Here is a 65,789-nt window from a genome sequence, read left to right as displayed (position 1 = left end):
AAATAAGTCACACATGTGTAAATACCGAATAGTTTCCCTGGTGTGAATAATCTGCAATAATACATAAGATGCTATTAAGATTACTGACATTTAGAAATGGGAAGAAAGGAGCTAAAGGTGTAGGGAAGGTGGCATGGGTAGGGGAAGGGTAATAAGGGAAAAGAAAAAAATGTGAGATAATGAAAAGATGAAAATAAAGTGTTTCTAGATGGGAAGGGGAGGAGAGGGTGAAAGGAGGGCAAGGGTAAGGGGAAAAAATGAGAATCAAGACTTGTCATGTAGAGGTACAAGATCCAAACAATGAATGTAACTGTACTGTATCCCTAAAATGTACCAATAAACTCAATTTAAAGCTGGAAAAAAAAGAAATGAGATCCCAGTGGTTGATTCTTTCAGCTAGTTCCATGCTATTGAGGATTTGTTCATAAAGTCTTTTCCTATGCCAATGTCTTCCGGAGTTCTGCCTCACTTACCTTCCTGCAAGTTTAATGTTTCTGTTTTAATATTTAGATCTTTAGTCCATTTGGATTTTAAGTTAGTGCATGGTGAAACATAAGGGTCTAGTTTTAATCTGTGGCAGGTTGAAATCCAGTTTTTCTAACAACATTTATTAAAGAGGCTGTCTTTCCTCCACTGAAGATGGTCAGCTCCTTTGTCAAAGATGAGGTAGCTGAGTACATCTGGATTTGTTTTTGTGTCTTCCAGTCTGTTCCACTGATCCTCCGGCCTGTTTCTTTGCCAGTACCATGCTGTTTTGATCACAGTGGCTTTGTAGTATAGTTTCAAAATGGGAATGGTTATACCCGGTGCCATGTGTCTGTTGCCTAAGATGGCTTTTGCTACTCTAGTTCTCTTCTGGTTCCAAATGAATTTTTGGATTCTTTTTTCTAGTTCTGTGAAATATAGTGTTGGAATTTCAATTGGCATTGCATTGAATCTGTATAGCAGTTGTGGTAGTATGGCCATTTTCACTATGTTGATTCTTCCTACCCAGGAGCAGGGAACATCTTTCCATTTTTTTTATATCCTCTTCAATTTCTTTTTTCAGAGTGGTGTAGTTTTCCATGTAAAGATCTTTTGATTCTTTTGTTAGATTGATTCCTAGATACTTCATTTTTTGGATGCTATTGTAAAAGGAATTTTTTCCCTTATTTCTCTCTCAGTGAGTCTGTTATTGTGTATAAGAAGGCTATTGATTTTTGGGTGTTCACCTTGTATCCAGATACTCTACTGAATCTGTCAATTAAGTCTAGAAGTCTTTTCATAGAGTTTTTTGGTCTTCAATATAGAGTATCATATCAGTAAATAATGACAGTTTAGCTTCTTCCTTTCATATCTTTACTGCTTTAATTTCTTTCTCTTGTGTAATTGCTGTGACTAATTCCAGAACTATATTGAAGAGGAGTGGTGATAGTTCCATCCTTGTCTTGTTCCTGATTTTAACGTGAAGGTTTTCAGTTTTAGGGCATTTAATATGATGTTGGCTATTGGTTTTTCATAGATAGCCTTTATTAAGTTGAGATATAGATAATCTATTCCAGTCTTTTGCAGGGTTTTTATCTGAAAGTGTGTTGAATTTTGTCAAATGTTTTTTCTGCATCTATCAAGAAGATCATATAGTTTTTTCCTTGACTGTTAATATAGTGTATACATTTATTGACTTACATATGTAGAACCATCCTTGCATCTCTGCAATAAATCCAACTTGGTCAGGGTGTATGATCTTCTTGATGATCCTCTGTATTCTGTTTGCTAGTATCTTATTAAGGATTTTTGCATCTATATTCATTAAGGAGATTGGCCTGTAGTTTTCTTTTTTAGTTTTGTCTTTCCCTGGTTTGGGAATCAAAGTGATACTTGTTTCCAGGAATGAATTTGCAAGTATTGCTTCCCTTTGAATTTCACTGAAAAGTTTGAAGAATAATGGCAGTAATTCTTCTCTAAATGCCTCGTAAAATTCAGCTGTGAGTCCTTCAGGACCTGGGCTTTTCATTGTTGGTAAGTTTTTAATTACATTTTCAATTTCACTGATTGTAATTGGGGTGTGTATAATGTTTTTTCTTCTTTATTAAACTTTGGTAATTCATAAGTATATAAAAATCTGTCTATTTCTTCTGTGTTTTCCATTTTATTAGAGTACAGGTTCTCAAAGTACGTATTAATGATCCTCTGGATTTCTGTGGGATCTGTTGTGACTTCACCTTTTTCATTCCTGAATGTATGGATATGAGCCTTTTCTTTCCTTTTTTAACAAGGTTTGCTAAGGGTTTATCAAGTTTTTTTATTCTTGCAAAAACCCAACTCTTCGATTCATTTATTTTTTGTATCATTTTCTTAGTTTCCATTGCATTGATTTCTGCTCTAATCTTTATAATTTTCTCTTTTTTTAAGGTTTGGGTATTTCTTGCTCCTGTCTTTCTAGTAGTCTAAGATTCATCATTAGGTTGTTTATTTGAGCTCACTCTGTTTTCCTAGTGTGGTCATTCAGTGCTATGGATTTTCTATGTAGAACTGCTTTCATTGTGTCCCATAGATTACTGTATGTTGCACTGGCATTTTCATTTATTTGTAAAATCTGTCTGATTTCTTCTTTCATTTCCTCTGTGATCCATTGATTGTTCAGGAGAGTGTTGTTTAATTTCCATGTATTTGTGAAGTTCCTATGGTTTCTTATGCTATTTATCTCCAGCTTTATTGCCCTGTGATCTGATAATATACAGGGAATAATTTCAATTCTTTTGCATTTATTCAAACCTGTTCTGTGAGCTAGTATATGATCTATCTTTGAGAATGACCCATGTGCAGCTGAAACGAATGCATATTCTGATGTTGTGGGCTGGAACACTCTATAGATATCTAATAAGTCCATGTGTTCAAAGGATTGGTTCAGTTCTAGTATTGCCTAGATGATCTGTGTATTTGTGATAGTGGAGTATTTAGATCCCTCACTACAATTGTATTAGTGCTTATTTGGTTTTTCATGTTACTTAATATTTGTTTTATATAATTGGGGCACTTATATTGGTGTGTATATGTTTATGACTGTCATCTCTTCCTCTTGAATTGTTCCCTTTACAAGAATGTAGTGGCCTTCTCTGTTTCTCTTAATGAGTTTTGGTTTGAAATTTACTTTTTCTGCACATAAGACCATGACCACTGCTTCTTTCTGGGCTCCTGTTATGTGGAGAATTGTTTTCCACCCTTTCGCTTTCCACCTATGGGCTTCTTTTTGCACTAGATGTGTTTCTTGTATACAACATATTGTTGGTCTTTGCTTCTTAATCGATTCTGCCAGTCTATTTCTCTTAATTGGTGAATTGAGCCCATTGACATTGATGGTTATAACTGATATGTAGTGACTTATTATTGTCACATTGTTGTCCTTTTGATGACTCTTTTTAATTTTTTTCCTTCTCCTTTTAGTTTCTTGCCTTGAGTATTTGATTTTCTCTGTTGGGCCTCATGGTGTTGTGTTCTTCATTGTCTTTTTCTGGGATATTGTTTAGAATTCCTTGAAGTGCTGGTTTGGTATTCATGAAGTTTCTCAGGTGTTCTTTGTCATGGAAGTATCTTATTTCCCCATCCATTTGGAAAGAGAGTTCTGCAGGTTACATCAGTCTAGTTTGTAGGCTGTTTTCTTATAGGGCTTGAGATACCTCACTCCAGTATCTTCTTGACCTGAGGGTTCATATTGAAAAATCTGCTTTGATTCTGATCGACTTTCTTTTGCATGTGATTTGTTTCTTTTCTCTTACTGCTTGTACTATTTTGTTCTTCTGTTGGATTTCTGGGATCTTGATTATTATATGTCTAGATTTAGATTTTTTTTTATTGTCGCTAGTTGGAGTTTTATATGCCTCACTTATCTGTATGTCAAATTCTTCCCTTCTGTTTTGAAAGTTTTCTGTCATGAATTCTGTGAACAGCTTTTTAAAATCATTTGCATTTTCTCCTGCTAATTCATGGATTCCTATCAGTCTTATGTTATTTTTCTTTGCATCTTCTAGGAGTTGTTGGATCGATTTCTCTTGATCCCTTACTGTTTTTAAGTGAGCTCTCTTTTCACGGTCACTGTCTGTGATCCTATCTTCTATATCTTAGATTCTATCTTTGCATTCTTTTATTTTGTTGTGTATACTTTCAACAGAATTTTTGACCTTCTGGATATCTGTTTGAATATGTTTAATGGATTCCATTTCTTTCCTATGTTGGGTGTTCATTGTTTCCATTTCTTTGTTATGCTGGGCCTTCATGGTCCTGAGCTCATCTATTTTTTTGTCAATTTCTGTTCTAGTGTCTCAAATCACAACTTTCATTTTGCTCACCATCTCTATGGCTATGTGGGAAATTATTTCTGTTTTGAAGTTTTCTGGAGCCTGATTGATCTGTTTTGTTACTTCCTGTGCTGTGAGTTCTGAGTGTCCTGAAGGTTAACTATCAGACTTTTCATCCTCCTTTGCCCTACTGTTTGCCATTGGTGAACTGGCAGTCTGTCTTTGTGTCTTGCTTAAGTGTTTTCTCATTTTTATTTTTGCTGTTGGGTTGTCTTTGAGTCGATCTCTGGGTTATTAAATCTTTCTTATATCATTGTGTTTTATCTTTTGATTCTCTAATGACTCATAGACATTCTCATTTTCACATTATCAGAGAAAGCAACTTGTCAAATCAATCTCTATCAGGCCTGGGATTTAGCTCAGTGGTTTGGTGGCCTGCCTTGCAAGCACAAAGACCAGAGTTCAATCGCTGGTACAAAAACAACAACAACAACAACAACAACAACAACAAAGCAACAACAACAAAGAAATCCCCAAAACAATCCCTATCCTTTATTCCAATCTATACAATCAGCAACAGAATAGGATCAATCACAACTTGCACATTGACCACTTGTGCAACCATTAATTACCACTTGTGCATTACCATTAATGACTAATGGTAGTCATTAATCCATCACCTTTAAACCATATGAATTAAATTAAAATCAAGAATCAGCCCAAAATATGTTTGCAGTGAACAAACTCCTTAACATAGTATATTTACCATTTAGGATGGGGGTCTAGACAGACTTAGGATGAGAAGAGCAAATAAGTAAAAGAACTGGAGAAGGTTTCAAGTGAAGCCAAGGACACAGAATGACCTAACAATCTTTAGGAGACTGTTAAACTCAAAAGGGATAGACAGAGTGCAAGAATAAGGACAAGAATATATCCCTTTAACAGCAATAGGGGCTCACTTTGCCTTCAAACTACTGACCCTTGAGTGAGGCTGAATGATAGGAAAAAAAAGAACATTAATAAAAAAGAAAAAACAATAAAAGAAGAAATCTGAGTTAGGGCAGAAGCAGGAACAGAAAGGGAGATGAGGGACAATATGGTGGAGCAAGAGACTGAGTTGGTGAAAGAGGACAGAAAAAAGAATTTACAGAGTGAAAAGAGGAGAAGAAAGAAAAGGACAGAAAAATGACTTTGAAGGGCCTCTTTCAGACTATATCTCTGTTGTCCTAATAAACATTATGTGCAGCCATGTGCAGAACCAAATCCCCCTATCCCAGCTAGCTGATGGCAAACCCACATGACACAGAGTGACCTCAGGCCACAAGGCCTAAATTGAGCTCTGTGACTTCCTGCAGGGTGGAACTCCAGACAGTTGTACTACAGGTTTCCCCTGCCCTTTCTTTAAAGATGTTCAAATTTGGTAGCTCAGAAAATTACCCTTTATAACCAGCTGTGCCTCTGTGGAGTGGATCTAAGGACTGTCACAATCAGGAGGCCAGAGAGCGGGGGGAGAGGGTGCTAAGCAGCACCTACGGGGATACCCTCCTGGCGCTGCACCAGCAATGGTGGCACCTGCAAGGGAGGGTGCGGCTATCTGGATTACTGGGCTGGGCCCAGGATGGCAGAGGGAGATCTGATGTCTGAACTGAGCCACTTTCCCAAATCTCACCTTCCTGGCATTGGAGGAGCAGCAATGGCACCCACAGGGGAGGGCACGGCTACCCAGACCCATGGGCTGGGCCTAGGCCAGGGGAGGGAGATCGGATGTCCCACTTATCAATTTTATTAATCTTTCAAAGACCAACTCTTCTATTCTTTGTTTTTTTTGTATCATTTTTTAGTCTCCATTGCATTGGTTTCTGCTCTAATCTATAATTTCCTCTCGTATGAGCTTTGCATTTTTCTTGCTCTTATTTTTGTAGGAGTCTAATATTCATCATTAGGTTGTTTATTTGAGCTTGCTCTGTTTCCTAGTGTGGCATTCAATGCTATAAATTTTCCATGTAGAAATGCTTTCATTGTGTCTCATAAATTACTGTATGTTGTATTGACATTAACATTTATTTGTGAAAAATGTCTATTTTCTTCTTTAATTTCCTCTGTGACCCATTGATTGTTCAGGAGAGTGTGGTTCAATTTCCATGTGTGAAGTTCTTATGGTTTCTTATGCTATTAATCCCCAGCTTGATTGCACTATGTTCTGATAATATACAGGGGATAAGTTTGATTCCTTTGCATTCATTGAAATCTGTTCTGAGCTAGTATGTATGTGGTCTACCTTGGAGAATGGGCCATGTGCAGCTGAAAAGAATTCTGATTTTGTGGGGTGGAACACTGTATAGAAGTCTATTAAGTCCATATGTTCAAAAGCTTGGTTCAGTTCTAGTATTTCATTGTTGATTTTTTGCCTAGATGATCTGTGTATTTGTGATAGTAGGGCATTTAGATCCTCCACTACAATTGCATTAGTGCTTATTTGGTTCTTCATGTGTTTTATATAGTTGGGGGCATTAATATTTGGTGCATATGTGTTTATGATTGTCATTTCTTCCTCTTGAATTGTCCCCTTTACAAGGATATAGTGGCCTTCTTTGTCTCTCTTTATCAGTTTTGGTTTGAAATTTACTTTGTCTGCAAATAAGATTGCTATCCCTGCTTTTATCTGAGCTCCTGTCATGTGTGGAGAATTGTTTTCAACTCTTTCACTTTCAGTCTGTGGGCTTCTTTCTGCACTAGGTGTGTTTCTTGTATACAACATATTGTTGGATTTTGCTTCTTAATCCATTCTGCCAGTCTAATTCTCTTGATTGGTGAATTGAGGCCATTGACATTGATGTTTATACCTGTTATGTTCTGACTTATTATTGTCATGTTATTGTCCTTTTGTTGACTCTTTTTACTTATACCCCCTCTCTTTTTAGTTTCTTACCTTTCCTAATTTGATTTGTTCTGTTGGTCCTCATGGTGTTGCGACCATCATTGTCTTTTTCTAGGATATTGTTTAGAATTCCTTGTAGTGCTGGTTTGGTATTCATGAAGTTTCTCAGGTGTTCTTTGTCTTGGAAGTATCTTATTTCCCCATCCATTTTGAAAGAGAGTTTACAGGGTACAGCAGTCTCAGTTATAGGGTTTTTCTTTTAGAGCTTGAGATACCTCACTCCAGACTCTTCTTCACCTGGGCGATTGTGTTGAAAAGTCTGGTGTGATTCTGATGGGCTTTCCTTTGCATGTGACTTTTTCTTTTCTCTTACTGCTTGTACTATTTTGTTCTTCTATTCGGTGTCTGGGATCTTGATTATTGTATGTCTAGGTGTAGATTTTTTTTATCATGGCTAGGTGGCATCCTATATGCCTCACTTATCTGTGTGACAAATTCTTCTCCTCTGTTTGGGATGTTTTCTGTCATTAATTCTGTGAACAGCTTTTTAAAGTCATTTGTATTTTCTCCTGCTACTTCATGGATTCCTATCAGTCTTATGTTATTCTTCTTTACATCATCTCTGAGTTGTTGGATTGATTTCTCATGATCCCTTAGTGATTTTAAGAGACCTCTCCTTTCAATGTCACTGACTGCAATTCTTTTATATCTGAAATTCTACCTTCACATTGTTTTATCCTGCTGTGAAAACTTTCAATAGAGTTTTTAATCTCCTGGATATCTGTTTGATTCTGTTTCACAGATTCCATTTCTTTCATATGTTGGGCATTCATTGTTTCCATTGCTTATGCTTTGCGTTCATGGCATCTATCATGGTCCTGAGTCATGTATTTTTTTTTGAGTTCCTGTTGTAGTCTCTAATAATGACTTTCATTTTCTTCACCATCTCTGTAGATATCTGGGTAATTATTTCTGTTTCGAATTTTTCTAGAGCCTGATTGATCTGTTTTGTTACTTCCTGTGCTATGAGTTTAGGGTGCCCTGGTGGTTCACTGTCAGACTTTTCATCCTCCTTCACCCTACTGTTTGCCATTTTTGAACTGGAAGTCTGTCTTTATGTTTTGCTTAAGTGTTTTCTCATTTTTATTTTTGTTGTTGGGTTTTCCTTGGTTTAATTCCTGAGTTATTACTTAAATCTTTCTGATATAGTTGTGCATTAGCTTTTGAGTCTCTAATGACTGATAGAACTTCTTATTTTCATAATATCAGAGAAGACAGCTCATTAAATCAATCACAACCATTTAAACCCAATTGATACAATCAGCAACACAATAGGATCAAGCATAACTTACACATTGACCATTTTTGGTAGTCATTATCACCTTTAAGCCATGTGAATTAAATTAAAATCATGAAGCAACCCAAAATATGTTTACAGTGAATAAATTCTTCAATATAGCATCTTTACCATTTAGGATGGAGGCTTAGGTAGAGTCAGGATGAGAGGAGTAGATAAGAAAAAGAATTGGAGAAGGTTTGAAGTGAAGCTGGAGGACAGAGAATGAGCATACAATCTTTAGGAAATTGTTAAATTAAAAAGGGAAAGACAGAGTGCAAGAATATAACCACTTAACAGTAATAGGGGATCACTTTCCTTTGCAACTATTGACAGTTGTGTGCAGGAAAATGAGTGAAGAAAAGCACATAAAGAAAAAAGAAAAAATGATAAAAGAAATCCGAGTTAAGGCAGGGAGAGAAAGAGAAAGGAGGAGGAGGAATAATATGGGGGAGCAAGAGATTGAGTTGGAAAAAGAGGACAGAAAAAAGAAAGAATTTGCATAGTGGAATGAGGAAAATAAAGAAGAAAAACAATTTGAAGGTCCTCTTTCAGACTATATTTCTGCTGTCATAATATACAACATGCACAGCCGTGTTCAGAACTAAGTCCTTTGATCCCAGCTAGCTGATGGGAGACCCTTGAGATTCAGGCTGTTTTGGGGCAGCAAGGCCCAAATTGAGCTTCCTGACTTCCTTTAGGGTTGAAGTCCTCTACTACAGGTTCCCTCTGCCCTTTCCTTGAAGATATTCAAAGTCTGGAGCTCAGAAAAAAATGCCCTTTATGACCACCTGTGCCTCGGCAGAGTGGATTCAAGGATTGGCACAATCTGGAGGCCTGAGACCTGCATGGTCGGGGTGTTGCTTGGGCACCCGTGGGGCAAGGTAGTCCTCACCAATTGCCCCCAGGCAGGTGGAGTGAGAAGGGCCTCTCCAAACAGCTGTCCTGGACCTCTGCATTTCACCTTCTGCTGGCTGCTGGCTGCGGTGCAGGCAGGGCGAGGGTGTGGCTGCCCAGTTCTCACCAATTGGCCCCAGGCAGGCTTCAGCGAGAAGGGGCTCTCTCAGCGGCTGCTTCAGACCTCCCAATCTTTTGATTTTTTAACTGAAATTTCATCTATTTTGACATCTTTGTGTTCAATTACTGAACAGTTCTGGACCTTTGGAGGAATCATATTGCCTTATTTTTTCATATTCTTTTTCTAGTCAGAATTTTTGCATCTGTCAGGATGACTATGTTTTTACTTTTATGTGATGAGATTCTTAGTGATCAGCATTGTTTTTAGGACTCAGCCCCTAGTATAAGTTAGAGAAGAGAAAACAAATCATAGTTACAATGATGATATAAAGACAACATGTTATGGAAATAGAGTATAAACCAATCGTCATATTTAGATTTCCTATTACTATATGACACACATGAATTGGAAGAGGAGATTAATTTTGGCTCACACTCTCAGAGGTCTCAGCTCTTGATAAGTTCCATTACAGAAATATCATATTGAAAGGGTATGGTGGAGTAAATTGCCCACTTCATGAGAGCGGGAATCAGAGCACCAGAGAAGAGGTCCAGAGAGGAAAAGATAAGGGACCAGACACAGTCCCCAATGTCATTTCCTGATGACCATCCCCAGATACACCCAAAAGTGTTCTCTACGAATCTCCTATGCATCTCCTAATTCAATCAAGTTGACAATAGTGTTAACAGTGAGAGACTCCTGGAGCAAGTCTCTAGTCTTCACCTAACCAATGTACAATGCAAGGTGGAAGAAAAAATTAAGACAGCATTAAAGAGAAAGTGTAAAGTGGGACAGCCAATGCTCCTTTGGCAAAAGGCACTAGCCCATCTCTTCCACTGAATTTTATTATTCATCAGTCAGAGTAAAGGTACATGTATAGATGTGAAGTATGTGAAATTACCATGGAAACTAATGCCAGTAAGGCCTTAAAGAGAAGTCAAAGCTTTTTCAAATTAGAAGCAAGATAGACAAAATATATGGTTGTTAATTTAGAGCATTATCCTTGAAGCTATGAAGGCACTAACTGTGGGAATGGAATTTGGATGTGATTATTCTGACCTCAGCTATGGATATTATTTCATATTAGCCCCACAGCTTCATAGGCCATTACTGTGGTCTAGGCTGTGGTAGAGAGAACTTTTGTAAATAGCCTCATACCTACAAAATGATAAAAAATATGGACTAACCACTGCCTTTTGCTTCTGTGATTTGCTTTGCTTTGCTTGTTTAATAAAATATTCAAGGTTTCACCACTGAAGCTTAAAGGCAGGTAGACCCAGTTTAAAATTAATAGATGCCAGAGGTCCTTAACCACCCCAGGATGAGACCAGATGTTCAAGCTAACAGTCCCTGAGGCATAACACTTTCTGTATATGATATGACTATAAAGGTGTGAAGTTGAAAGGAATGTCACCAGTCCTGCTTTCCTAACCCTGACCCTCACTCTTGTGGGCTGATATAGCTAAAGATAAGCATCCTGAAAGAAAATGCTACATTTGGATTAACATTGAAACTGCCTTGTGACTATGCTTTGTGATGGGAACTTTTCACCTAAAATGAGGTCGTTATTGTAAAACTCCTAGAAAAGGCAGATTGTAACCCAGCCCAGGTCAGACATTTGGCACAGCTCTGGTGCATACCGATCCTTTCCTAGAGAAGTAAACATTCATTTTGCTTTGTTTTACCCACCTTTGGGTCTCTGTGTGTCATTAACCAGTTCTTTCTGCAACAGCTGTGGCTGATAGCAGGGAGGTAATATTGACCTGTGCACTACTTCAGTGCTCATGAGATATTTCTGTGAGTCATGTAGCTTCAGTCAGACTCACTTCTATCCTTTGAATTTTTATTGTTTATTGGTATATTTTAGATATACAATACAGTTGCATTCATCATTGGGACCTTGTATCTTTACATGATGCATCTTGGTTCTTATTTTTTTCTCTATTCCCTGATTCTTCCTTTACCCCCTCCACCCTTCCTTATTTACAAAGACTTTGTTTCCATTTTTTCCTTTTCTCATAATTTTCTTTTCCCGTCTTTCCTTTCTCCTCTCCCTCCCACTTCTCCTACTACTCTAGACCTTTTCTTCTTATTTTACATCTTAAAATAAGCCAATTGAGGGATTTAACTCTTTACAGCCTGCACTAGTTGTAGCATGTTTTGGGCATAAACAGTATTGCAGGCTCTGTCCATTAACAGTCACACTAATGTAACAAGCATACCACCATTAACAATGGAAAATAGAACAGAAATAATAATATATGGTGTATTAAAGTTCACTAGAGAAACAGAATCCATTTAAATATGTTTATAACAATAAAAATTGTATAAGGGACTTATTAGGTAGGCCTACAGGATCAGAATGGGAGGATCCCCAATGACCATCTGTGGAATTAGTGGTGGAAGAATCTAAAAGGAAGTCTGCACATTGTAGAGTGAAAGGATGGAGCAACAGCTGAAAGACAAGAGCAGGAAGTTCCCTGCAGAGGCAGTGCTGTGTCAGAAAGATGGTGTCTGCATTTTAAGGTGGAAGAGTCTGTGCTGGAAGCCTGAAAGAGCTGGAGATCAACATTCAGAGACAATGGTGAAGACTGGAGGTACTTGGCAGAAAAGAGAAGATTTCCTTCTCATTTTACTTTGTATTTTGTCCAGTCTACAAGCCTATTTATTGGTGCCACCAACGTCTAGGCTGGGTCTTCCCTCAGTTTGCAGCCTATGAGTCAGTTATTCACAGACATACTCAGAGATTTAGTAGTCTTCTAGGTGGTTCCTAGCCAAGTCTTGTTGGTGTATAACAATGAATAATCACATTGGTCAATTAAATGTTAAAAAGTAATAGATTAAAGACAATGGAGGGGTTAATAAGGGAAAAGTGTAAGCAAATATAAAATTAAAGAAAGTAAAATGAGAAAGAGAACAGTGGAAATAAGAAATTGCAGTGAAAGAACAAAAATAAGTTAAATTAAAATATGAAAAATAAAGAAAAATGAACAAAAGATTAAAAACAGAAAAATAAAAAAAGAACAAAAAATTAAAAGAGAGAAAGAAAGAGAAACAGGAGACCCCCAAACTGCTTCATTTTAAGGTGTTTGGGCCAGAAAAATTTCTATACAATATCTGGAGTATAGGAATCCACCAGGTATAGATGAGATATAGCAAGTTACATCCAGGGACTGTTATATTTTCCTACTAGGCTGTTGCTATCTGTTCAGCCAAGCCCTACTTTTCCCACTGGACAAGACCAGTTTTGACTGTCTGAAGGCTGCATTCACACAGATTTTTGTGTTTCCTTTTATGTACCAAATGCAGTGGTGGTGTCTGTACCTATCTTTAGTGTATGTATGCTGGTGAGGTGCCCCACTCACTCCAGAGTCCCCCCCCCTCAGTCCATACACCCAGGGATGTGGCAAATTTACAAGAAAAGTGGTATCCCCAAACAGAGTGTAATGTTATGAAAACAGAGATGACTGAATTCTGTGTCAGAAGGGCAAAGTGAGGGGAATCAAGCAATCTGCTAGGTCAATCATGACACTTCTGGATATAGCTTTTTTCCAAAAATGTGCATGATGGGTCTCACTTCTCATCACAGAAAACTGTGCCATCTATGACCATACTCTCCACAGACTGAGTTCCCTGCTATTTAAATTCAGAGTGTCTATGACTACTTTCCTCTGCACTGGAGTATCCTGTAGCTTTCTCACACAAGGTCACATTGGCAGGGCAGTTCTGGAAATCCTAAAATGTGCTTGCTGTGTGGTTTCTGATTTCCAGAGTAGCTCAGCCTCAAGTAATAAGCCCTTTCTCAAGATGACTCCCCATTATAACACTCTAGGAAATGGTGAAGGCTGCAGTGGTCTCTTTTCCAAAGCTTTTCTGCCATGAAAGAGGAGTCACTTTTAGACTAAATCCTCATACTGACTTTACTACTTGCAAGAACTGTGGGCTTGTCTTGCAGCTAGGACTGCTAGCCTGTTGTTTATCACTATTTCTGCTAGACCTCTCTGAACCTAATTTATGCTTGTAGAATCAGGTTCTCACCATGACAGAACAAACCAATAATAAGAAAGGAAGAAAGAAAGAAAGAAAGAAAGAAAGAAAGAATCTAAAAAAAGAAAAGGGAGAAAATAGGGAGAAAAAGAAAATAAGAACAAAGAAGACAAAAACAAGAATGAGAATAATGAAACAAAGTGTGAGATGAAATTTAGTGAAGGAAGGAAGGAAGAAAGAATATGTCAAAAAGTCTGATAATTGTAAGGAAGAAAGGGAGAAATAAAACAACAAAAAAGAATAAGAAAAGTATGGAAGGCTGGAGACAAAATAGGTGGAGGAGAGTTGTGAATGTAGGCAATGAAAACAAACCAAGAAGATGATCAATTCTGCTTGCTTCCTCCTCATTTATGTGAAACAATTTAAGCTGGTTTACATTCTGTGGTGCATATGCTGTTTTATGCTGGGCCAGCAGAAATAATTATCAGCTCCTGGGAAGGGTTTTTGTGTGCACACCTGGGAGCATGGTAATTGACTCTCGCTCAGAGCCCATGTTTCCAAACCCAGCCTCAGCAGGGTCTGGACAAGAGCCTGCTCCTTCCACCTCCTCTGTCTAGGTGCACTTTAAAACATGCTGAGTGAATATTTTGTTTCTCTGAAGTTCCTTGGACTGAGGTGATGATAGCATTTATGTTTATTCTGTAGCCTACAGATTTCTGTACCTGTACTTTAGTGTCTGTGGGGTGTCCTAGACAGGCTTACCTTAACCAAGATGAGTGGGTGTTATGTGGCAAATCCCCAAGCTGCTGTGCAGCTCTAAATCCCTGAGAGGATGGGGTGGATTGAGCAATTAGGCCACTAAGCTCTATGCTGCAAAAGTGGGCATGAAGACTGAGCATGTTGTAACCATCCAACACACTTCTGTATCTCTTGGTCCCCTATTTGTAGATTATAATCCCTGCTGCTAAAACTACCAACTGGGATGCTGTTTCACACTCCTGTCAACCAAGACTGTCCCATATGGCCTTTTCCCACACAGTAGGAGTCTACCATCTACTTGGATAGTGATCCGAATTGTGATCACTCTGAGCCTTCCAATCCCCAGGGAGAATTAGTCTCTAAGAATAGGACCTTTCTCAAGATGGCTTCTAGTTATAGCCCTCAGTTGGCCAAGTTGTAGTCCATGTTATGGGGTTCTGGAGCTGCTTGCATACCTAATCTGTAGGTGGGGTAAAAGTTTGTATGGACTGTGGTTCTTGCAGCTGGGATCACTGGTCAGCTTAAAATATTTGGGGTTGCTTGAATTGGTCACTTACCTCATATTAACTTACAGCTTCATGAGCCTTGATCCAAGCTGAGAAGAGGAGGTTGAAATTTCAAGAATTGTTTGTCCAGTTCTCTGCGTTGTTTTATGGATTTCTGTGCTGTGTAGGTTTCCTTGTGATTGTCTAACAGTTCCCAGAAGACTTATTCATTTTTCCCTTGCATAATCTATAGCTGTTTTTTGTTTTGTCCAGTGTGTTTGTCCGTATGTTTCTTTTCAGCATACAGTTTAGTCCATTTACATGAAAAGTAATTATGAATACGAGAAGACTTACTACTGCAATTTTGTTATTATCTTTTGTGTATCTTATAGCTTTTTGGAAAACACTCATTTTCTCCCTTGATGTCTTCTTTTTGTTTTGTTTTGTGGTGTTGGAGATGGAACTCAGGACCTTGCACTTGTAAGGCAGAAATGGTGCCACTGAACTAAATCCCCAGCCTACCCTTGATGCCTTCTTTTGTGTTCATTTGATAGTTTTTAGTGACATATTTTGATTTCTTTCCATTGCCCATACTGTCTTTTTCCTGTATTCTGTTTATATTCTCTTTATAGATACCATGGAGAGTAAAAGAAAGGTTCTAATACTAAAATGTATTTTAAACTGAACTAAATTTAACCTATTTTTCATAGAAAGTCTCTACTCCTTTTAGCTCTGTACCACCATGTTATGTTGTTGATGTCAAATCACTTCTTTATATATTGTGTACCTAATCCATTACATTTATTGTTCAATTTTAAACTTTTTCCTTTATACATTATAAAAGAATGAAAAATGGGCTGCAAAATTTCACTCATATTAGATTCTAGGTCTTTTCTGCATTTATTACCAAACTTTTGTGTTTTTACATGATTTCGAGTCATTGTCTAAAAAAACCAGAGCATACATGGCTACTAGCTCAGCCAATTTTATTACACTCGATCTTAGCCAAAAGGCTGAGAGGCAAGCAACCAATTTTATTAATAATTATAATAGTATACAGCACCTCCTGCTGTGTACTGTAATCACCAAGGATTATGTGATGGGGAGATTGCTGTAGAAAACCACAACTTGTGTGTGTGTCATCACCGGTAGCCCACAAGTGCTTGTCCTTTGTGTATATTTTCTGAGGGAAGTTGCCAAAGAAATTTGATTTTTATTGGCAGGAACTAGAATTGTCCCATATAGTTTTTTCCTAGGTTGAGCCAAATTCCTATTTTCATCTTACTTACTGAAGACATAAGAATAATTTCAATTCTGTAAGTTTCATGTGGTCATTTGTTTCATTGATGAATGTTTAACCAGGGTTATGACAGCAAGACAGTATTATCAGAAAACATGAAACACTTGTTATCATCAGTGGCTGTATTCTAATTGCAACATATTCTAGCTGGATGTTTGTTCCTGTTATCTGTGTTCATCTCTTGTGTTCAAAGTTTACACCATTGGATTTCTTTTTATCTGACATCATAGTAGCCTGGTAACTGAAGAGTAAAACATGTTATTCTATGGGCCAACCAGGAAGCTGAGAGTGAAAATCTCTTCTGGTGATTAAGTGAACCAGTCTTTGTTTGGGAGTGGGAGCTTAGGTTCTGGTCTCCTTTGACACCTTCCTCTCAAAACACTGACAAACTCAAAACAGTTATCCCTTCATTTTTTCCACAATTCAACATGTAGCCTGATCTTACTGTTTCCAAACTCCCCCAAACATTGGCCACTCTCCAATTCCAAAATTACTTCTACTTTTTTCAGGTATAATAGGAGGTATTTCTTCATTCTTGGGCATCAATTTCTGTGTAAGTTCATTTTCTGGTAATTTTGCTGAGAAGTACCTGAGGTTGTGTGATTTATAAAGAAAATCATTTTTAAATTTAAATTTTATTTTATTGGTACATATTTGCAATTCATGCAGTTTGCAATCACCTTGGGGAGGTAAAGAAAACAGCTTTTTTTTAGCCCAATGTTCTGAAGGATGAAAGCCCAAACATCATAGCACCAGCTTTTGTCAGGGCCCCAGATGCATGACAGCATGACCGGTAGCTTCATGGTGGAATGTTTTGTGAGGGGCAGGAGATCACTTTGCAAGATGGGATCCCTGAATAGAGAATAGGGCCAGAGATGGTTACTTACTATGCTGTATTCCCGGAATGTCATGCTATGTCATATCACCCCCTTTGATACCGAGCTCCAAACTTGTGACCCTTTTGACTACAAACCACTTCCAAACCATAGCACTATACTTTTTAATGTATAATAATAGAAAGTTATTAATGAAACACATTAGTATCTGCTTTGTAATGAATTATCGAAGTACAGGGATTTTCTATCAAGTATTAGTTTAAAAAATGCCAGTGATAAAATTCCAAGTACTGTATATTCAGTGTACTGTTTCAAACATCACAGATATAGGTTTACCTGGAAAAGGAAAATAGCCCCATGGAGAGATGAGACCATAGTAGTGACAGGACAGGCACCGTTGGAGAAGTTGAAAGGTTATTTAATTTCTTTCAAGATACTTTTTGGTCACCATTGAAAGTGGGTGGAGGTAAAAGATTTATTTTGCAGAATTTCATTGATAAATATCTTCTGATTCCATATGAATTTTAGTATTCTTTTTCTCTAATTGTGTGAGGTCTGTTGGCATTTTAATTGGGATTGTATCAAATCTTTATGTTAGATTTCTGAATATGGTCATTTTGACTACATAGGTCCTTAATATCCAGGTACAAAGATATCTTTTCATTTTCTGATGTCCTTTATCAGAGTAGTGTAGCTTTCACTGCTAAGTTAATTTTTAAGCATTCAATTTTTCTTGAGGTTATTTTAAAAGGTAGTCATTTCCTAGTTTCTTAGTGAATTTGTTATTGGCCTACCAAAATACTATTAATTTGTACATATTGATTTTTTAAATCCTACTATGCCCCTCAATTTGTTTATGAATCATAGGTGTCTTTTAGCTAAATTTTGGGGGTCTTCTATGTAGATGATCATGTTGCGTGAAAAAATGATGGTCTGACTTCTTTCCATGCACAAATGCCTTATATTTCTCTTTTTTTTTCTCATGAGTTTTTGGTACTTTTTAGGTATACACTACAGTTACATTTATCATTGGGATCTTGTACCTTTACATGATAGGTCTTGGTTCTCATTTTTTCCCCTTACCCCTCCCCTCCATTCACCCCGTCCTCCCTTTCCTATTTACAAATAATTTATTTCCATTTTGTCATATTTTTTACTTTTCCCTTATTTCCTTTCCCCTACAATTCCTACTTCCCCTACATCTTTAGCCCTTTTCTTCCTAAGTCACATTGTCATTTATCTCATTTGGATCTTATGTACCATTATAGTTTTTCACAACAGAGAAACTATTCAGCATTTACACGTGCGTGATTTATTTATTTCACTTAAGAGTATATCCTTAATATGTACACTTGAGACTTATTTAAAACAGCTTGTATTATCTGACACAAAATATCTGTCAACAATGTAATATCTTCCCAGTATTTCATTTTCATTACACATTTAAAGGCTAGAATAATTAACACATGAAAAACTGGAGGCACCGATGCAAAATCCTGATTCCATCATGGTTTTATGACCCCATTCATTGAGGTGATCAGTGTTCCCTGATTTCTTTGTGTCTACTATGCTTTGACACGATGTATTAACATCCCTACACCTATGTTGAAAGCCGGTGAGAAAAGCCTCTGTTCCTACTATTAGACTGTTCTGTATACCTGGGATGTGCCTCCTATTTCTTTCTCTTGTGTATGTACTCTGGCCAATGTTTCACGTGGTGAGAGTGGACATCTTTATTTTAATCCTGGTTTTAGACAGAAAGCTTTTAACTTTTCCCCATTTAATAAGATGCTTGCAGTAGCTTTTCCATAAATGACTTTTTATCAGATTGAGATAAAGTCCTTGTACATCTGTTTTTTCTTGGGTGTTTATGAATACATGTTGGGATTTTTTGCAAAGGCTTTTACTGCAGCTTGTTGAGATAATGAAGTGATTTTTATTCTTGCTTCTCTGTGATGCATTATATTTACTGATTTGTATAGTTGAACCATCCTTGCATCCAAGTATGAGAAAGACTTGATTGTGATGTATGAACTTTTTGATGATTTGTTGCATTCTATCTGCCAGTATTTGTTAAGAATTTATGTGCTATGTTTATTAAAGAGATTGTACTTTCCTTTTTTGTTGGATATTTGTGTGGTCTTGAAATGAAGATTTTGTTAGCTTCCAGGAATAAGTTAGGGGTATGTCTTCCTTCAAATTTCATTAAAGATTTTGAAGAGTATTGATGTTATATCTTCTTTGAGATCTTAAAGAATTCAGTAGTGAACCTACCAGGACCTGGCTTGTTCCTAATTGGTAGATCATTTGTACTGCTTCCATTTAGTTGCTTGTTATTTGTTTGTTTGTTTGTTTTTAGTTTTTTATTTTCTTGGTTCAGCTTTAGTAATATATATATATATATGTGCCCAGAAATCTGTCTTCCCATCTTTTTTTGCTTTTGAATGCTGCAGATTATCCATCTCCAATTATGCTGTCATCCTAAAGAGAAGCAGGTGATGAATCATTAGAATATTGTAATCATTAGAATGTTCTATTTTCTCACTACTATGGAGACCTGTGGGACACTAATCTACTCATTTGGAGAGAAGAAGAAATATCCTCTAGGGCAAATTGGCTGTGCTGAGGATTAGTCTCTCTTTGAAGACATAATTCTGTGAAGGGAGAATGGATAAGTCTGGATCATCTTGCACATGTTCCATTGCACTATAGGACTTTGATTTAGCCTACCATTAACTGATGTACTTTTGCTGCATTTCAAGCACTGTTTTTATGCAGAGGACAAGGAGGGAAACTAGATGTGGAAAACCCTACACCCAAGGGTATCACAAACACAAAGGAGCAGGATGTCCAAGAAGAGAAAGGAATGTAGTAATTAAGTATTGCTTAGTCTTCCAAGAGGAAAGAAAGTGACACTGACATTAAAGGTGAGAAAGTGATCTGGTACCCAGAGGACCAGCAAAGTCCTTTCTGAGGAGTAGCTTTTTAAAACAAGACATTAAGAGTTAGGCATTTATCTCTGAGCATCTAGGGGAAGAACATTTCAGAAACAGAATGCAAAAAACCTAGGGCAGGATAGGTCTTGCAATTGATGAATGAGAGAACATTTATGTGGCTGAAATGTGCCCAGTGAGGCCAGGCATGAGAGGAGAGAAAGCCAGAGGACTGGGCAGGGCCCATGGGTCACCCCAGTGGGTCACACATTTATTAATTTCATTATATCTTTCATTAGCTACATTGAGGATGAACCATTCTCTTCTCTTTAGCTTTTTTTGGTGATGATGTGCATATTTACAAGCTACAGATTGCTTAACTTTAAGAAATATTTAGGTGATATATTTGCCTCAGATACAGGGAAAGACAGTGTGAGGAATTTCATTCCGTAGGGATGTCAAGGCCCCAAGAATGTGGAAAGGTGCATCCTGGTTCTCTCACAGGGAACCTGTCTACACAACTAAGCAGATTATGATAACCACAATTAGAGTCCAGAAAATTAAGTCTTACACATTACAGTATATCTGGCTCCTAACACATCATGTAATAGAAAGAGGTGGTTTAATGTAAGGGATAAAAGACCAATAGTCCAATCTCCGTGAACACTCAACCTTTTAATTGATATTTCTATTAAAACTGGAACTCATATTTGTTCTTCTTGATCCACGAAAACACATTATGCAATTTGGGGTTACTCTATAACTTGTGTCATCTCTGAACCACTAGATGAGCTTTTTGATATCAAGTCAGCATATATGGGAGGGATGGCCAATGGCCAGCATTCTGCTCATCCCTGCTTTCCATAGGCAAAGACAATAGGAGCTAGTCTCACTGATCTAGACCTCTGGCTCCCTGCACTACATAGTCCAGAGCATGGTTTGCTCTGGTTTTCCTTGGAAGAGAAAGACATAACCACTGACACCCAAGGATGGATTAGATAAGTGAGGCTGGGGAAGTTTAACTTACTCAGGGCCTGTTTCTCTGTCACATACTAAGGCTGACTACTGCTTGCTGTGTACATAACAGGTTGACAGGTTTTCCTGGCATCTATAGAAAGCCAGGTGTCACCTGCGCCTGACTCCAGCCCAATGATTTTATGTCCTCCTGTCTCTATGGAGGGTTCTGACAGATTCTGCACCATGTCTGGGTGCAAAAAAATCAAACTCCCAGAAATACCACCATTTCGTATGCACCAGAATGCCTGTTGAAAATGAATGAATGAATGAGCAATTGTTGAAGCTATGGAAAACTAGCACTGTCAAACATTGCTGGTGAGAAGGTAAAACAGGTCAGCTGTTATGGGAGACAGTCTGGTGGTTTTCTAAAAACTTAGACATATAGCCATATGAGTTAACAATTCCTTCCTTAGTTGTATACTGAGTAGAATTGAAAACTATTATTCAAATAAATACACATTCTCATTGTCCATAACACCTCAATTCACAGAAATCAGGATGTAGAAGTCAGCCACACATCTGAGCAGTTGAAGGGTGGTATGCTTTGATGTGGAATGTTCCCCAAAGTTTTATGCACTCAGAAGTGGGGCTCTCAGAACATGATTGCATGATGGTGGCATGAATGAGATGTTAAGAAATGGGTCTGTGGATGTTAAGTCTGTGTCGGTGACCACCTTAAAAGCTCATGCAGTCTCAGGTTGGGCTTTTTCAGAGGTGGCTGAATCTCAAGTGTCTGACAGAGTCATGATGGAAATGCTAGGTAGGATTCAGTGTGCAAGGATTAGGTATGGGTGATTGCTAAGTCATTCTACTGATTGGTTTGGCACAGCTCTAATCCCTGTATCCAGGATACAATATAAGGGACAGAAAGAGGCTTATCTTGTCCCTTATTTGCTTGCTTTGCCATCTTCTGCTCACCATAAACCATTTTAGCTCTGCAATGCCTGTCTCCTATTTCACCCTCCCTTGGAGCCTGAGAATTATGAATGAAACCTCTACGCACTGAACTAAATAAACCTTTCCTCCCTTAACTTGTGTGTGTAGGGTATTTTGTCTCACCAATGGGAAGAGTAACTATGAGATAGGCTTGTAATCTGGAAGGGTATAATCTCCCTTCTCAGTTTCTCCCTTCTCTCTTTGTTTTCTGGCTGCCATGACACAAGCAACTTTCTGAGCTATGATTCTCTGACATGGGCTTCTGTTTTGGATTCAGCCAACAATGCACAGTTGCCATTAACCAAAATAAAGTTCTCCATCGTTCAATTTTGGATATCAGATATAAATATCAGCAACAAGGAAGGAGACTGAAACACAAGAGTAGATATATTATAGAATGGGCCTGAAATGGAATACTATTCATCTATAAACCAGTGAAGAACTGACACATGCTATGACACAGATGTACTTGAAAACATCGTGCTGATTTAAAGAATCCTGAAACAAGTGTGTAGATAGGGTCTGGTCTGGTTTATATGAGGTGATTGGAATCATTATTCCCATAGAGACAGACACACTATGGTTGTTTCCAGTTACTGGAGGGAGGATGGTGGAGAGGAACAATTTTACAGAGAGTGTCATTCAGTACTGTCGGGCATGCTTTGATAGTAGACACAGGTGGTGTTTGCATACTGCTGTTGGTGTACAAAATCCCACTGTCTTGCTCACTTTGAGAAGGTTCATTTTATGTTATATCAATTTCCCCTGTATATAATTTTAACAACTCTGAATACATGCTGCCATATGCAATATGTCACTGTGCTTCCTGCAAAGTCCAGTGATGTATCCAGGGCATTGCCCAGACCCAGCCTTCCTACCAAGTCCAGGGCTGAGCCTGAGTCCCTGGAATACAGGCTCCATGATCTGGTTTATAATTTCAAAACAACCTTATCAGCTGCAGTTTAAAGCATAATTCAGTAACTACAACATGTAACCAAGAATTGACATTCATACACACTAAGCTATGATTTGAGTATGTGCTCAGGAGTCCATGTGTTGGAAACTGAATCTCAATGCAGCAGGATTAAGAGGCAGAAGCTTTAAGAGGAGATTAGACCCTGAGGGGTTCTGTTCTCATAAACAGACTAATGGTCTTATCAGAGGAAGGATCAGTTATTGCAGGACTGGTTTCCTAATGAATGGATGATATTCTCTCTCTCTCTCTCTCTCTCTCTCTCTCTCTCTCTCTCTCTCTCTCTCTCATCCCTCGCCCTCCCTTCCCCCTGTCACTCATAGCCATTCTATTCTTGCATGTTTTCTATGGAAGGATGCAACAAGAGGAGTCTAGTCAGATTCCAATTATCAGACCTTGGACCTCCCAGTCTACAAAAAATAAAAATAAAAATAAAATAATGAAAAGTATGCTCTTTATAAATCAGTTGTCTAAAGTGTTCTCTGATATTCAGATACCATGAACTACGTCAGCAGTGATGATCAGACTGGGCCATTCTCACACTTTGAAATGCCCTAAATACTATCCCGCAGAAGACTCCTTTGCCTGTGATAGTGCAGTCAAATTTGGTGTTGACTGTCACTTAGGGGGTTAGATTTTATTTTGTGCATGTTGAGAGAGGTTGGAGGCATTTAAGTAACAGAAGGAAGTCAGAAGGTCTATGTTTTTGGAGCTCTTATTAGTGTTTGACCACAGGACTCTGTACAAAAGGCCAATGTGGGTCCATACAAAACAAATCAGGATATCGCTGCCATAGGGAGGGTGGATACAGTGCAGACTCTACTGACCTCCTGTGACAAATAGCTTTGGCACTTATTTGTTCACTCAGTTATTCTTTCTCGGTTTTGTTGATGTTGTTGGATGTGGTTTTCTCAAAAATTCCTCATACTTTCTGCTTTCTCATTTAGTTATTGGGTAATTATTTACATTTTGATTTCTTTTTTTTTTTTTTTTTTTTTTTTTTTTTTTTTGTAAAGAGGATTGAACTCTGGTACTTGCACTTTTGAGGCAGGTGGCAGAACCACTGAGCTAAACTCCTGACCCTACATTCTGCTTTCTTTTCAACCCATGTCACAGTCTTTGCAGTACCTGTCTTTCTGCCCATACCATGAGTTCAGTGAACACAGAATTTAGTGATGGGGAGAGGGCTATGCATATTATTTTTGTGATCACAACACTTCTGCAGTATTTAACTACAATTTTTTGGCAATAGAGATTGAATCCAGGGTCCTCACTTGGAGCTACATTCCCAGCCTTTCAAAAAAATTTTACAGATGTGTTTCCTCTAAGTTGCTAAATTGTCCAGGCTGGGCTTGAACTTGTAATCTGCCGGTCTCAGCCTCTCAGAATGCCATGAATACAAGTGTGCACCACCACACACAGTTTGCTGCTATATTCTGAGTGTTGTGGGAGGTGTGGAAGCAAATATTTCCCCAAATGTCACGCTGACATGACCCATCAGGTTTTTCATGAAGCCCCTTGTTAATGAGGCAAGAATGGTGGCAGTACAAATTGGAAACACGAGATCTGGTTCTGGGCTTTGGCTTCCTGGTCTAATTGTTTGGGGAAATTTCTTCCCTAGCTATAAGTTTGACTTGCATGTGGGATTTAAATAATCCTAGAATCACTTATCTCATGTAGTTGTCATGAGGATTCATTCAAAGAGATGTGAAAGAAGTTTATAATCTATGATGTAGATGTGTACACAGGTTAGAGGTTTATTTATCAAGGATGAGACTCTTGGGATTGAAGTACAAAGTGAACAGGGATGCTGAAGTCTTCTCATTTTTTCTTAAAATTCATAGAAGTAAAGGGACAGATGGGATGACTTGTGTTTTGCCTCAGCCCTGCAGATCATTTTTATAGTTGTCCTCACCTTGATCTTGTGTAGGTGTAGAGCCCTGGTCACTTCTTATTCAGAAAGCTGGCACTGTGGTACCAATCCCCCAACCATTCCTGTGTGGTTGTGGGTGAGACTGAACATATGGGAAAGATTAAGATGTCGGGCTCTAGACTGAGCCCACTTAAACCTGAGTCCTATCTTGGCTATAATTGATGCAATGCCAGCAGAATTCATATCAGGTAACTCTTGGAAGTAGCCTGTATGCCTGTCAACAGATAAATGCATAAGAATGTGGAGTTCATACACAGTGGAGTAACTCCTTTTCCATGAGGAAGGAAAAGCTTGAGAATCATTTGTAGAAAAATGGATGCACCTGAAGATCATAATATTAAGTGAAGTAAACCAGACACGTGTGCTCAAATATCACATGCTTTCTCTTATAACGGAAATCCAAAATGTAAAAAAGGCCAAAATAATATTGATAAGAGGAACTAGGGATTCAGACCTTTTGTAAATGGAAGTGGGCCAAGATAGTGGGAGAGGGACAGAGGAGATGGAAGGGAATGCAAAAAGAATCAAGATGTATTACGCACATTTACTTCATGAGCTACTACAAACATGTACTAATGAAAAAATAAAGATTGAGAAAAGATAAATATTACTCATTTTGGGGAGTATAGTTTGCTTAATTGTGATTCTGCAGTCATAATAATACTTTTCTCCCAGGATAGTTGCTATATCAGCTGATGTGGGTAAAGTACACAGGACAGTAAACATTAGCTATTACTATCTGATATGTTTCTCTCTGTCTCCCTGTGTTTGCTCCATCCCCCGTCTCTGTCTTCTCTACCCCCCAGAGCCTGATGTCTTTTTCTCAACATTCTCAGTCGAGAAAGCATTGTAGAATGTAGATCTCAGAGTGTCCATGGTGGATATTTTCTCCCATGTCCAGCGGATCTTAGTCTTGTGTTCCCTTCTTTCCTCAGGAGCTCTTGGTACTTGACTGAGCTGAAGAACCCAAGAGATCCTAGTGATACGTGAGATAAGGAGAGTAATGAGAAGGGCCTGTCTTTTAGAAAATCCTAGAGGGAAGCTGGCAGTTTTGATGGAGTCCTGTGATTTTGTAATGGGATCTTTGGTCATCTTATATCAGCTCTGCCCAATTTCTGTCAGGGTCAGACAAAGAACAAGGCCAAGGCATACCCAAGGCCACACATTCTCATCCACCAAGTCCTATTGATTCTGTTTTGTTTGCATCTTTCAAACGAGGCCAGAGCTGAAGCAAAGAAAGAAGGGTCACCTGTGTCAAGTCCTCTGGGCGCTTCAGCAGAGGATTTTGTACCTCTTAGCATTCATCTAAATTTATAATTCAGTGTTTATTTGTGTGGTATTTTAATTTGTTTTTTATTGGTGCACAATTCAATTACAGACTAATAGTGTTCATTTGGGAGAATTGGAATATGTTATCTCATTCTCATTACCTTCACCACTTTCACATTCCCTCATGTCCTTGTATATCTCTAAAGGTGTGGTTAGTTTTTACCGTCTTTCTGTCCCCTAATAGAATGCAAACTGTGTGAGGGCTGAGATTCTGACTCTTACAAATGTAATACTTTGTATGTGTCCTGAACACAGCAGGCATTCAGCTCCACTAACATCTGATGGTATTGAGTGAGATACCCACCCTCTCCAATCCTGAAAGTATGTCTCAGATATGAGGTTCTTCTCCCTCCTACAGTGAGGAGACCCAGAACAGTTGGCTACTGTTTTTGTCCAACCATCAAATCTTAGATATGACCTGGCTCCCCAAATGGCAAGAACAAGTTTGGCCCCACTGAGAAGAAGGGGAACTTGAAAGCTGAATTAGACAAACATATTGCTTTTATTTATTTCTGTTTGCATAGTCACCGTTGTGAATTATGAAATTTGAATAAAATGTTCAAAAATTCCCAGGTCAGGGCAGACGTCCTAGAAGACGTATCACTTTGGATCACTGATAAATGATCAGAAGTGTCAGTTGATGGCTCACCTCACTGAGTCCCTGCGCAACCTGTCCACTCTGAAAAGTATGTGAACCTATACTTCTCTGGGTGTTGTTTGAGATTCAATTTTGATCCATTCTATTTTATTTATTTATTTTTATTAATTTTATTGGTACATTTCATGTATACAAAATAGTGACATTGATTGTTGGAAATTTGTGCCTTTACATAATCAACCTTGTTTCTGATTTTTCTCCATTCCCCACTCTCCCGGCTACCCCTCCTTCCCTTACTATTTACAAAGACTTTATTTGCTTTAGTTTTCATTTTCTCATATTAATTCCATTCCCTTCTTTCCTTTTCCTACCCCTCCCATTTCCCCTTCCTCATTGTCCCTTTTCTTCCTATTTCACATTATCTATTAATAACATTTAGTCCTTATTTACACTTTTAGTTTCTCACACTAGAGAAACTATTCAATATTTACACGTGTCTTATTTATATCAAGAATATTGCCTCAATGTGCATCAATTTAGCTATAAATATCACTAATAAATTTTGATCTATTTTAAAGGACGCCGAAAAGCAACTCAGCTCTTCAGTGCTGTTAAAAGATTTATCACACCTCTCTGATTACTTTTACTTGACTGAATTGTAGTTATCTGTTTGTATTTTCAACCAGAAAAATATCTTGGGCTTAGTCACCTTTGTTTCCACTGTGCTTATAGAGAAGCTTTAAAATCGCATGGGGGATTAAGGATTAAGCTCAGCAGCACCCTGCCTGCCTTGCAAGCACAAGGTCCTGAGTTCCATCTATGGTATCTCCACTCAAATTGCATGGTGAGTGCATCAGTACAGGAATGAATCAAGGAATCTAGGGGTGTCTGGCTTCTTCACATGTTCCACATATCTTCATGTGTAAGGCTGTTTATGTTAGGAGATATTACTTGCATGGATTGAATTGCTCAAAGTATTTGCCATGTTTCATCTCCCCATTGCAGAACAAGACACTTTGCATTGGTAAGAATATGGTGGTGGTTACATTGTGCTCCCAAGCAATGACTAACCTTTTTCCGTCTGTTGACACAGTTTTCCAGCACACTGCACAGGTCTGAGATAAGAATGGGAGGTGGAAGTTCATATTAACTCTAGAGATAACATGATCTTAGAAAATATGTGTTTTGGAGGGAAATCCATATGTATGAATTTCCACAGGGACTTAGTTTCCAAAAAAAGAATCAGGATGGCTTGGGTTTAAGGAGTTAATGAAATGGACCACAGCTATGGGCTTATATTCTTGTGTTTCCTGTTTGAACACATTCTGTGAACTTGTCTTGGTGGAGAGAATTAGGAGAGAGATCCCTTGAATTACATTTCTCTCTCCCTATTGAGGTGTGATGAGTCCTTCATGAATCTAAGCATTTACATGTGCAGTACAAAGAAAGTGCCATATTTTTCTCTGGAGCCTTCTGGGCAAAGCTTTCACTCAAAGATGACACAGTACGATGGTAAAAGTTTCAAATTGCCTAACGAACTCCTATGGAAGTAAAAGAGGAAGGTGAGATCGTTGTGAAACTACATTTTACCCACGAGATACCCACCTATTCAGGCCCATGTCAAGTTGCTCAGGAGATAAGCCAGAATGATGAGAGGAGTACATGGGGACTGAGTGTCAGTCTCTGAAGAAGGGCTGACAGGCAGAAATAATACAGAGAAAGATGTGCACAAGCTTGACTCAGGTGTCTTCTATTTATGCTGAGCTTTTAAGAACTTTGAGGTTTTCCTTTTGATCATGTAGTCCTCAGTTGCTCAACCTAAGAAGAAGTGGAACATGAGTAAGAGTGACAATAAACTTTGAGGTATTCTTTGATCATGTAGTCCTCAGTTGCTCAACCTAAGAAGAAGTGGAACATGAGTAAGAGTGACAATAAGGAGCCTGTGTAATTTCCAAGTACTCCGTGCTGAAGTTTCTCCAAACAGAAATGTTGTGGGGCCTCATAGGTGACAGTCAGTACTATTATGAGTGACGTCGTCCTCATTTTTCAAGATCTCCCCTTCAACCATTCAGGTAGTCAGTCATTCACCAAAAAGCTATCAGACTCCTGTTGTCCACTCTCTTAAAAGCTGGAATCATCTGTTTGGAGTCCTGCATGCCAGGTGCTGCCTCTAGTGACTTCTACTGATTTGGTTAAGGTGTTTGGGATCCACCTGGCAATGCAGGCTGTTCTTCTCTCTCATATCCATGGATCTTGGACGTGGAGTTATCCAGAGAGATTATGCCATTTTTCCAGACTCTGGCAAACATGCTGTCTATGGTGGACCCCGTTTAGAGGGGCTGCTGGAAGAGAGGAATAATTTGATACTGCTGAGTGTAATCATAAGCCCCGTCTCACCAATGTTGTATTTCTCCATCAAAGGCCCTCTTCTGTGTATAATTTTGTAGGTCAACTTGAACTTTCTGTAATGGTGGCGGAGTCAAAGGGGATTCCTGTTGTTGCATTAGCAATCTAGAAAGATGACACCAAAGATTTACAGGAAAGTTCAACATGAGGCCCATCAATCTCCTGGCTCAAAACACCCAACTAGACTCGATGCCGTTTCTATGTAAAATTCTCTACTAGGGGATAGGAACATAATACCTAGAGTATTACTTTGACAATTTCTCAACCTGGTGATGGAAAGATTCTGGAAATCAGCAGTGGTGATGAAAGGAGTAAAGAATAGATGTGTGTAAAGTGGACAGAATTTGTGCAACAGAAGTGGTTGTTGAAGACTCCATTAGGAGGAGTTGCCTGGTCTTCATTTTTTTGTTGCACTACTGATGATTTAACTCTTGGCATTCACAGTAAGTTACATTCTCAGTCATTTAAAAAAATTTGGAGACAGGGTCTTGCTATGTTGCTAAGTGGCCCAGGCTGAGCTTCAAGTGGTGATCCTCTTGAATTTTAAAGGAGTATTAAGAGTTTTCTGTGGGACACAGGGGCAGACTAGGTGCATGGATTTTTAAACATCTACAGATGTACCTTTTTTGAGTCAATTTTATGTACTTCAGAATGAGAGTAGCCATGAAGAGTACTATACAAAGGGGAGGTTGGAGGAAATTTCGTGCCAATGGCTTATATTCCTGATAAGAATATACAACCTCTGGACTTAGAGATAATGTTGATTGAATTGTATTGATTTTCCACAGAAAACGAACTCAAAGGAGGTCAAAGTAAGAATGTGCCTGATGTTTTGTCAGCTGCCATGCTGGAGAGTGCATCTGTCTCCTCCCAACTGCAGGGCATTTGCAGCTGGCCTTCCTACTGGCTGCTGCTCTGGCCCCACCACCTTTTGCAGCACATAAGTATTTCATGCCAACCTAACTGAATTTGTTCTGTGCTCCCAAGGGAAGCTCTGAAGACATAGCCCTGAAATCAGCTTGAAGTGAAACTCAGAGGAGATAATCACAGAAGGAGATGGACTTCTCCTTAGAATCTTGGGTTCTCCTGGCTCTCAGCCTGGTTCTTCTGTATCAGTGAGTAATTTTCCAGGATCCTCTCTTCTGTGTCTCTGGGTTTTGGGTAGGATCAGACCTCTGTTTCCCTTATATGTTTGGATGATCAAAAGAGATTATGGATGGAAAGTTGCTACAAACGTAGAAGAGATTTCTACTGACCTTTTGCTGGTACCTTGAGCATCCCAGTCTCCCCTGCTGTAGGTCCATATTCCTCTGGCTGGGAGGATTGTTGGCACAATTTTCCCCTGGGGATGATTTGATTGATAGCTCAGACTTAGAGTACTGCACCAGAACTCAGCAGAGACAGATCATGAAGAATTTCTTGCCATGTGCAGTAGGAAGTTCACCTCCTTCCCAACCTTTGGAAATTCTGGGGTAGCTGTATTGGTTTGTGTTGTGTCTCATATTGTTTTCCTTTGGTGTTATTTCTTCAGGAAGAGATGTGTGGAAGGCTTGTCCCTTAAGGACAGGATATTTCATGCTCCCCCCACGGACCCCCCAGCATGCTTCACACAAGTCTCTTCAGTGTACCCCAGGTTTCATGGGAGGACTGACCACGCTTCCTATTTTTCTGAGAACTTTTCCTGAAAATTTCATCCCACCTAAAACTCAATTTTTCTACTCAGAATTATGTGGATTTATTTACCCCTAACAGACAAATTTTTAGAGCAGAGCACATTTGGATCTTGTGGAATTATCTTAATCCTTAATTATCTTAATAGGGCTTTGCTGATGTGTACCTCATAAGTCCTACAAACACAGATCCTTTCATACAAGATTTGGTTTTCATTTTATGACTTTAACACATTAACTAGATTTGTACAGGATATTGAAATCTATATGCCTTAAATCCTCATATTTAGATAAGAAGAAATAATTCAACTATTTGGAGCGTGTTATGGTTTCTTAATTTTTGTTGCATTATGTATTTATCTACTGGAAAGTTGCTTTGGATGGTCCCCTCTCTTGCAGCTGAAAGTACTTCCAGGCTTATTGATTAACTGTACATACCACACTTTTAGCCATGCTTCCCCATTTGGTTGCCATGGGGTGTAGTTTTTAGGACTAGCAGCTATAAGCTTAACATGGGTGTCAGCAGCCTCCTTCCTCAGCTTCTTTTCTTTCTGAAGTGTGTCACCTGTAATTACCAGCAATGAGAGAACGTGTGTAGGACTTATCACCTCCAGGTTTGGGAGTCCGCATGTGACACATCCAAGATGACTTGAAGGCATGCCTCCCCTGGCGAACACTAGCCATAATAGATGATTTTTGTGCACAGTCAACATACAGAGGCAAGAAGCTAATAGTCTTATTAAACCTAGCATGGCTGATGTTGTACTTCCCATGTCAATCTTACGAGATGGAAGCCCGTTAGATATGCCTTCTTCAGAGATTCATTCTTCTGCACTGTGTGACACTGGAAAATTCAGGACTCTCTAAAAAAAACTGACTGCTCCTATGGTTTTCTGGGAAAGCAAACTTAGGAAGCACTAGATTGCACAAAACAGTGACATGGCTTAGAGGGAATGAGAAACATGAAAGCCTCTGAAGAAACTGTCAGGAGAATGTTACCACAGGATCTCCATGACTTTATTACTGAGTAGATGCAGTTGGGCAAAATTTTATCACTAGAGAAAATAAGAACTCCTCAGTCTTCCTACTGGAATGAGAATTTTCCTGCTTCCCAGAGGAATCAGTCTCCAATACGGACAACAGCAAATGAAATGCCCTGGGAAAATCACAGCCTGAATCGCTTAGAAGATTCAAATTTGGAGGTGTTTATTAAGTAAGACTGGGAGAACGAACAGTTCAGATGATTTGAGTTAATTATTGTGATTTTAGGAAAACTGTCAGTGGAGGTGAGGAAGGAGATGTTGAGTGAATGCATTATTGTTGCTTTTGTTTTTGCTGTCATATATAGCCTACTACATCCTCTGGCTTCACTCTTCCAGTTCCTTATTCAGTGATTTTTTAGTTCCAATACATGTAAAGTCACAATCTCCATGACCATTTTTTTTCCACTTTATAGATATGGGACCTATCGCCATGGACTTTTTAAGACACTTGGAATTCCTGGGCCTAAACCTCTGCCTTTTTTTGGAAATCTTTTGGCCTACAGAGAGGTGAGGGTTTGGTATGCTTTGGTAAACACTGGTCTTGTTGCATCAGAAAAATAGTTGTTTCTTGTGTGGAAAGGCCTGGAATTGCAGGAGTTTTGAAACTGTGTCTGGGTCCTACCTATAGCTGAGGCCACGTTTGCACTGGGGCTCTGTTGTCTCTGTCTTGAGCCTCAGCTTTGCCTCAGTTCCACCACACAGATCTCTGGCATGTCAACATTCCGTACTCAGGACATGAGGTTCAGATGTTGTGATCATCAAAAGGAAAATTCTGTTTAGTACAATACAGATCCAGAAAGGGACAGATGGTTGTGTCAGTATTTGGAAAAAAGCATAAAGAGATTCCCTAGGAGCAGTTCACCAGCCTGTGCACATTTAGATGCCACCTTTCCTGTTCTTCCAAGAGCTCACAAGCAGCTTTGATTCTTCTTTCTGATGGTCACTCAATGTTCATTTTATGAGAGTGCCCATGTGTTCTGTACTGGGGATTCACACATTCTCCAGTTGTCTCGGGCACTGCTCAGTCCTCTGTAGTATTCATAGCTCATAGCTTTTGATACCCATGAAGTTTTTTTCAGGAGTTAATAATAGAATGAGAGTATTCTGTTGTGCTTCTTTCCCTTCAAGTTACCACCAAATGGACGAATCTAAGCAGGCAATGTGAGCATATCTAAAACAGAATGAGATTGTCTATCAACTTGTCGTATTAAACAACATAACGAATTTTGTTTTTCTAAACAAAGACAGAATCACTTATACAAAATCACTAGAGAAACGATTACTTTAGAAATATACTAAAAATTCAGTTTAACTGAATATAATGTAATTTGTAATGTGTATTTTGTCTGATCCCTGTAAGAAACATGGAATGAATCTTGGTCATGGGTGTAGCCCCTGGAGGGATATTCTGCAGCTCATATCCCGAAGGCCATCAGTAAAACCTGTCTGAGGACGGGTAGGGGAAGAGTAAGAAGGGAAAAGAAAAAAATGTGAGATAATGAAAAGATGGATATAAAGTGGTTGTAGATGGGGAGGGGAGGAGGAGATGAAGGGGGAGTGGGGACAAATGGAAAAAATGAGAACCAAGACTTGTCATGTAGAGGTAGACGATCCCAACAATAAATGTAACTGTACTGTATCCCTAAAATGTACCAATAAATTCAATTAAATCTGAAAAAAAAAAACCAAAACCAAAACAAAACAAAACAAAAAAAACCTGTCTGAAGCCTGCTCTCTACTCAGACTTCTTTTCCTGATGATTCCAGTCTCATTTTGGGCTCTAAGGTTTGCAAGTGAAGACTTCATTTTCTCATAATGGCTTCAAGATTCATACTCCCCTCCCCCACCGCAAAAGAAATATTTTCCTCTTCATCTGTCAGTTGCATTCTTTAGTACAGAAGATCCCCAAGAGCCATGTTTCTGGGATCTACATTTGCATAATTATCATTCACAGCTGCTACTTAGCAGCAGGAAGATTAGTCTTAAAGTTTCAAAAAGGAAGTATTTAATTTGCTATGCCTATGTGTAGAGGTGGCATCCTCCATATTTCCAAGTGAAACTGGAGTGCTGCTAGGAAGACCACTTTGTCATTCCTCACTTGCTAACTTTCTCACTCAACAACATCCCTGAGAATTCCATAAGTCCTGTAGACTAAAGTGGTCCCTGGTGCCTTCAACTTCCTAATTTGACCCAAATTTATCAAGCGGACTCATGAGATCAATGAAGAGCTTATGAAAGCAATGGAAGAATGGACAGAACCCCTGCAAACCCACTCGCTTTTCCTCAGGCTCAGTTTTCTCATGTGCTCATGAAAGGAATAATTTACAGCTTTTCAAGATTGTAGAGGCAAATATGCACAAACAAAAATGTTGCAGAAAGCCATGTAGTTACTTAATATTCATTGTCAAGGAGAATTCTTTCAATATGTTTAATGTTTCGAGAAAGTCAAGAATGGCTTGAAGGTCTCCAATATTTCCTCTCAGTTGTCTGTGAATATGAGCTTTTTTTTTTTTTTTTTTTATTTTTTTGTCGGTACTGGGGATGGAACTTGGGACCTGTGCCTGAGAGGCAGGTGGTGGAATAACTGTGCTATGCTAAATCCCTGGCCCCAATAGAAGCTTCTTTTTCCCTTCACTGAGAAATAGTAAGGTTGATTTCATAGGATTTGAGTCCTTTGTGCCCCATTAGAATTAGGGCCAGTACATTTAGAACAATAATGGATTTTTACTTTTTCCTCTTCTCAGGGCATGTGGAAATTTGATACAGAGTGCTATAAAAAGTATGGAAAGATATGGGGGTGAGTATTCCAGAAATTTCCAATGGGTACACATGTGAGAATGAGGCACTCCATACATGAGGGCAATGTCTGCCCAGAGCTCATGAGATGTGCACTTGTGTACTCTGAATCTTTTGGAGGCTTGTCCTGTGAAGCATCCCCTAGGTCACTAGGGGTCAAGTTCCATAACTGGAATTAAGTTGAGAATATCCCATATCATGCCTTTTTTCCATGCTTTTATGGCCCAGAGACGCCTTGCTTTACTTTCTGTCCCTCTCTTAGGTTCTCTTTAATTACATGAAATGTAGTAATTCAGACCCTGCTAATATGTGCTCTTAAATGTATGATTGTATCTCCTTTCCATATATAAGGAAATATATAAAATTATATACATATTATAAAATTATAAATTTATATTGCTTTTACTTTGAACTCCTATATTCTTGTATCAGTTTTCCATTTAATATGTGCTTTTGAAACTGACAGAGATAATTCAATATGTGCTTTTGAAACAGACAGAGATATAGATAAACAACTTGGGAAATAATTTATGCTCAGCATTTTAAAACTTCTTCAAGTGCAGAGATTTTCTGTTTGTTTTATTTATTTTTTATTTCAACTCTAGACATTTTAACAGACCTGAATGCAGGTGTTTTCTGGTTACCCTATTTTTCTGGCTTTGCGAAAGTAATGTAGCACACATTTGAACAACTACATTCCCCTGTGGGCTACATTCTCAGAGATTTTGTGGGGAGATCTGGGGCCTCTGCAGCAGCTGTTCCCTTTCACAGCTGCTGGAGGCTTGGAGAGCAGTGGGAGATGTAGTCATGGGCTTTGTGTCACAAGCAGGTGCGAGGAAGCTTTGGGTCCTCCTACCTCTTCATCCTATCTCATTGGTCCTTAGGAACCACATTGCTGGCCCCAGGGTCTACAGATTGGACATATCCCCTAAAGACAATGTGATCCAATGGCATGAAGAGAGAGTGCTGAGCGATCCTTACTCTGATCACAGTTTCCCCTTGTAACATTTAGTACTCCTGAGCACTGGATAATTTGATATTTTCACTGGTGTAATGTATTTTTTGATATTAATGTATATGTTACATTTTAATTTTATGGTGTTAGGGGTTAACTTAGGTCTTTATGTAGTCTGCACCAGCGCTTTTCCACTGAGGTACATCTCCAACCCTGATATTGAAATGTTGTAAACATGCAAACATTTCGGACAATTCTATATTCAGGACCCATGTTCGCATCACTTATTCAGTGAAAGAACAGATCCAGTTGTATTTCTACTTATGATCCCTCTGAGAGGATAGTTTGTCTTTTGTCTCTACCTTGATCAACCACATCACTGTCAGAATCCCTATCTTGAAGTAGGAGCTAATTTTGCTCTGTATTTTAACATTATGTGTGTATTTTACATAATGTCAGGGTCAAAATCTAGATTCATGGCAATGTTTTAGATGTAGAATCTGGTTTGTTTTGTTTAATTATCTCTGTGCTTTTTGGGGGGTACCTGGGATTGAATCTGGGTCCTTGCGATTGCGAGGCGGGCCCCAGAACCACTGAGATAAATCCCCAGCCCTAATCATCTCTGTTTTGCCAACACAGGTCATATGATGGTCAACAGCCTGTGCTGGCCATCACAGAACCAGACATGATCAAAGCAGTTCTAGTCAAAGAATGTTATTCTGCGTTCACAAACCGGCGGGTAGGCAACCCTTTAAAAAATGTAAACCTTCATTTATTATTTATTAAATTCCCATTTTGTGCAGGGCATATTGCCACATGCCTGTATTCCAGTCCTCAGAGGACTGAGAAAGAGGATCACTGGGAGTTCAAGGACAGCTTGGGCTACATCGTGAGCTCTGTCTCAAAAAAACTCAATTAAAAAATGTTTTGGTAGTAGGGATTGAACTTGGGAACTCTTGCTCTTGGTGCATGCAGCAGAAACACCGAGCCAAATGCCTGGCCTAAAAATTTTTTTGAAATATGGACTCACAGAAATTTGTGAAAACAAGGTACATGGAATTTTATGTTGTTTTTGCTAGTGGTTATGTGTTGCATACTTGAGATAGAAAATCAGTTTCTTTGCAATGACTGGTGGTAGCTCAGATTGGTCAACTGAAGGCACAGCCTTCCAAGTTTCTCTCCTGCACAATTTTTGGCCACACTTTCTTCCAGGCAAATCTCAGGGTCCTTAGAGAGACAATAGCACAGGATTTCTCACTTAACCCCACAGAGGAAAGGATGTGACAATGTTCCTTCCAGAACTCTTTTAGGGTTAAATCTTTATCTGAGATCATTTGGGAGCACAAGCACCTAGCATTTGGTTCATAAATTCAGACTCTGGTTGTAAGTTAAAACTAAAATTCCAGTCGTATCCCAAGTTGTTAGTATGTTATTTTGGTCATAACTTATGAGTTTACTCTATTTGGAGGCTGACATGGATACAATCCAAGTAGTTTATTTACATTTCCTCGAATTTATAAGAGCACATTTGTTTGTGTGTGTTTTTGTTTAGCTCTCTGCAAATTTATCAAATGCAAGTTTTGATAACAGCTAGCAGAGTCAAGATTATAGATGGCTGTTTCTTGCCTATTCTCTATAGTCCTGATGTATAGCTTGTCGTTTCTCCTTGACAGGATCTTATCTATTTCTCTTGTAAGGATTATGATTTTGGTATCATGTCTGATAATGATTTACCTATTGTGAGTCTATGTGTGTGTATTTTTGTTGGTAGAAGTTGCATCGTGTTTGGTACAGCGTTATTACTTACTTTTAAGGCAAGGATCTCCTTTGCGTTTTTAAAAATAATTTAGGCGGTTCAGGTGAAGGTTCATTTTTTTTGCCTATGGCTGTCCAGTTGTTCCAACACCATTTTTGGGAAAGCTGTTTTCCCACCATTAAACTGCTCTCACATTTGGCCAAAGATCATTTTGCTTCATTTGTGTAGGTCAATTTCTCTATTTTTTTTTCCTTGGTCACTGTGTGTATGCCATCTCCAGTGTCATATTGTTGTTTATTGTAGGAACATTTTAATTTGTAATGATATGGAAAGTGATTCCTTTCACACTTTTCCCTAGAACGAGTTTAGCTTTTAGACACTATGCCTTTCCATCCAAATTCCAAAACATCTTGTACATATATGCAAAAATCTTTTAAATATTTTGATAAAATGTATCGTGTTATGTGAAGTATAAAGTTATCTGAAGGCTTTTCTGTAGATTCTACTTCTCAAGTATAGGGACTTTCTCTCTCTTCCTACTTTTCTGAGTTTTGACAAAATAGGAATGTGAAAGATTCCATTTTAAAACAAAATAGATTTATAGAAGCTGCAAGATTGTTTCAAGTAGGGAATTATGATGCTTTGTGTCTAGATGTCCTACCAAAGTCTCTAAAATACTATAGAGAGAAACAGAATTATATTTCTCTTCACTTGTGTTCTTGCACAAAGAATTGTGCATCATTACTAATATTTTATATTAAAATTCCCCACATCAAGGCATCCTATTCTTTGCACTGCTCTTGCTTCAGCTAAATATAAATTGAGGAGTAATCAGAGACACAATTTTCCAAGGCTACCTTCTGTCTGTCATCAGTGTATTTCTACAGTACACAATCTTGGAAGATGGAATTGCTTTTGTTCTAGTCCCATGGTGGTGAAGCTTTCTGAGCTTTCAGCAATAAACAGTTGGATGCAGCATGTGGAGCATAAGGTGTGCCTCCGCTCTCCTAGTCTTTCTGAATGGGAGAACAGTTTCCCATAACAATAAGCACGGTATTTAGAAGGCAACTGAAACATAAAGGCAGGAAAGCACTCTAGGAGGCTGAGTGTCCACATTCACAGAAGGAAAGGTAGATGTGACAAATACTTACTGAGCATCCGAAATTGGTCCTGCCGCCTAATAGTCACTAAATGTTTGTTAGACAAGGATGTCTGTTTACCAGAATTTCTACTGTGGTGATTTCTAAACTTAAGTATGATAAAATGTCTTTATTTCCAAACTCTAGCCTTTTGGTCCAGTGGGATTTATGAAAAATTCAGTCTCCATATCTCAGGATGAAGAATGGAAGAGAATACGAACACTGCTGTCTCCAACCTTCACTAGTGGAAAACTCAAGGAAGTAAGAAAATAAGGGAATTTTAATTGCAAATTTAAGAGTGAATCTGGGGAGAGGAAGAAACTAAGATCCTAGTCTCTTTCCAAGGTGTGGCCCTCTGAGTTGGAGCTTTGCAAGAATGGACTGTTGTCTTTATGTGGAGAAGGCCCGTTGTAAACTTAATCATTGTATGTCACATATCACTTCATGATTGAGAATGTCTTCTTTCTGGGGCCCGAGTCTACAGATTTAGCCATAAATATTGTGCCTTGTGCTTAGATGTTGCCCATCATTAACCAGTATGGAGATGCGTTGGTCAAAAACCTAAAACCTACAAGCAGAGAAAGGCAAGCCTGTTGACTTGAAAGAGTAAGTATCAGTGCACCTGCTTGATGTCCATGTTGCCCTGAGACCATGTAGATGTCTGTTTTCCAGGAAGTTGAAATTCTCACTGCTGAGTTACTCCAGGGCCAGGTGTTAGATCCAGGTGTTATAACAGGGTGTGGTATTCCAGCTCCAATGGGCTGTGCAAGAAGGGGCAGATCCCAAGAGAAGGCAGGGCATTTGGCAGAGGAAGGATTTTCTCCCGAGTAGGAACCTAGATTAGTTTAACTATTTGTTCATCATTTTGGCTTTTCTAGTCAATGAACTACATACTTAGAAGAAAGAAGCATGATCTTAAAAGATTGTAAGTGCAAAAAAAAAAAGATTGTAAGAGGGAGAAGCGTTGATTTGGTATAAAGTGAATGTCAGTGGATGTGGTAGGAGTTATCATGCGGAACTTGGAACAACGTAAAACTCTTCATGTTTTTTAATATAGCAAACTTTTACATATTAAACCTTCACAGCATTTTTCTTTTTATGATGGAGAGCAAGAGAGAGAGAGAGAGAGAGAGAGAGAGAGGTACAAGGCTACAGTAGGGTACCCATATCATCTATTGTGTAAATGGGATATTTTGAAATATACACATACCCTAGAGAATTTACAGAGAAAACTGGGGACATGAGGTCAGCTAGCTTTGGGGCCTTCCAAATAAATTTTCTGCAGAATATGATAATAACAATAATTATTTCAATATTGGGTTTTGAAGACAAGGTCTTGGCAAGTAGTCCCAGCTGAGCTTCTACTCACTGTGTAATCCAGGCTGGCTTTAAATTCATGATCCTTCTGCCTCAGCCTCCCAAGTGCTGAGATGACAAGCACATGTCATCATAAGCTAAATATATTTATTGTTAATAAGGATAATTCTTGTTTGTTTGGTTTTTTTTACATTATAACAAAATACTTTTGCCCTCATTGCAAACCCCCACTCCTGTTTTATGGGAGGAGCAGATCTATCAGAAACTTCAGCAGGGGATGTGGAGAGGAGGAATGATCTTCCTAGCTGTTCAGAATGGGGTGTTGCTGTTGTGTGATATGCTGAAGAGAAATCAGCTCAAGGCACACTCTGTGATGAGACAAGACCTAGATCAGTGTCACTTTTTGAGTCCCCAGTGAGAGTCTTATTCCTCCTGTGTCCTGCGAAACATGGTGCTCACACATCTATTATCTTCTACACTCCACACACACTGCTGTAGTGTGTCTGATTGTGGGTCTCTGTGTCTGCAATGGAGCCCCACAAGTTCTGCGTCTAAGTCTCCTAGTTTCCCCATCACTCCAAAAACAATGGCGGTTGTATCAAGGCTCCCTTATCAGTAGCCCACAGTGAGCATGAGATGAGCAGAATGTTCAGCTGGCCTAGCAGACAGTGTGGCATTGTGTGGGTCTCTGCCTGTCTTGCTGGTATATTATGAGTCCCACTATTGGAAGAATTTGTAGTGGAAGAGGTATAGACTTTTGTTTTCCCCATCTTTTTCCACTCAGAGTCATTGGGGCCTACAGCATGGATGTAATCACTGCAACATCATTTGGGGTGAATGTTGATTCTCTCAACAACCCACATGATCCATTTGTGGAAAAAGCCAAGAAGCTCACAAATTTTGATTTTTTTCATCCCTTGCTTTTCTCCGTAGGTATGTAGATTATTATAGTTCTTGCTTATTATAGTCCCACCTGCCTTTTTTATTGTAATAGTTTATTGACATATAACTCACATATCATGCAATTTACACGCTAGAAATGAAAAATTCAATGAATTTTGCATTCATCAGCATTGTTCATTGTGGAATATTTTCCTCACCTTAGAAATATTGTATCTTTTTACTTTCAACTCCCAGGCCCTATACCCTAAGCAGTCACTGATTTTCTTTGTTTAAGCAGATTTGGCTTTTCTAGGCACTTCATATCAATGGAGCCATACAACATTAGGTCATTTGTGACTGGATGTTTTCATTTGCACTATATTTTGAAGTGAAATATGTACTAAATACTTCATTTTTTGACAAATAATCTATATCATATACATAATATATTTTGTTTATCAATTAATCATTAATTGATGAATATTAGAGATTTTTTCGCATTTTGGCTATCGTGAATATTGTGCAGTGAACAATTATTTAGAGGATTGTGTTTAAATGCCTGTTTTCAATTTTTCTGGTTGCATATTCAAGAGTGGTATTGCTGAGTTGCAATGTAAATCTATTTAACTTATTAAGGAACTGATGAAATATTTTCAATTTGTCCCTATCTCATCCAACGTTTGACTTTTCCCAGTCATCCTTGAGGGTCTGAAATGATGTAACCCTTTTTTTTTTTTGGTTTTCTTCTCATGATGTGAATTCTGTGCAATATCTTCTAAAGATAAAGATCTGAACCAGTACTGTGACAACAACTGAAATATTTGTGTTTGTTATGTTGTAAGATTTGTTTATATTTTCTGGGTATAATTCCTTTACCAGATATGTGACTTGCAATTGTTTTCACTTATTTTGCAGGGATCTTTTCATTTTGCTGGCAGTGTCTATTGAATTGTAATTTTCAGGTCTGATGATGTACAATCCATTTAATTTTCAATTTTATTTATGCCTTGTTTTATGGATACCTATATACTGTGTATCTTAGATCATGAAAATTTTCTCCCTTGGCTTACTTCTAACACTTGCATAATTGTAGCCCTTATATTTATATTTTTGATACATTTGGAGTTACGATTTGTATTCCATTGTCCTTCTTTGCTCTTTTACATGTGCACATCGAGTTCTCCCAGTATCACTTTCTGAAAAGGTTATTTTTACCCATTCAGTGGTCATGGCATCTTTGTCAGAATTCAGAGAAACAGGGGCCATGGATTTAGCTCAGTGGTTCTGCCACCTGCCTTGCAAATGCAAGGTCCAGAGTTTGATCCCCAGTACCAAAACAGAATTCAGTGAACCATGCACATATAGCCTTTTAAAAAATGATTTTTATTCAACATGTTTGTAGTACATAATGTTTACATTTCTTTGTGGAGTTGGTATATCTACATAACACATGTCACTTTTTCCCTACGTTCTTTACATTCTTTCCTTCTCCCTCCCACCATCTCTTGATTCCCTTGCCATTTGGAATATCTAGCTCTCCGCTTCCTATTTTTTCTTTTACCCTTTACTTTTACTATGGGTTTCTCATATGAGGGAAACCATGTGATATTTAAGCTGATGGTTGATTTAATTTAGCCCTATGCTCTCAAAATGCTTCCATTTTTCCTACATATTACTGAAGTTTCTGTTTTTGGCAGAGTAGTACTCGATTGTGTATAAATACCATGTATTGGACATACAGGCTGCTTCTAAGATATTGTTTTAAGATTTGTGCTGCTGTAAATATAGATATGCATGTATCCTTGTAACAGGAAGTCTTTATCTCTTTCTGGAGATACTTAGAATTTTAAATGTCAATAATAATTTCCCCTCTTTCATTTTGGATACTAGTAACTTAATTCACCTATTTTTCCTGGTGATTTCATGTAGAGGTTTGCTAATTTTGATGGTATTTTCTAAGAATCAGCTTCTTGTTTTATGAATTTCTCTGTTTTTATATTTCTTGTAACAGGAAGTCTTTATCTCTTTCTGGAGATACTTAGAATTTTAAATGTCAATAATAATTTCCCCTCTTTCATTTTGGATACTAGTAACTTAATTCACCTATTTTTCCTGGTGATTTCATGTAGAGGTTTGCTAATTTTGATGGTATTTTCTAAGAATCAGCTTCTTGTTTTATGAATTTCTCTGTTTTTATATTTTATATGTTTCTAGTTTGTCTTTATTACTTTCATCCTTCTGCTTGTTTTAGGTTTAATTTCTTCTTTTTATTTTTAGTGATTTATGGTGTAAAGTTTGATCATTAGTGATTTAAGAAATTTATAGCTGTGAAATTTCCTCTGATTACTGCTTTCACACACTCTCAGAAGTTTGGTATGTTGTGCCTTCATCTTTACTCCTCTCAGTAGAACTTTTCATTGCTCTTTGAATCTTTCCTTCACCCATTGTTTAATTCAGAATGAATTCATTAATTTGCATGAATTCACATGCTTTCTACTTTGTGTTCTTGAATTTTGGCTTCATCCCATAGTGATTTAGCTTTGTCATGGCTGCTCTTTCTTGGACACCATGATTAATGAAAGTAGCAGACCGTGGTCCTGCTTACCCAAAGAGACTCTACTCCAATAGGTAAAATAGCAGGAAAGGTAGGGAATTTAACTTCTTCCCTTTTGTTCACTCCAAAGTGAAGGAGGGAGCACAGATCTCAGCACTGTGTTGGTGGCCTTCTGTCTGATAAGCCCTGGCTCAGTCCTTGCTGACATCCTGGAGACTGTGAGTCGGAGAGGAAATGGCTCCTGGTTGAGAATGATGACTTGTACCTCTTGATGGTTTCAGGAAAGTACAATTGAAAAAAGTAAATTTTCCATTTTGATTAAAGATTGTATCTTCTTTCTGTGCAGTACTCTTTCCATTCCTCACTCCAGTATACGAAATGTTAAATATCTCTACATTTCCACGGGATTCTTTGAAATTTTTCACAAAATTTGTAAAACAGATGAAACAAAATCGCCTGGAACCTAACCAGAAGGTAAAATGTGGTGGTGATGGTAGTGGTGACTTGAGGATGTTAACATTTTAATAATGTTCCAAGCTGTATATGTATATGTATGTGTTAGTTACTTTTCCCATTGCTGACACAAAGTATTTGATATCCAAAGGTAAATGGGGAAGGTTTATTTAGCTAACAGTTCATAGAAGTTTCAGTCCATAATTGGTGGGCTCTGAGGCAGGGTGGCACACAACAGTCCATGGTGGTGGAAGACAGAAAAAGCAACAAAAGTCCTTAGCACAGTGTCTTTCACCCCTTTTTCTTATTCAGACTTCTGAGGGTGGATATTACCCCTGACCTTAATCCTACTGCCCTTGGAACTACACACACCAGGAAACAACCACTCTATATTCAGCAGTCCTTGAAAAAGCACTAGGCTTTGGGGAAACATCTAAACACAAGATATAATATTCTATATCCCAAAGACCCATGCATGTCCCATTATGCAAAAAAAAAAAAAACAACAATAACAAAAAAAAACAAACAAACCTTTACAATCTCTAAGAGTTGCAAAAGTCCTAACAGTTTCAGCATTGCTGAAAATTCCACATCCAAAGTCTCTTCTGAGAGTGAAGGAAAACGCTTAGCTGCAAGCCTCTTTACAAATGAAAAGAAAGTTAAATACTTCCAACATTCTATGGCACAAGATAAGATATTTCTATTAAGTTACAAAAAGGGACACAGCAAGGAATGGGAACAAAAGAAGTCAAAAGTCCATCAGTGCAAACACTAAATCCCACAGTTCCACTTCGAGCATCTCTCACAATCTGTGGCAAGTTGAAAGCCTGAGAGGTCTCTTGTGGCTCCACCCCTATGGCACTGCAGATGGTTGCAGCTCCTACAGCTTCTTTCTTGGGCTGGTTCTGCTTCCTCCTTGAAGTTTTCATCAGACAATCTACACTACTGGACTTCCAAACTTCTGGGGTCTCCACTGCACCTCTGGCTTCACACTCACATCTTCTCACACTGCCCTCTCAGGGGCACACTGCCTGGACTCCTAGTCTTTTTTCTGAAATCTGGGTGGAAGCCTTGCTGATCCTACTCCTCTGGCACTCTGCATGCACCTAAAACCAGCTCCACGTGGATGATGTCAAGTTCATCTGATAGCTAGAGCAGTAGCAGCCAGGCTTCGCTCTCTTTTGACTGTAGGAGCTGAGTGCCTGGATCACTGAGCACTCTAAATTCAATTCTGAGGAAGAAATTCTCTAGGCTGCCACCCTTCTGGAACTTAGTGGTGCTGCTTCCATTCTGGAACCAGGGAACTTGGAGCTCTCCTCTCAAAAAAGTCTTTCACATTTATAATTTTGAGCCTGCAAAGGGTGGAGTTCTGCTGGTTCTTCTAATGCCCTCAGCCCATCTCCCTATTCTGTTCCTTCCCAGCAATCAAGATCTCCTCTGCTCTATCTTTGCAGTCCAGAGCTTTACTTGAGCTTCCTTTTGGGCCCAATTCAAAATGTTTTAAACCATTCTGATGGCCAATTTCATTTAGATTCCTAACATAGATGTGGCTAACAGCTCCCAACAGTAGCCATGCCATGGCCTCAAAATTAGCCTGCCTTGAAATTTCTTCTGTGAGATAAATTAGTCAACTGCCATGAATCTCAGTCTGAGGCAAAGTATTTGGAAACAAGCAAAATGCAGAAAAACTTTCTGCCAAGATATAACACACATCATCTGGAGTCTAACAGACAATGCAGTTTTTTTTCTAATGAAACTTCCTGAGTCTGGTCTTTAGCAGCTTTCTGGCCTTCTGATCTCTGATCAGAGTCTCTCATACAGAACAGCCAAAAGTGTTCCACCTCTACATTTTTAATCTGGCATCTCCAAGCCTTTCCTAACTCTTTCCTTTCTCACAAACCTGTTCCAAAGGCTCTTGTCCCACATAGCTAGGTAATGTCACAGCAGTGATGCCACTTCTCTGATAATAAATTTCTTTCTTAGTCAACTTTCTTTCATTGCTGAGACAAAATACGTGACACCCAAAGTTAAAGGGGAAGTCATTTATTTAGTTCACACTCTGTAATGCTTTCAGACCACAATCAGTTGGTTCCCAGGAACAGTGCCAAATGGCAGAAGAATATCGCAGAGGAGAAAAAGTTCAAGGTGCCAAATGGAAACAAAACAACAGGGAACCTTAGCAGAGTCTTTCTGACCCTGTGATCCTATTCAGACTACTTAGGGAAGGTAGCACTCCCTCCCTTAATTTTTGTGTCCTTGGGTCTAGTCCCACAGTGAATCAACCACTCAATATCTAGCTACCTCTGAAAAAGCATGAGGCTTTGGAGGTACATATAAACGCAAGCCATAAAGACATGTGATCTGTACACTTCTCTGTTTAACACAGAATCTAGTTTTAGAGCAGCAGAGTTTTTGCATTTTTCAGGAACTAAAATGCTGGCAATTGGGGAGTTGGAATGCTAATGAGTCAGAGAGAGTGAGTTTGACATTGAAAAATAGAAGTGTTGAGAAAATTTAGTGAGTCATGCCAGAAGTATTAAGATAGTAGCTTTAGCCATTCCTCCCCCCAATTATTAAAGGAATAAAATTACTGTTTAAAAAGTGCAATTATTGGTAATCTAAATTGCTCCATCTTACCTTGATAAGAAATTATTTCAATTTGAAGCATCTTACGTGTTACATTTTCCAATAGAAGTCCCTACCAGGGAACCTGGTGGAGTTTGGTTTGTGTTAAATATGAATTTCTCTCTTAGCCTGGAATGTGCTGGAGTGTATTCTAGGAATAGATCTTTAATGCTAGGGAACCCAGCTTTGTTTGAGGAGGCCTGAAGCCCATCACAAGGATGTCAGCGGGACAAGGTGATAGGATGAGTACTCTAGATGTTACTGAGGATTTTGTAGTGTTCTCAGAATGTAGAATATATGAAGATGATCACATAATGAGGGCTGCAAATGGCAGTCGAGTAATCTATAGGCCATTGGTTTAAGAATTAAGGCAGGAGGACAGAAAGTATTGTGGTCCACGAGTTCTTCCTGAACCATCCGGTGTGATTGGGAAAGAAGTAACTGTTTGGCCAGAAGTCTTTGTTGAGAAACCAGAAAAAGTGAGAATCTGGGAGAGCAAAAGCCCAAAGGTGATTTTCTCTCAAGGAAACATACTATTCTCCAAGGTGTGCAGGTGGATAGTGTCCTTCACTCCTGACTCAGCTAAACTTCTGGACGTGAACGGCCCATAATGAGAAGGGAGGTGAAGTTCTGCACTGTTGTATTACTTGTGACCTCACCATTGACCCTATGTCCTTGAAATTTCTCTTTCTTATAGCAACGAGTGGATTTTCTTCAGCTGATGATGAATTCCCAGAATTCTAATGACACTGAGTCTCATAAAGGTAAGCAATCATACTTTATGGTGTACTGATGGCAAAACTCCAAGAGAGGACGTTGTTCTGGGAGAGTGCAAGGGGGTTTCCAGGTGGAGGGGCATTTCTGCCCAATTTCAAAAGGACAGAGACTCAGATACTATATATGGTAGCCAGAGGTATTATCTGGAATCATACAGGCTTAAGTATGTTCAAAGATTGAAGGGTAACCATAACCAAGTATTTCAAGGCTGGAAGTTGTTAGGATCACCTACTTCAAAACCAATAGTGATGATTTTCATCCCCATCCATACTCAGGGCATACGAAACTCTGCCTGCAAATTTCCATCTAGAAATTCAATCAGAGGTTTAGTTCCTGAGTAGCTGTGATGTTCACTGGGAATGCTTTGTGAAAGTAGGTACACTAGGTTACTTCATTATAAAGACATAATTTTCACTTTCCTAATGAATAAGCTTTGAGGAAAACAGCTTTGATAGTGTAAATATGTTTTTCTCCTTGAGTTGGTCAACCGTTGTTTTTATCACTCATAGATTTAAAAATACAAGTTAAGAAATTCACTGAGATATAATTCTCATACATAGAATTCATCCAATGTATGAAAATTCATGAAATTATGTAGCTGTGGATGTGGTGAGGGTAGAATAAAAAGTGGGGATGACCAAGAGTACTATAGACACCAGTGAAACTGAATTAAAATAATTCCACAGTTTTCTAGTTCTGTGAGATAGACATCTTAGCAAAAACCAGTCCCAGGATGACTCTGAATTGCTTTTCTGTTTTTTTCTAGGTATGTGGGAGCTTTATTTGTATTTTTCTGATCTAAACAGTGTTATTCTTTTTTTTTTTATTTTTTTTTATTTTTTAAGTATTTTTTTTTTATTGAGTTTATTGGTACATTTAGGGATACAGTACAGTTACATTTATTGTTGGGATCATGTACCTTTACATGGCAAGTCTTGATTCTCATTTTTTTCCTCTTACCTCTGCCCTCCCTTATTCTACATTGATCTTCTTCACCTGAAATTTATTTCCTTTTCTTTTAGCTCTGTCTGATATAGACGTCTTGGCACAATCAATTACCTTTATTTCTGCTGGCTATGGGACCACTACTAATGCTCTTTCTTTCATTATGCATTCATTGGCCACTCACCCTGATGTGCAGAAGAAACTGCAGCAGGAGATTGATACTATTTTGCCCAATAAGGTGAGTGTTCAGACGGTCTGTGGAAGGAGAGGGAAGAATTCAGTACTGAAGAAGAAACCTTCTTCCTCACTTCCAATAAGAATTTTTACACACAGCGTCAGCACTCTTCATCAGCACTATTTACAAGTACAGAGGATCCAAAGTTAGAAACAAGGGGTGAAACATAAGAAATAAATGCTATTTGCAGGAAACTAAAAGCTTTGTAAGACAGTGCTGGTCCTGGCATATCCATTGTCTGTTACCACGGTAATGGTAACATCTCCATGTCATGTAGCAGTGAACTTTCATTGCTCAAGTGTGTAGATAGAGATCCCTGCTCCTATTATTCATGGCCTGGCTGTTGGCTGAACAGGATTGGCCTTGGCTGGGCTGGGCAGGGTGACTCAGCTCTGTCTACACATTCACAAAGTCCAGCTATGTAGTGAGACATAAGGAGACCAAGGTATGTTATAGAGTTTTGGCCCTGAGAAAAACTCTTAAACTCTATATTGTAACCTGTTCAATGTCATAGCAGGTGATAACCACATGGTATCCACACTATCCTCAGACTATTCCAAATGGGGAGCTGTGTAGTGTGAAGATAGCTGGCTTCTGGGGTTGGCATGGCTGCTTTGGCAATGAATTAGACACAAAGAATCTTCTTCAGTGTTCACAGTGAAGCCCTGAAGCAGCAACCATGTGACAGGTCAAGTAACCAATAAATGGTCTGAGTATGGTTCCCAGCTTGCTTCAGCTTTTATTAGAATTGAAGTTTTCTGCCATGATAGCATCAAATCAAAACGTCTTTTAGCATAATGGAATCAAAAGAATCTAGTTTCTCCAGGTATTAATACAGTATTTAATATCTTATTTATGTATAAATATATAAATCTCATGTATGTTATGAAAGGTATTAATAGTACATATTGTGAATTAAAAAGCTTGATAATAAGCTTGATAATAAACATAGCTGGCTATGTTTATGCACATTTTAAATTCTATTTTCCTAGGAGGCTGTTGCTGTGGGATTGTAAATTCCAGCTCAGCTTGAGCAACATAGTGAGACTGGAATGAGAAATTTTTTTCTCTCCATGTTCCATTATGTGCGGCTTCTCTTTGAAAGGGAGTATTGTCTTTGGCATAGTTTCTATTGTGTAATTGCCATAATGTATTAATCAAATTTCCTCGTATGAGAAAGAAAATCACTTCTTGATAAGACTAGGGATTTTAGGACCTGTGCAGAGATTGTCTCAAATATATTCTACATTCATAACTACAGCCCACATTTCAATGGCCTTCCAGAAGTTCAATGAATATGATGGTTTTTGAAGTTCATTTCTAAGGCACAGGGAGGAATGAAAGATTACTTGGAGCAAATACTCAGTTCCATCCACGAAGGCCCAGAGATCCTACCCTTCTGGAGAAAGTTTCATAAACCCTTCCCCAAAGTGAAGCTTCTGTGGGTTTTTATTGATAGAACCAGGAAACAAAGACAGAGTACAAAGAAAGATTTCTTTGCATGAATTCATAGGGGATAAGGAATGGACAGAAGAAGGACACGATAAGGTCAGAGTGGTCTGTTACTAGACTGACCTTAGGGTCAATCTAAGCAATAAATCAGAGTATGGGGGAGGATAACAGCCAGAGCATTCACTCTTTCAGGTAGTGAGTTTGGATCCTACTTGGATTTGTAGCCCTGTTGGTTACCTTTTAGTCTATAACCTTTCATTCCAAGAGATTTTGGAGGTGTAACTCCAAAAGTAGATTATCTCTACATATTGATCTCATAAATACCTCTGGTCAATGCACCACAGATAGTTATGGAAATGCTCTTTAACTGTTGTGCCCTTTACCAGTATGAATGTATGTTTGCAGCTCCTAACACTTCAGTAGTACTACACAGACTGCATTGCACGTTAATTCCAAATCTCCAATAACCAAGATATGATTCTTTCTAGGCATTTCCTACCTATGATGTCATGATGGAGATGGAATATTTGGACATGGTCGTGAGTGAAGCTCTCAGATTATATCCAATCGCTAGCAAAATTTCCAGGATGTGTAAAAAAGATGTTAAAATCAATGGAGTTTTCATTCCCAAAGGGACAGCGGTGATTGTACCACTGTTTGTTCTTCAAAGAGACTCAAAGTACTGGCCAGAACCTGATAAATTCCACCCTGAAAGGTAAAAAGCCCTGTGGAAAGGAACCCAACCTGAACCTGTTTGACCTAGGCATTCTATGAATATCTTATAATGGAGATAACAGGCATGTGATTGTGCAATCATTTGCTTTCAAGTTATTTTGCTTTTATAAGTTGTAAAAAAAATCACAGTGACAACTATTGAAACTGTGAAATATTTATAGCAGAAAATCTAAACATGTGCTTAACCTACAGTTCCAAAATTGTTAGATTCAGTCTATTAATAAATTTACATAGGACTGGTTGTGAAGTTGGAGAACAGAGTGCTTTCATGACATGTTTAAGGCCTGCATTCCAGTTTTGTTTTTTTGTTTTCTGGTACTGGGGATTGAACTTAGGTCCTTGCACTCATGAGGCAGGTGGTAGAAGCACTGAGCTACATCCCTGGCCCCTGGATTCAATGTCTTAAGCAGGTATATATGTTTATGGACATATTTCTGTGCACTTAGAAATTTTTAGAAACTACTATGATGTCACATTATAGTCATACTTTGAACAGCTACTGTTTGCTTACAGTAAATTATAAACTACTCATTATTTTATATAGAATGATACACACATGTGGGTGCGTGCATGTGTGTGTGTGTGTGTGTGTGTGTGTGTGTATTTTGGTTGCCAAACTTTGTTGATTGTATACATCTTTCATAATTTACTTAACCACTATGTTATTTCAGGTTTTTAGCATGTTTATTTCTTTCACGTTTTCCCTTTAGTTCTCCTAATTTACCACCAGCTTTAGGAGACATTTCCATCTTTCATTCATTTGATAATTTGTTCCTATTTCCTTCAGTGTGAGTATAAAAAAGAACAGGCTGAGAGCCTAAACGGTTTTACTCCTTCATGATTGAACCACCCTACAGAGAAGAGAAGGCAGAGGAGAGCACAGGTCTTTTTGGTCTTTTCTCTGATTGCCTTCCTTGAACAACTCCCTCATACACTCTGTAGTTTTTGACTCTTCCAAAATAAAATCATCTGCTCTTCAAATATCTGAGAAATTCTTTCTTGGAGATGTCTTTTTCAGTTTTCTTTTTAAAGTTTTTGTCTTTATCTGGACATGCTTGTACTACATAATTATTACATTCACCATGGGAAGTTAGTACATGTACATATTGTAATTCTTTGTTTATCTCCTTTCCCTCTCCTCCTTCTATTTTTTTGTCCACTTCCTTTGCAAAAGATCTATCTCTGTGCTTTCTATAATTTATCATGTATCTTTTATTTTGTTCTTTAATTTCTCTATACTTTGAGTTTCTTATATAAGGGAAAATCATGCTATATGATATTAAAATTTCGGTGTCTGGCATATTTATTTAACATTATGGTCTCAAGGAGGTTCTTCTGGGCATTCAAATCCAAGGTCACTATTTTAGTCAGTTTCTCATTGCTGGGACAAAATATATGATCCAAAATTTAGAGGAAGAAAGATTATTGAACATCACAGCTTTTAGAGTTTTCAGGTTGTTCCAAAGCAAGGGAGCAGAGTAGAGAGGCGTGGCTGTGCAGAAACAGTTCATGGCATGGCAGGCAGGAATCAGATTAGCAAAAAAAAAGGAAGGATGTATATATATACATACACCCTTCTAGGGCATGCCCACAGTGAGCCATCTCTGTCTGACAGAATTCCCCTCCCACCTATGAATACATGACACTTTGGGGGCTATCTAGATGTAAGATATAACAGTCACGTTTTGGGCACAGTTTGCATCCTGGAATTACTTGATGTCTTCTTCTTATTGTATTGGTGAGAAAAATAGTGAATGAAGTTTTTAGGGCAAGAGTCCAGCCATCTAGCATTCTATAATAGTTTCTGTTGGCAGGGATCTTGTCATCTTGACCTTTGTGTCCCCAGGGGTAGTATTGAACTTATATATAGTATTTCTTGTAAGAGTCAATAAGAATTGACTGATTCCTCACTTTTCTGGGCCAGGAGGCTTCTGGATTCCCTAAAAACTCCACACTTGCAACTCATGTACCTTCTGCATTTTTCTTTGGTTCACAGGAAGTACTCAGCATGTGTCAGGGCCTGAGCCAGAAAAACTAACCCACATACTGAAAAAAATCTCTTTTTGGGGAGTATTTGATGCAGTAGTATTTATGTCTATGTCTACAGAATACTTTCAGTGTGTCTCATGTGCTCATCAGCTGCCAAAACAATCATTCCCCTATGTCAGCTGTGTCATCCATACGTCATAACAACACTTCCCTGATTCCCAAGCAATTTTATAGCATATCACTTGCATATATTGCAAAATTTTCTTCAAAGCCTAAGAACTGTTTTAACAGTTTATATCTTGAATTGTGTATCATGGCACATGCATGTAATCCCAGCACTCTGGGAGGTTGAGGATGAAGGATTGTAAGTTTGAACCCAACCTGAATAACTTGTACATTTAATGAGAAAGCTTTGGGCTTAAGCCTCACATTCCACTATTATCACTTTTTAAATTGCTTATTGGTATATTTTAGGTACATATTAGGATCATGTTCATTATTGGGATTTTTTTACCTGTACATGCTGTATCTTGGTTCTTGTTTTCTCCCTTTCCCCTTCAATGCTTCCAAATCTTCCTATTTGCATAGGCTTTGTGTTTTGTTCTTTTCCCCAGCCCACTTTCCCTAGTTCCTCCTCATCATTTGAACATCTCTTTTCCTATTTCACAATGTCTTTTATAAAATTTGATTCTCATTTATACCTTAAGATTTCTGCACCAGAGAAACTGTTTTGTATTTATACGTATGTTTTATTTATTTCACTTAAGCATATGGCTTCAAGGTGCACCCATTTAACTACAAATGTCTCTAGTTTGTCTTTTTTCTTTTTTGGTACCAGGGCTCGAACTAAGGGCCTTGCGTTTGTGAGGCAGGTGGTGGCACCACTGAGCTAATTCCCCAGCCTCACTAGTTTGCCTCTCTTTATGGTTGAGTACTACTCTATTTTCTTAAAAAGATATCCTTTTTATCCAATCACCAGTTTATGGACATTTGGGCAGTTTCCAAGACTTAGCTATTACAAACTGTGCTACTATAAACATGAGTGCACATATAATCCTGTGGTATGATGCTTTTAATTCTTTCAGGAACATATGCAGAAGGGAATTAACTGGGTCCAATGAGAATTTTAATCCTAGTTTTTGAGGAATCTCCACACTGATTTCCACAATAGTATTTGCACTAATATATATTCCCAACAACAGTGAAGAAGGGCTCCTTTTTCCTTATAGCCACTCCAGCATTTGTTATTCATTGATTTCTTGATAGCAACCATTCTTTCTGGAGTGAGATGGAATCTGAGCATTGTTTTCATTTGCAGCTCTCAAATGACCAGGGATTTTGAACATTTGTTCCTTTGTTAATTTGCTGTGTCTATTTTTTCATTGGAGAAATGTTTCTCCATTTCAGATGCCGATTTTTGGATTTCTTTTTTTAAAGTTTGGAAATCTGATTTTGAGAAGTTCTTTACATATTCTAGAAAATAGTGCTTTGTCTAGGGAACAGTTGGTAAAGTCTTTCCCCAACATTGCATGTTGTCTCTTCAGTCTGTTGGAGGTATTCCCTGAAGAGCAGAAAATTTTTAATAGGATGACATCCCAATTGTTTATTCTCTGTACTAGTTTCCATGTGCCTGTAATTTTGTTCATAAAAATCTTTTCATGTGCCCTTGTCTTTAAGAATTCTACGTAACCAATCTTCAAGCAGCTTAAGAGTTTCTGTTTTAATATTCATGTCTTTGATTTATTTTGATTCTCGTTTAGTGCATGTTGAAAGATATGGGTGTAGTTTTAATTTTTGGCAAGTTGACCCCCAATTGCTCTGGTACCATCTATTAAAGGGGCTATGATTCCTTCAGTGAGGGTGTTTGGCTCCTTTGCCAAAGATGAGGTGGCTGAGCATGTGTGGAGTTGTTTGTTCATCTTCTTCTAATCTATTCCATTGATACACAGGTCCATTTCTTTGCCAGTGCTATGATGTTTTTATCACAGTAGCTTGGTAACATACTTTCAATCTGGGGATATAATACCCATTGCCTTGTCTTTCCTTCCTAGAATTGCTTTTGTTATTGTAGGTCTCTTCTGGTTTCAAGAAAATTTTTGGTTTGTTTTCTTTACTTCTACAAAATATGCTGTTGGAATTTCAATCTCTATTGTGTTGAATCTTGATAGCACTTTTGGAAGTATGGCCATTTCCAGTATGGTTTTTCCACTCAAGAACAGAGTATGTCTGTGCATTTTTTTATATCCTCTTCAATCTCTTTTAAGAGGGGTGTAAATTTCAAAGTAGAGATCTTTTATTTCCCTTGTTAAAATGATTCCTAGATATTTTAATTTTTTGGATGCTATTATGAAACGAGTTCTTTCCCCACTTCCCTCTCAATGTGTCTGTTATTCATGTACAGGGATGCCATTGATATTTGAATGTTGACCTTGTTTCCGGCTGCTCTACTGAATTCTGTTATTAAATCTAGAAATGTTTTGATGGAATTTTGGGGTCTTCTGAATAGAATATCATGTTATTCACAAATAATGGCAATTGAACTTCATTTTCTATCTTTATTCCTTTTATTTATTTCTCTTGTCTAATTGCTTTGGCTAATGTTTCCAGAGCTATACTGAAGAAGAGCTGTGATAGTGGAATCCTTCTCTTGTTCTTGATTTTAGTGTGAAAGATTTCTGTTTTGACCATTTAGCATGATGTTGGTGGTTAGTTTTTTATACATGGCTTTTATCAGGTTGAGATAAATACCATGTATTTAAATTTTCTGTAGGTTTTAAAAATCATGAATGGGCATTGCACTTTGCAGAAACACTTTCTATGCATCTATTAAGATGACCTTACAGTATGTATTCTTGATTCTGTTAACACAGTGTATAACATCGATTGATCTATGTGTGTTGAACCAATCTTTCATCCCTAGGATGATTCCTACTTGGTCGGGGTGTATGACATTGAGACTTTTTTGCATTTTGCTTGTGATTATCTCACTGAAGATTTATGCATCTATGTTTATTAGGGAGATTGGCCTGTAGCTCTCTTTTTTGGTTGGGTCTTTCTCTGCTTTCAGAATCAATGTAATGCTTGCTTCTAGGATTGAATTGGGAAGTAGTAGTTCCATTTCAATTTCATTAAAAGAGTTTGAAAAGTACTGTCATGAGCTCTTCTCTAAAGTTCTTGTAAAATTCAGCAGGGAAACCACCAAGACCTGGGCCTTAATTGTTGTTAAGTTCTTAATTGCATTTTCAATTTCATTGATAGTTATTGGGTTGTTTAGAATTTTTATATCTTCTTGATATGTATCTAGGAATCTGTCCATTTCTTCCATGTTTCCATTAGTACAGGTTCTCAAAGTAGGTAGTGATGATCCTCTAGATTTCTGCTTGCTGTGTTTTAATTTTAGCCCTTGTATTCCTTGTTCCATGAATTTCAGCCTTTTCTCTTTTTTTTTTCTGGTACTGGGGATCTAACTGAGAACCTTGTGCTGGGGAGGCAGGGGAAGTGCTAATGAACCAAATCACTAGCCCTCCTTTTTTTTATAAGGTTGGCTAAGGGTTTCTTTGAACCCTTATTTTTTATTGCTTTTCTGTGTCAGTCTCTCAGTCTCCACTGCATTGGTTTCTGCTCTGATCTTTATAATTTCCTCTCTTGTATGAGCTTTGGGTTTGTCTTGCTCTTCTTTTTCTGTAAGCCTGAGTTTCACTGTTAGGTTGTTTATTTGAGCTAGCTCTGTTTTCTTCATATGGACAGTCATTGCTCTGAATTTTCCTTGTGGAGCTTCTTTCATTGTGTCTCCTAAATTCTGTTGTATGTTGTGTTTGCACTGTCATTTAATTGTAGAAGCTGTCTAATTTTTCTTTAATTTCCTCTGTGACCCATTTATTTTTCAAGAGGGTCTTATTCAATTTAAATGTTTTTATAAGGTTGTTTTGGTTTCCTTTGCTTTAATCTCTGATGTCATTGTACTATAATCTGACACTATGCAGGGGATAACTTTAATTCCTTTGCATTTACTTAATCATGTTCTATGAGGTAATATGTGGTCTATTTTGGAGAATGACCTGTGTGCATCTGAGAAGAATGGCTTTTCTGATTTTGTGGTATGGAACACTGTAGACATCTATTAACTCTATATCTTTAAAAATTTGGTTCAGTTATAATATTTTTTGTAGAACTTTTGTCTGATTCATCTACTTTTGACAAGGGGGTATTGTATTAGTACTTACTCAATTTTTTCATGTCAGTATTTTTGATATAGTTGGGTGCAATAGTATTTAGTGCATATACATTTATGATTGTCATTTCTTCCTCTTGTGTTGTTACCTTTACCAAGATGGAGTGACATTCTTTATCTCTCTTAATTAGTTTTGGGCTGAAATTCATTTTGTCTCCAAATAGGATAGCTATCCCAGCTTTTTTTCCACAGCATGAAGTATTGTTTTCCATCCTTTGATTTTCTCTCTATGATTTCTTTTTGAATTATATGTGTTTCTTGTATGCAGCTTATTTTGTATCTCGCATCTTGATCCATTCTGCCAATCTATTTCTTTGAATGGTGAATTGATGTCATTAATACTGATGGTTATACCTAGTATGTATTGACTAATTGTCATGATATTTTCTTGTTGGCTCCTCTTAAAAAAAATTCCCCCTTTGCGTTTAATTTCTTGCCATGCCCCATGGCTTCATTCTGTTGGGGTTTGTGATGTTTTAGTCCACATCATTTTTTCTATGATATTAATTAGAATTGCTTGAAATGCTGCTTTTGTATTCAGGAAGTTCCTCAGGGGTTCTTTGTCATGAAGGTATCTTATTTCTCCATCAGTTTTGAAAGATAGTTTTGTAGTGCACATCAATCTGTTTGGTGTCTGTTTTCTTTTAGGACTTCAAATACTTCACTCAAGGCTCTCTTTCTGTTGAAGCTTTGTTTTGAGAAGTCTGATGTGATTCAGATGGGCTTTCCTTTTTATGTGATTTGTTTCTTTTCTCTAGCTGATTTAATATTATGTTCTTCTGTTGAATTTCTGGGATCTTGACCATTATATTCCTATGTGTAGATCTTTTTACTCAAGGCTAGTTGGAGTCCTATAAGCCTCACTTATGGGTAGGCCAAGTTCTTTCCCCTTGTTTGGAAAGTTTTCTGCCCTGACTTCTTTGAACAATTTTTTAACATTCTGTGCGCTATCTCCCAATTTGTCACTGCCTCCAATCAATCTTATGTTATTCTGTTTTGCATCATCTCATTGCTGTTGGATTCATTTCTCATGGTTCCTTGTTATTTTTAAGAAATCTCTCCTTTTGTAATCAGTTACCACAATCCTAGCTTCTATATCTAATATTCTGTCCTCACATTGGCTCATCCTGCTGCTTCTAACTTTAAATGGAGTTTTTAATCTGGATATCTGTTTGAATTTGTTTCATGGATTCCATTTCTTTCCTATGCTGTGTGTTCATTGTTTCCATTTCTTTCCTATGCTGGGAGTTCATATTTTCCTTCATTTTCCTGAGCTCTTCTCTCTCTCTCTTTAAAAATCTGTATATATTCTAGTATCACTAAATATGTCTTTCATTCTGGTCTCCATCTCTATAGCTATCTAGAAAATTAAATATGCTTTGGTTTTCTCTAGAGCCACAGTTATCATGGTATCTAAATCAATATTTTTATTAATATAATGAAATAATGACAAATAAAATTTGAATGATGCACGGCTCTAAATTTTAGGTAATTTTTAGCCTAGTGGAGTGATAGACAAGCGAGTTCTTATTATTAATAAAGTAGAGAATCATGCTTTGTCCTTGTCTCTAACCTGACTTTCACTGTTCTGTGGAGCAGGAGAGAAAAGGAACAGTTTTGGAAATGACAAGGAGGAGGAGGTGATAAAGAATAAAAATGATGAAAGTGATGTGAAAAGAAGAGAGAGGAGATGAGAAGGGTAGGGAAAACTCATTTTTCCTTCTTCTTTATCAGTGAGCATCTGACAAACATAAGTGTGAGTGGAGGTGGGAACACACTTTCTTGTCATTCAGTCTAATTCCTATATGCCTTCAAAATAGAAGCATATGTTCAACTAGAATGAGATTTTAGTGTTTAGAAATTTATTTTCTCTCACACACATTCACCCCATCTCATCTTAACAGGACTAGAATCTCCTACGTGGTAAGAGAGGTGGAAAAGATCTTTAGGCTGTAGTGCTCACAGTGAGATAAATAAAGCAGGATTTCAGTGAGCAGCCCACAAAATATCATGTATACTCTCAGTGGAGGGGTTTCACTAACAAATCCAAGGTTGTAGCTCTTATGTGCTTGTTTCATTCACTTATTTAGTTTGTCTTTAGTTCTTATGATTATATTTAAATCTTTATTAGTCCATGTTCACAGTACACAGTGATTATATTTAATCATGCAAAGGTTGTGCACATAAGAACATTTCTTTCTTTAAAAAAAAAACCAATTCTTAGTTGTATTTTCGGTGTCCTTCCTCATCTATCCCTCACTGCATTTGTTTTCATGTACTATTTCCCACCAGGTTCAGTAAGAAGAACAAGGAGAACATTGACCCTTACATATACATGCCCTTTGGGAATGGACCCAGGAACTGTATTGGCATGCGGTTTGCTCTCATGAACATGAAACTTGCTCTCATCCGAGTCCTGCAGAACTTCTCCTTCCACCCTTGTAAAGAAACACAAGTCAGTGAATTAACTTTCTGTATAAATAGTGCTTTATTGGGAGGTGTGTTTCTAAAAAACAAATATGTCTGAATGGAAAAGTGAACATGCTTACTGACTTTTTCAGGATTCATTCTATGGCAAGAGGATCTATTTGATCTATATGATGTAATCATACAAAATTGAAGGGTCCTTGAGTTGTGCTAATATAAATCTCTGTGCAAGTATAAAGCAGAGCTATAAAGATCATGTAGAGTTTATGAAGTTGAGATGAATGCATTGTGCAAAAGTTATAAACTGCAGTTTTATGTCAGCATGGTTTCTGAGTGGTGCTCTCCTTTACTAGAACTTACAGAAGCTCTCATGTGACAGTGGATCTCAACCCCTGGCTCTACCTTGAAATCCCTGAGGAGATTAAAAATATCCTCATGCCTGGGTAATTTTAGATATCCTAAATGACTTCCACCACTCAGGGATATCCTAGTTATTTGAGAACATATTTCAGGAGCTCTGCTCCTGATAAACTATGTAGTTTTTACATCCTCATCATAAGTATAGGGATCTTCATGTCATTCTCCTCCTCATTGTGTTCTTATCTTCAAGTCCCAATCCCACTGCCAGATGTAGGCCATATCCATTTTGACTATGACCCATTTATTCCTCTGCTCTGTTAACAACTGCTGCAGGATGTTATCATTACCAACATTAATACTTTGCCATTAAACCACACAATTTGTTTCTCTAGTCTTTTGCTGTATTGGTGAATGTCCTCCTTCCTTCTATATTACCTCATTTTATTCGTTGTGTAAACTCCCAACGATTCATTGCAGAAACTTAGCCCGCTGCAAGCATTCAGAGAATGTTGAAGAATCATTTGTTGTTATATTGGAGATCTTAATACATTTCAAATTATTTCAATTTAAAAATTTTAGGCCTGGGGATTTAGCTTAGTGTTTCCACCACCTGCTTTGGAAGTGTAAGGACCCAAGTTTGATCCCTGGTACAAAAGAAAAACAAAGAAAAATTTAGTAAATGGCATTTGTACATGTGCATGTGTTTGTTTATATATCTGTCCCTTTCCTGGGACACTATTCAGTAGGGTAAAATCATAAGATGGTGTATATATAAGATTTGAAATACCTCTCCTGAAAACAGTGACATTGACTAATATGAACAATGACTGATAAGGTTAATCTGAAGTTGTGACTCCATGTAATATGCAACACCTCCCTATGAGCAGACTTTCTTCTTGGGAGAAAAGCAGGGTACTGGTGGTGATTATCTCATATTTTGGCTTTAGAACAGCTATGTAGGTGTCCTGTAAATGTCTGCAGATAGAAATAGTCTAGGGAGAAAGCAAGACTTTGGCATGCCTAGGATGGAGCACATCCTCCCTGGTAAGCTCCTAGTCATTCATAAGCTGGAACTTCTCAATCTTGATAATAATTTAGAAAACTTGCCATTTGCTCTAGTAAGATAATAAACTTACTCTAAAACTCTGGCCTTGTCACTGAGAAGAATAGAGAATGTGGATCAAATTAGTCAAAGTGCTGCAGAACTGAGACATTCCTTGTTTGTACTGTTTTTGGAAGTGAAGATGAAATGCAAAGAATGAGAAGCATGATACTTCCTAAAGACTTTTCAGCATTAAACTTTAGAATTGAGTATTGATTGACCAAATATTGAAATGTACAACAAATACCTACTTATAATCATCTTGGAAAATTTAACAACATAACATTAATTTTATATAACCTATTAAAAACAGTTTTCCAGTATGCAAAAATGCGTTTAGAATTGTTAAAATTTATCTTTAAATTTTTAGGTGAATAATGCACAGAAGTCAACATAATTGTCTCAGCATCTTATCAAACAGGTGCTCAGTAATTTACTGTATGAATATTTAGATGAATGCTTTCATAGTCAGATTTAAAGTTTTTTCAGTTTTACATATTAGGTATAACATGAGAAAATGGCAACAAAGACTTTGTAAATAGGGAAGGGTGGAAACGTTGAAGGGAGGGCAGAATATGGGGAAAATAAGAATGAAGAATACACTATGTGAACTGGGTGTGGTGGCATACACCTGTAATTCCAGCACTCGGGAGGCTGAGGCAGGAGGATTCTGTGAGTTCGAGACCAGCCTGGGCTACATAGTTAGTTCCAGGTCAGTCTCAACTACATAGTGAGACCCTGGCTCAAAAAACCAAAAAACAAAACAAAACAAAAAAAGAATACACTATGTAAAGGTACAAATCTCCAACGATGAATACCTAAAATGTACCAATAAAAGTCACTATCAGATCTTGACATAACTTCCAGACTATATTTAAGCAATCCAAGATTAATGATTTAGAACTGGCTTTTATGTGTTTGCATAGCATTATTCACTGAATGTGTCATTTCCATTTTGATTACGTGATTGTTGGTGTTTCATTTATTGCTTTTCAATATCCTCATTTTATATTTTCAGATCCCTATGACATTAGGCAGAGAAATTGTTCTTAAGCCGGAGAAAGCCATTATTCTGAAGGTGGTGCCTAGAGATGAGGCCATAAGATGAGTCTGATCTTCCCTGGGGACTTCCTCTGTGCTCTTTAGGGAGACTTTAATTTACTCTTTAATAAAACCTATATGAAGATGAGATAAATAAACTGCTCTTGAAAAACTATTAGAGCTTCAGTACACTCTTTGAACTTGCTCCGTATCTGTATAGATTCTATCTGTTGTGAGTAAATGAGTGTCATACCTGTACATTGACCTTCTTAGTTTCTCACAGGACTATCTCCTTCTATGCCTAGAGGGCACCATCAATTCCATTTGAGCTGATAAGAGGAAGCATTTCTCAGTAATTTTATTAACAATTTTTAATGAAAATGAGAATTCTTGCTGTGACTTCAGTGTAAAGTTTGTATGAAATATATGTAATATTTTGGAAAAAGTATTACTTTAAAATGTACACAAATATATCTTTTGAAAATGTGTGATGTTTAAATGCACATTAAGAGGGAAGCTTGAGAACTTCAGGAGAACCAGAAATGATATTCAGTCATCATAGTCACTGGTCACGTGGGTCCTTTCTCTGATCCCATTGGCTTACTAAGATAGGTGGGTGTTATTCCTCTGATTTTTACCATTGTTTGGAAAGTATATCCATGATTTAATTGTACCATTGTGAAGCATTTGTTTTTGTGAAACTCAAATGAGGCATTCATTACTTTATTAGTTTTGATTTAGCATCATCCTTCCAGATGTTTCTGGGAAGCAGAAAAATGTCCTTCCTTCCTTCCTTCCTTGGAATGGAACATAGGAAAGTGCTAGGTATGCACTTTAACATCGAGCTACTTCCTCAGCCCTAGAAACATATTTCCTTATACCCCTTTGTATTCTATCTTCAACTTCCCGATCCCTTAATATAATCAAAATTCAACAACAACAACAACAGGATCAAGAAGAACAACAACAGGAAGTACAAACCAGCTTTTGATCAGGTGATTTGGAGCAAAACTGAAAGAATTTTCCAAGTTACTTTGGCAACAATAGTCATAGAGATTTTTTCCATCTTTATTGCTCTTTTTCTGCCCTATCTGTGTAATCCAGTCCTGAATCCAGTAGGTAAGGCACAACATGGTGGCCACACAGTGGATTGGAAGAAAGAGTCATGGTTGGTCCAAGTCAGACCAAAGTCGATAGAAACATATCCACATGCAAGGGCAGCCTAGCATGGATCTGATAGCCTCAGCAAGGTGGGAAAGGGTGCACACCAAGAGGAGTCCTGGCACCAGCAGCCATTGCCTAAATAGGCTGCAGAGAACCCGAGTGTAGTAAGGAGGCATCTATGAGTGAGAAGGGATGGATGGAAGTTGGCTCTGTGAAAAGAAATCTATCAAATATATAAATGTACCAATGACAATGGAAGCCTGGTTTTGCACTGTTGGTGAGGGGAATCACTGACTCAAAAAGAGAGAAAACTGGAATAAACGTTGTAAAGTCAGACTGGAATGGGATGTTTCATTGTAAATCCACACTTTTCTACAGAGATGTATATTAGATGTAGATTGTATGTGTGAATGTGTGTATGTATACCAGTTTTTAGGTATTTTTATGAGCAAGGAGCCTTTCCAGATTGCTATTGTCCCATTCAAAGAACTGGATGGGACAATTGATGAATATGAAAGTTTAATATTTATTCAGGGGAAAAGAACAAGAAAAGAAGAAAAAGGAACAGAATAGAAATGCTCAAATGCAAAAGTATTGTGAAAACAAAAGTTCTGCAGAGTGAGTGTGTGCCACTTAAAGCAGGGAAGAAGTTTGCTCTGATGAGTGTATGGTGGGCTGGTGACAAGGCTCACAGAAGCCATGAGCTTAATGAACACAGTCCTTCATTTGTCCTGACGTGACATCAGACGTCAGCCGTGCAATGAAAACCCTACTTGGTCTCATGCCAGAAGAGTGATATTAGGTGCAGGGCTTGGCTTGATCTCAAACCAGAAGAACTGAAGACAGCATTCTCTTTTTTTTTTCTTTTATTGAGTTTCTTGGTACATTTTAGGTATACAGTACAGTTACATTCATTATTGGTATCTTGTACCTTTACACGACAGGTGGTCTTGGTTGTCTTTGTTTCCCCTTGTCTCTGCCCTCCCTTCACCCCCTCTTCCCCTCCCAATTTACAAACACTATAATTCTATTTTTTCATTTTCTCATATTTTTCCCTTATTACCTTTCCCCAACCCTTCCCACTTTCCCTACACTTTTAGGCCTTTTATTCCCATTTCACACTGTCAGTTATCTCATTAGAATCTTATGTACTATTACAGTTTATTCACACCAGAGAAGCTATTCGGTATTTACACATGTGTAACTTACTTTTTTCACTTAGGAGTATATCCTCAATACATATCCATATTCCTATGAATGAGTCTAATTTCTCATTCTTTATGGCTCAGTAGTATCCCATTTTATGGAATTCTCTTATTGGTATCAGGTGCAGCACTTGGACTCTGTTCTATGTATGTGTCCTGAATCTCTGGGATTAATAGGTCTCTGTGATTGAAAGTTCCTGCCCAATTGTCCCAAGTACTGCTATGCCTCAATCTCCTGGCTGATTTTCCCTGGAGAGATATAAATCCTCATAATTCTTTATGGGCTGCTGAGGAAGTGGAGGTCTGTGTCTTCAGAAAAGTTACCTCTGGCTGAAAAGAATTGTAGGCTCTTCATATTGGAGATTATTTACTCTAATTTAGGATGATGGCTGGTCTGAGGGGAGAACCTATCAGAAGACAATGAGAAAGGAGTTTGTGTGTGTATACGGAGAAACATTGAGCTTCCTGTTTAACAGAAGAGAGCTTGGTGAACCTGTCAGGAGCTTGGTGAAGCAAAATGGGATAAAAGAGACTACCAGTGTCTATTTCTGGTGACTTGACTTTACTGTAGGTAAAGCAGAACTGGAATCTTGCTTTGAAGAGGAGCCTAATGTCTTTTAGTGGTTACAGGGATCTTACTCCTGGGAAAATTTGAGTGATTTTTTCCCATTTAGGATTTTAAAGATTAATTTTATTGGTACATTTTGGTATACAATATAGTGACATTAATCATTGGAAATTTGCACCTTTACATAATCCCTCTTGGTTCTTATCTTCCCCCATTCCCCTGGCCTCCCTTCAACTGCTCACTTCCTTTTTAAAAAAGACTTTGTTTCCAGTTTTTCATTTTCTCATATTAGTACTTTTCCCTTCTTTCCATTCCCCTAACCCTCCCTTTTCCCCTTGCACTTTGCACTGTGTCTTCCTATTTCACATTATCTATTATGCGTTTTAGTCCTTAATTGCACTTTCAGTTTCTACAACAGAGAAACTATTCAGTATTTACATGTGTGTCCTATTTATTTCACTTAAGAATATTGCATCCTTTTGTCAATAAAGGTCTCTAATTTCTCATTTTTTATGTCTGAGTAGTACTCCATTGTATTAGAAAAAAACATAGTTTCTTTATCCAGTCCCAGTTAAAGACAAATTGGGCTGTTTCAAAGTTTTAGCTATTACAAACTGTGCACATATGGATGCACATACATCACTGAGGTACAATTCTTAAAATGCCTTGAGGAAGTTACACAACAGGGGAATAGCTAGCAGAAATGGGACTTTCAATCCTACTTCTCTGAGGTATTTTCATACAGATTTCCACAATGGTTGCACCAGTGGACACTCCCACCTGCTGTGGATCAGGGTTCCTCTTTCCCTACATCCCCACCAGCAATTACTATTAGTAGATTTCATGATAGCAGCCATTCTGTCTGGAAAAAGGTTGAATCTCAGCCTTGTTTTCATTTGCATCTCTTGAACGGCTAGTGATGTTGAACTTTTTTTCATATGTTTATTTGTTATTTCTACTTCTTTGTCTGAGAAATGTGTGTTCATTTCAGATGCCCATTTTTGGACTTGGGTCTTTAAATTTGGAAGGTCTGATTTTTTAAGTTCTTTATATATTCTGGATAGTAGAACTCTGTCTGAGGGACAGCTGGAGAAAATGTTTTCCCCATGTACTGGGTTGTTTCTTCACACTGTTGGTCATTTCTCTTGCTGTGCACAAGCTTTTTGCTAAGAAGAGATCCCACTTTTTGATTGTTCTAGTTCATGCACAAGGGAGGTTTTTTTTTTTTTATTGAGTTTATTGGTACATTTAGGGATACAGTACAGTTACATTCATTGTTGGGATCATGTACCTTTACATGGCAAGTCTTGATTCTCATTTTTTCCCCTTACCTCTGCCCTCCCTTCACCCCCTCCTCCCCTCTCCATCTA

The 65,789-nt window shown here is 38.0% G+C and overlaps 1 pseudogene; it reads left to right on the top strand.

The window, feature by feature from the left end:
* Positions 1–29,955: 29,955 nt before the first annotated feature.
* Positions 29,956–61,664, top strand: LOC104854351 (annotated as a pseudogene).
* Positions 61,665–65,789: the final 4,125 nt, after the last annotated feature.

The sequence above is a fragment of the Fukomys damarensis genome, unplaced genomic scaffold (genome assembly GCF_012274545.1).
Source record: "Fukomys damarensis isolate Sample0158 unplaced genomic scaffold, DMR_v1.0_HiC HiC_scaffold_17, whole genome shotgun sequence".
Lineage (NCBI taxonomy): Eukaryota > Metazoa > Chordata > Mammalia > Rodentia > Bathyergidae > Fukomys > Fukomys damarensis.
Note: the sequence above shows the minus strand (reverse complement) of the source record. Positions and strands in the feature narration are given on the sequence as shown.